This window comes from Dendropsophus ebraccatus, chromosome 6 (assembly GCF_027789765.1).
Source record: "Dendropsophus ebraccatus isolate aDenEbr1 chromosome 6, aDenEbr1.pat, whole genome shotgun sequence".
NCBI lineage: Eukaryota > Metazoa > Chordata > Amphibia > Anura > Hylidae > Dendropsophus > Dendropsophus ebraccatus.
In genome coordinates, this window is record NC_091459.1 from 4,638,012 (window position 1) to 4,710,100 (window position 72,089).

The following is a 72,089-nucleotide window of genomic DNA, read 5'->3' on the forward strand; positions in this document are numbered from 1 at the left end:
TCATTATTGGATTTACTGTCTTGTAAGAGAGTGTGTTTTTTTGGAACTTTGCAAAAATTTGGTTTGCTACCAAACCAAACTTTTTGCAAAGTTCGGAACAAGTTCGGCAAGATGGCAACCCCCCCCCCCCCCCCGGTCTTCTGAGTCTTCACCCCTTTCAGTAAATCACTGACTGAGACGGAACAGTGCCACTGCCGGTGATTGGCTGAGTGGGCTGTCATTCTTGTCCCTAGAGCCACAGCCTACTCAGCCTATCACTGGCTGCGGTGTTGTGCCGTCCAAGTCACCCTGTGACTACCTGAGTTGTCTGTGACTCTAGAGACAACAATGATACAAATCAGCTCAGCTGATGACTGACTGACTGGAATAGACAGCACCCACGGCCAGTGATTGGCTGAGAGGGCTGTCACTGAAAAAGAGACCGAGCGAGGAAAGGTAAGTGCAAGCCGCGTTAAAACAGCTAAACGCCTGCAGCGGGGTTTGTTGAAGTTTGGTTCGGCACAAACCTGAACTTTACATTAAAGTTTGATGAACCTGCTGAACCAAACTTTTGTAAGTTTGTGAGATTTAAAGTGAATTTCTCAGTTGTCAGATGTGGGAGGAGCCTGATGTATACCTAGGATGGATGCCACACGTCCTATGTTAATTAATGTAGACCAAAGAGTATATGTTTTATATGGGATCAAGCTGAAGGCACTGAGATTTGCCGTTTTCCATCCAGAAATCCTCAAAACATGTTTGACCATTTAGCACGTGCGTCTGGACTTATTCCGGCATTTATGTTACATCTACCTATAGATGTGATTAACACAATGTGAACCCAGTGTATACTAAAAAAACATCTAAAATCTAAGTTCTAAATAAATGTTCTAGAACACTAAACTACTATGGACACAATAGGGAAAATATAGTTGATTTATGGATCATCTTAAGATACATTAACATCACACAAGTCACAGGTCACACAAACCATAGTGGAATTCAGGAGCATAGCTAATGTCTCCTGGGCCCTGGTGCGAGAGGTAAACTTGCCCCCCCCCTACTTTCATGACCAAGTTATGCTATTGGTGTATATATACAGTGGTGCCTTGGATAACGAGCATAATTGGTTCCGGGATGGCGCTTGTAATCTAAATATGCTCTTAAACCAAAGCAAATTTTCCCATAAGAAATCATAGAAATGCAGACAATTGGTTCCACACCCCAAAGATAATGATTTATTATTCTGAGTAACAGGTAAAACAGATGAAACAAACATTAAGAAGCAGCAGAAGCTAAAATTATTATGTTAATTTGTTTTCCCTTAGACCCATTGGCATCACAAGACTCATATGTTGTGATGCCAATGGGACGTAAGGGAAGCTAAAATTATTATGTTAATTTGTTTTCCCTGAGACCCATTGGCATCACAACATATGAGTCTTGTGATGCCAATGGGACGTAAGGGAATCTGTGATTTTTTTTAAGTTACTGTACAGTAATGGAGAGGATGGGAAACACAAGGGCGGGCAGAGACTGCAGGGAGCAGGAAGGAATGAGCAGGACAGATGTGGGCACATACATTCAGCACTCTCTGTCCGGGGAGGGAGGGGTTACAGCTATGGAGAGATTACCTCCACAGTCCTGTCCCCTGATGTAAGCCCCAGCCTGAAGTGGATCTGCTATGATTTGGAAGGTGAGGGAGACTTCCTGGGTCAGAGTACAGGGCTGTAGACCCCGCTATGCAGACCATGCCCCTCACCCACTCCCCCTCCCACCCAGTACAGGGAGCTCTTACACCAAAACGCTCTTAAACCAAGGTACCAATTTATATATATATATATACACACACACCAAGACAGATATTACCAATAACACCAGCATATAGGAAGAGGAAATATTATCACCATACTGTTACTGACCTGTATACTGAGACCAATATTACCAGGATATAGGAAGGAAATATTACCGCCACACCACAGCCACTACCATCACCATCATATTGTTACTGACCAAATCCAGTAACAAATAATTCCACCACATACTAACACCACCGCTGCTACTGACTAACACCGCCACATACTGACTAACCCCACCGCTGTTACTGAATAATATCCACTGTACACAGATCGCTATCACCTCATACAGTTATATAGAGGTAAACGCAGCTCCACACACGTTATGTACATCATATACATCACAGTGCAGTTACATCAGGTGACTCACAGGGGACGTCTTCTCTGATCGGAGATCTTCCCTTTTCATCTTCTTTTCCATCTCTCCTGGGCCATTATAAGAACTTCTTGGAGCCACGAATCCACAGAATCTGCCAGACAAATATATTAGGCTCCTCACTGGCACCATCCTCATCTCTCTACAAACTACACATCTGTATTGGCCCCTTTACACCCTCATTTAGTGGGTGGCTGACTCTATGTGACCCCCTAATAATATATGCCACCGCCTCTATGTAGCCTCCTTATAGATGCCCCCTCTGTGTATCCCCCCTTATAGTATATGCCCCCTACTATGTAGCCTCCTTATATATGCCCCATCTGTGTATCCCCCCCTACTATAGATGGCCCCCTCCCCTCCCCCTCCTATAGATGGCCCCCTCCTATAGATGGCCCCCTCCCCCCCTCCTATAGATGGCCCCCTCTTTCCTCCGTGAAAACAAATAAAAAATAAAAAACAACAACACACAACTCACCTCACAACGCACTCCCCCATCAACCCTCTCTCCTCCTGCAGCATTCGTCTGGCCCCGGCTGATGTGCGGCTGCTGGGGGTGTCCCGCCCTATACTGGGCAGCGCGCGCATCAGAGAGCTCCCTTTGAGGACTTCCAGCACAGGGAGCGTCTCTGACGTAAGTAAATTACTAATTTATATAACTTTCTGAAACCAGTTGATTTGAAAGAAAAACTGTATGTTCTCAGTGCTGCCCCCTGTATGTATTCCCCTCTTTTTCTTTAGCTCCCCTTCATTATTATGAGATCAGTAGTTAGTGTAACCCCTTCCTTGCTAAGTCTCTTATGTTTCTTTCATTTCTGCTCACATAGCCCTGTGGTGTCCTAGCACAGGGTGCTGGTTCCTGGCACCTGAGTAAGTAACTTCCTCAGGTTCACACAGTGGGAGTTGGTGCCACTGTACTACTGTGTTTTCCCCACTAGGTGTCACTACTGGTATTTACTATTTATATTGTATGGGTGAAGAGCCAGCTGAGGGTACAAGGGTTAAGTATGTTATGTGTCACATGTTATGTATTGGCCACTCACAGATGCAGGTGTTTTCTCTATCCTATCCTACCTTCTCTTTTTCACACTTAGCCCCAACACTCACAGGAGGGTTAAGATAGCCCCTTTAGGAGGAGTTAGTTTCTGGTGGGAGGAAGAGTTAAGTTTTCAGTTAGTCTTCAGCGGGAGAGGTAACTAGCTGTAGAGTCTCTGTAAAAGTTAAGCCAAGGCCTGGCTTTGGCCAGGTCCCCTGTCAACTTTCTTTCAACTAACTTTCTTGTGCAAACAACCACTTAACTATGCAGTGTTAAGCCCTACAAAGAGGCAGAAAGCAAAACAGTGAACACCTTGCCAACGCCAGGACCCTTTCAACGTGCAGGGCAGTTACCTGAAGCAATAGGAACTGACCCCAATGGGACAAAGCTACAGTATGTCTACGTATCCCACTGTGCAGTGCAAGATGAGTGGAAAATCTGGGTGTCTGCTTTACCCGGATAACCGACAACTGGGGCTTGTATTACCCACCTAGGACAGGTAGCCTGCAACTAAGGGGCATAAGGTGGTCAGAGACAGTAAGTCATCCATGAGTATGAGTATTCTCTTTCACCCCTTTTACTACTTCATCTGTTCTGGCAGAGCACACTTACTACATTGGGCAGAGCCCCTCTGGCAACTCCTCTCCTTTCTCTCTCTACTGTAAAGCACCTACTACTGCAAGCACTGGTCTTATCTCAACTGTCAGCACATAAGTTTTTCTGTAAAGATTTATACTGTTCTACTGTACTGTCATTACATGTACTATTTGCACCAAATTATTCTCTAGTAAAGTATCCTATTTATGTCAAACACACTGGACTCTGGTTTACTCTTTGAGCACCTGCACCTACACACCTTTGTATACTTGGGCTATTCTCTTTTTTAAGTGCCCAAGTGACCCTAAGCTCCCCCAAGACACCGGCTGCCGGCCCACCACGGCCCCTTGCAAAGCCGTTGCATCAACAGTTCCATTCTCCTCCCGCATGCCAACTATAGCAGTGCCTTGTAACTTATCACCTAGTACAATGCAGTGGTGGAGGAGGTACTCTGCTGTCATTGGCCAAACAAATAAAAGAAAGGAAGTGCCTATGTGAGTACTACTGGCAAACAGCCCAGTGTTGGTCCAACCCCCTGAAATAGAATGAGAAATAGCTGTGCATCCTGAAGGGAACTCTCCAATAACAGAAGGGAGAGGCTAGAGATCCCCTTGTCGCCACTCTAAAGGTTTGGGTTATTAAAAAAATGCAGATTATAAAAAATCCTTTTAAATGACAGATACACAATAACTGTTAAAACATCTGGACACAGGAAATGCTCATCTAATATTTATCAAAACTGCAAAATATACGATGGCTTTCTCTAATCTTCAGCCTTTCCTCCTTCTGATAACCCTTAGTTCAGTCCCATCGATGCTGTGCAGTAACTTTCTGCAGGAGGAGCTCTCCCATATTGCTCTCTTGCCGGGATCCACAATCTAAATGTTTCACCTTACAGAAAACCAAGATCAAAGGCGTTTGAGAAACCAGGAAGAATTTAACCCCTGACCTCTCAAGATGACTGCAAGAATGTTTATTTCAAGAGCTGCAGAGAATGTAAAGGAGAAGTCTGGCCTCAGGGTACGGGGGGGGGGGAACTCCGGGGAAAAAACAAATAGCACTATCTTACCTCTCCCCGTGTCCGTGATCCACCATCTAACCGGCCCCAAGATCCCCGCCAGGCTCTGGGATCTCTTCTGCTGCCGATGTCACAACTTGGCTGATGGATTGGCTCAGCCAGTCAGTGATTAGGGCAGGACACAGGTCCAGTCACTGATTGGCTGAGCAGGCAGTCCAGCAGCCAGGTTGGGCATTCTCCCCCAAGGGAGAGGTAAGTTAGTGCCGTTTGTTGTTTTCTCCCCATGCCCTGACATTAAAAAAGAAAAGCCTGAGGCCGAACCACTGGCGTGGTATAATGCACACCTACAGAATCGGTATAATGCCAAGCCAGAACTCAAAGACTTGGTATACTGGACAAAACCAGCACCCAGTGGCTTGGTAGACTGGACACTGGCTTCCCAACTAACCACCCACCTACAGAAAACCACCCGTGCCCTGCCATATTTTATTAATTTTTTAGGTCATCTGTAATTTTTCCCAGCAGGCTGAGCCGATACCAATTCTACTTCTGGAGCGTAGTCAAATCAAGATGATAAAAATTGTGTTTGACAAGGTTGATTTTTACCGTATTTATCGATTTATGTAATACATTCACATCACAGTTCATTGTTGTCATAAAATCAATAAACAACAATAAAATCTGTCTCCAATAAGGGATTTCTGCGCTCTGTCCGGATACTTTAACTATTTGCGGTCCACAGGAAAGCCGAGCATTCTTCTCACTCGCGTCTCCTCTTCTCCTCTGTTGGATCACACTCGGGTGCCCATCGCGTACATCTTTGCCGTTTCTGTCTGAGGTGGTGAATAAACTTTGCTCACAGAACTTCTTGCACGGAGAAAGGTTTTTCTAGAAGAATATGAATGGTTTCTCGTGTATCTCGCTTCTGAAATAAAAACAAACAGGAATGAACTTTGCCGCCGTCCGCACCTTAATATCAGATGTTTGTTGGGCTTATACTTGTGCTGGTAACACTTTTTTCTACCATGAGGCATCATGCCGTGTGCTCAGAGCCTGGGCAGCAGGAAATTGTATGCCTACTTAACAAATACATATATTTTATGGATGTAGTGTCCCAGTACAAGTGTGCCACTAACTTGTTACTGCCCCTGGGTAAGGTAACTCATTTCAGGCTCTCACATTGGGATATGGTCAGAGGTGTCCTGTTTTCCCCACTAGGGGTCACTACTGTGTTTTTGTATGTCTTGTTCTATGCACAGCTGAAGGAAACACTGGGTTAAACTGTTTGTATCACATGGTCGTTTTCTTCCTGTCACAGGTGCAGGTCTGTGTTCCGTCTTTTTCGGTCCTATCCTCACGCTCCTCTCTTCTGCACACACAGCCCCACCAATCTCAGGGAGACTTAGTTTGCACCTGTAAAAGGAGTTTAGTTCCTGGTGGGAGGAGTTCTGTGGTCACAACACAAAGAGACAGTTCCTGCTGCAGTGAAGCCAGGGCCTGGCTCAGGCCAGGACCCTTGTCAGGGAACAAGAGACTTAACCTATTTTTTTTCTTATGCAAGTCACTGCTAGGATGCAGTGCTAGACCCCTCAAGAGGAAAGGACGTCCTCTGCGGATCACCTTGTCCATGCCAGGGATACTCACTACACAGTACAGGGCAGGGCAGTGACCTATTTCCTGACCCCAGTAGAACAAAGCTGAAACTAGCCTACATATTCTACTGCATAACGCACGACTCTTATGAAAAGTTTCGGGAAGTCTGCTTCACCCAGCACAGAGACCTGAGGCCTCCCACTACCCTTATAGGACGGGTATCCCGACACTGTAGGGCATTAGGCGGTCAGAAACGTGAATACGAGTTTTCTTTTTCTCTTAATTCCACTATCCTGGCAGAGTACAAAGCTAAATTGGACAGGGACCGGCGGGAGCAGCGCCCGTCTGACCTGGGGTGGGTATCAACGCCTCTACAGGCTACTGTGACAAATGCCCAAGTGAACAACGCCAGAGCTACCCCGGGCAACAGACCACAACACCGCCGACTAACGCACATAGGGGGACATTTATTAAGTCCGGCGTTTTCTGCGCCAGGTATAAAAATGTTCCTGCAGCGCTGACAGTACAGGTGCACTGCCTCTACATAAATTCTGCACTCACCAGTGTGTGCGCCAGGAAACTTACGCCAGCTCAGAGCTGACGTAGGTTTCCTTATCATTTTTCAGCGAGAAAAATGAAAAATAAAGCGGACCCAGAGTTCTTCATTAGGGTGCGTTCACACTACAGAGTCCATGCAGATAACTTCCCGCAGATTCCGATGTGCGCTCCCGCTTCAATCTCCACCAGGCCCATTGACTCCATTGTATGCTCAGGTGGATTCTGCCATTCGCCCGAAGAATTGACATGTCACAGGCGGAAATTCAAGTGGAAGCGCGCATCGGAATCCACGGGAAGTTATCCGTACGGATTCTGTAGTGTGCACGTACCCTTATTGTGTGAAACCTTCCCCGAATTACATTCAGCAAATAAGACTGAACGCTGAGACTGGTGGGAATAATTCCTGAGCGCAGGTTATAAAACTGGTTGTAGATTCCATCCACCGCGCCATTCATCAGGAGCGTTAATGTGCTGATCTCATCTAAACTTCCAGCATGAATTATATATCTGGATGTTGGACGTGTTTGGAGAATACCCCACAGTATTACGCAGGGAAAAACATTATTCTAATCAACAGCATTAGAGCTCAGAAAAGACATTATCCTTTAGGGGATTTTTCAGTTTTGACAACTCTATTTCCAATTCCGAATCCGCCCGAAACAAGCGGCTCATCTGTCTGGGACGTTGGGTACACTGCTGGTTGCGCTTTGTTTTATTTAATAGATTCATATGGCTGATATATTTTTGCATACATTTCTGGTACTTTCTCATTCATTTGAATACAGCTAGCAAAGCTTCATACACATGCTGCGGATGTAAGACACAATATCACCATAGACAACTTGGGTTTGTCTATGGTGTAACACTCATTAAAGGGGTAGTCCACTCAAACATAACTTTAGATATGTTGCTGCCCATAGTGAGACTAACAATTCCTTCCATACTTGTTATTATGTATTCAGTCACCTTCCCCCAGTTCTGAGCTGCTGCTTTCTGCTAAAGACACAAAAATCTGTGTTTGAGCTTTTCTCCCCCTCCGCCTTTAAACAAGTCCCTAGCAGGCTTTATCTGCAACATTGTAGCTGCTTCGTAATGCTCAGAGGGTTATTCTGAGACAGAGAGAAAAGCTCACACACAGATTTTTGTGTCTTCAGCAGAAAGCAGCAGCTGAGAACTGGGGGAAGGAGATTGAATAGATAATAACAAGTATGGAAGGAATTGTTAGTCTCACCATGGACAGCAACATATCAAAAGTTACGTTTGAATTACGTTTAACTATGTTTGCATGAAAGGTTTATGAGTCATAAATACGTCTGCATATACACAGGGTTTCAGAATGTCTGTTTCCCTTCCCTCTGTCCATACCCAAATTCCTACAAATAGGAGCCCATCACAGTTTATGCATTCCCTATAGAGATGTTTGAGAAAGATTCCCTTCCTGGAAAATAGTGTAGGATCTGCATATTTGCTGTGAACCCATTGAAGTCAATAGGTAGTAAAATCCGTTTTGGGTTATGTACGTGTAAATATATAATTATTGATATCACATTTGTGTCTATTTTCTACCCTGATAAGGAACTCTCCCAATTCATAGGGCAAATATATGCATAGACTCCAATGGTGGAGAAAACGCCGTCATTTCGGGGGGCGGGGGGGGGGGCTTGGGTTGTTCTCACAGACCCCTGTCCTATTCCATAGAGCAAAATCCAGTAAGAAAACAGACATAAAGAATGAATTTACCTTTAAAAAAGTAATGAGAGGAGATAAGAAGAGCTCCGCATAAAAAACATCCCAGGGATCCGACCATTCCCAGCCAGCAAGACCAGCCGAACTTATACTGAATTCCCAAAAAAACATTGTGGATAATCAAGCTTGACCGTTCCACGTAAACATCAATGGCGTACCACACCGAGCCGATGATCCCAGGAACACCTGGAGGGATAAGAGAGACACAGAAAATATCAGAAGACGTCTCGTTGGGTCCAGAGGACTTTGGTAAATGGAACAATAAGTACACGACAATGATGGATTTATTACAAAGCCTCGAGTATGGGATCGAAAAGTCAAAAATAAGGCACAAATATCACATTTACACTTTATCGATGTCCCTGCAGTCCGGACTTCAGGCCGACACTGACTAAAAAGAACTTGGTCTCAGACATGAAAAAGAGTCCTTATAATAAGGTGAGTTAGGCTGTGTTCACACTGCGTTTTCAGCATACGTTTAACGGATCTGTTTTTTTTTAACGGACAACAAAAATAGTGTCAGCAACGTTTTTGTGTCCGTTTTTATAATGGAAGTCAATGGAAAAACGGATCAAAACGGATGCAGACAAATGCATCCGTTTTTTGCAATCCATTTTTCATCAGTTTTTTTTTTTTGCAAAAAATGGTTGAAAAATACGGATTTCAAAAACGCAGTGTGAACCCAGCCTTAGTCCTATTATTTTTAAGCCTGTAAGCATCGCGGTCAGTGTAAACAATGGCTTGAATTTCTATTGTTAGACCCCATGACCTTTAGCTTAAAGGAACAGTCTCATCAGAAAATGACTTATTATTTAAATAATGTTTTTATGTTAAACATATTTTTAAAGAATTTTTGGTGACACTTTTTCTAATTTCCCATTTTCAATCTATATTATAAAATAATCCTGATATCTTGCAGTTCTCATTCTCACCACTGGGGCTAAAACTAAGCTGAGACTTCCTGTTGTGTCTGTGGTGATAAGAGGAGGCTGCTGTAAAGTGATCTGTACAGCATTGCAGCGTCATGTGACACCAGCAGATAGAGGAGACAATAGCAGCTCCCTGTGGAATGACCTCTTCACAGGTCACAGAGTCACAGGTCAGTAATGTCTCACATTCATCTCAAGGGGACAGAGTCTGTCTATTGTCGTCTAATGAATGAAAATCCGGCAATTGTAGACAAAGCATCAGAGTGTTCTGTAATTCCATTTACATGATATCTTAAAGGGCTCTCGTATGGCTTGTATGTCCATGGGTCTGCCACTTCACACAGCTTCACATGGCTGCAGATGGGAAAGTGAGTGGGACTATATTAGTGGTGGCAACTAGAACCCAAGTAGTCACAGAAACTAGATAGATGGCCCCCTGCTCCATCTAGTCTGTTCTATTAGTATCTCCTTTCTTATTATCTTAGGATAGATATAGGTTCTTTTAAATCAACTGGTCCCAGCAAGTGCCAGAGATTTGTATTTACTTCATTTAAAAATCCCCAGTCTTCAAGTAATTATCAGCTGCTGCACGACACGCAGGAAGTGGTGTATTCTCTCCAGTGTGACACAGGAGCCGGAAAGGTTTTCTATAGGGATTTGCTGCTGCTCTGGACAGTTCCTGACATGGACAGAGGTGGCAGCAGAGAGCACTGTGTCATACTGGAGAGAATACACCACTTCCTGCAGGACATACAGCAGTTGATAGGAACTGAAAGACTTGAGATTCTTAAATACTTCTTAAATAAAAGTAAATTACAAATCTATATAACTTTCTGGAACCAGTTGATTTGAAATAAAAAGTTTTTTTTTGCCAGAGTACCCCTTTAAAGACAGAGGCTTCATGGGAAATGTAGACAGCATTGGAAAATAATTTCTGTGTGGAAGTAGGAATCAGTATAACTGAAATGGCTGCCGCATGGGCTAAGGCAGGTAAACACAAGAAGCTTAGTATTATTGAAAAAGAACATATATATATATATATATATATATATATATATATATATATATATATATATCATCATCATTATTTGTGAGCCAAGTTTTCATATAGTAACAATTTGTGTGCGATCATTTAAAATAGATCAGTAATATTGAGCAACGTTTAAAGAAGTTTTCCGGTATTAGAAAAACATAGTAGTTTTTTTCCAGGAAAAGGATCAGTCTCGTCTTCCCTCTGTGTGTGGTATTGCAGCCCAGTTAATTAAGAGTGAATGGAGCCGAGTTGTAATACCACATATAACCTAAGAACAAGAGTGGAGCTGTTTCTTGTTTTGTTTTCTTGGGACAGAAAGCAGCCACGTTTTTCTGACCCCTTTAGATGGCGTTATACCCAGACATGTAACTGCACAATGAATACAGCTCGGCTGCTGCTGCGGGCTGTCACCGTATCGGTACAGGATGAATCTTTCCTTCCCATCCAGCCTCCTGCATTACTGGAATAATGACATCACTGATATTTTATGCTACTTAAAGTCCGGCAAAAATTTTTTTTAAAGTATTGTAATGCCCCCCAAAAGTTATAGAAATCACCAATATACATTCATTACGGGAAATGCACATAAAGGGCTTTTTTCCCTGCACTTACTACTGCATCAAGGCTTCACTTCCTGGATAACATGGTGATGTCACTTCCTGGATAACATGGTGATGTCACTTCCTGGATAACATGGTGATGTCACTTCCTGGATAACATGGCGATGTCACTTCCTGGATAACATGGTGATGTCACTTCCTGGATAACATGGTGATGTCACTTTCTGGATAACATGGTGATGTCACAATCTGATTCCCAGAGCTGTGCCGGCTGTGGCTGCTGGAGAGGATGATGGCAGGGGGATGCATAGTGTCCCTCCAGTGCCCTGTGTCCCTCAGTGTCCCCCTGCCATCATCCTCTCCAGCAGCCACAGCCCACACAGCTCTGGGAGTCGGGTCGTTACATCACCATGTTATCCAGGAAGTGACATCACCATGTTATCCAGGAAGTGACATCACTATGTTATCCAGGAAGTTACATCACCATGTTATACAGGAAGTGACATCACCATGTTATCCAGGAAGTGACATCACCATGTTATCCAGGAAGTGACATCACCATGTTATCCAGGAAGTGACATCACCATGTTATACAGGAAGTGACATCACCATGTTATCCAGGAAGTGACATCACCATGTTATCCAGGAGGTGACATCACCATGTTATACAGGAAGTAACATCACTATGTTATCCAGGAAGTTACATCACCATGTTATACAGGAAGTGACATCACCATGTTATCTAGGAAGTGAAGCCTTGATACAGTAGTAAGTGCAGGGAAAAAAGCACTTTATAAGCATTTCCTTTAATAAGTGTATATTGGGGATTTGTATAACTTTTGGGGGGGCAACACAATACTTCAATAAAAAATTTGCTGGACTTCTTCTTTAATCCTATTGATGACGGCCGGATGAAGACCCATGTGCTTTTAGCTCGGTCAGCAATCTCGGGCGCACTCTCCGTGTGGTATGGCGATCTCTCAGTACGTCAGCCTTACCTCCAATAACCAGGGTGACACCAGCCACGTAGCAGATCTTCAGCTTGATGTGAGATTCATCTGTGAGGAATTTGACACAATCCAGTCCCAGGAGAAGGAAAATGAAGCCAAAGCCTGCCAGAATATCCGCTGTTATCATAAGACCACGGGCTGCAACTAATTTCACTGGAAAACACAGAAAAATAACATCTGTGATTCTCTAATATATGATGATTACACAAATATCTAACAAACTGATCTTGTCTAACATTATTAATGCTGTTCTTTAAAAGTGCCAGAGATCTGTAATTTACTTCTATTAAAAAATCTTGTCTTCCAGTACTTATCAGCTGCTGTATGCCCTGCATGAAGTGGTGTATTCTCTCCAGTCTGACACAGTGGTCTCTGCTGCCACCACTGTCCATGTCAAGAACTGTCCAGAGCAGCAGCAAATCCCTATAGAAAACCTCTCCTGCTCTGGACAGTCCCTGACATGGACAGAGGTGGCAGCAGAGAGCACTGTGTCAGATTGGAAATAATACACCACTTCCTGCGAGACATGCAACAGCTGATAAGTACTGGAAGACTTCACTTTTTTTTATATAGAAGTAAATTACAAATCTATATAACTTTCTGAAACCAGGTGATTTGAAAGAAAAATTATTTTTGCCGGAGTACCCCTTTAAATTACAAGGATCAAAGGTTTCTATGCTCTTGATAGTTGCAATCTCCAAGTTCCCTTGATATTCTGCACAAGAGACCAGTGTCAAGCTACTTTTGGGCCAACAACAAAAGACGTAATGTGGTCATGAAGGGGTTAAAAGTGCAACAGTTGCGATCACTGCTTCCCGCCTGATGTATTGCACTTTAGAAGATTGCAGTAAATTTGGAGTCTGCTGGCATGCTTGGAGGAACGGGCTGGACCGGGGCCCGGGATGCAGGATTCAGGAAGGAATAACACTTTACAGCGTGCAGTTTGGGAGATTCAGTGGCGGGTGGAATAATGCGAGGGGCCCCAAGGCCGACATAAAGCTGATACGACAGCATCGGCAACGAGAGTAAAAAGAGACAAGGTCAATGGATCAGCAAATGAAAGCCGCAGACACTTCATCCCAATAGGAGACCACGTCTTACCGCTAATATATGATCAGCAAATAGTTTATAGTGTTATAAATGACTAACAAGCCGTCACAGAAGTAAAAACGCCACAAATATAAAGGGACGAGCACCGACTATGAATCCAACATGAGCCGTAGAGGTGAAGGACAACACTCGGGCTTTGTCTTATAAGAAGGTAACAACCAATGTGTAAAGGTTATACAAGTCACAAAATAGGACAATTCAAAGGCGTTTTTAGTTAGGCTGGGATCACACTACATTTTTTCATCTGTTTTTGCAAAAAAAAAAAAGATTTAAAAAAAATGATACGTTTTTCTATTGACTTCCATTATAAAAAAAAAAAACTTAAAAAAAGTTAAAACTTAAAACATGATCAACCAAATTTTTTTAATAATGGAAATCAATGGAAAAACGGATGAAAACGGATGCACATTAAATGCATCTGTTTTTTAATCTGTTTTTTTTTATTGCAAAAACGGATAAAAAAAAATAGAGTGAACCCAGCGTTAGTTAAGTAGAATATAAAATGGTATATATCACTGTAATCGTACTGACCTGCAGGATAACATTGTAACGTGAATTGTGCAGGAACTACAGTAAATACCTTAAAAGTTGCCGAACTGAAGGTTTTGGGTTTGTTTTTTTAAAAAAAAGGAACTATCAGGGTGCTGAGGAGGACGGTATGTCTTTTACCTTTCTCCTCTGCACTGTTGTTAGCACAGTAATATTCAGTCCGGAGCACTGTTAGGAGCACTGCCCGCCCCCATAGCACCGATCTGACCAGCTCCATTGATTATCATTGGAAGGATCAGACCGGCTCATAGTCTGGGGTTGGGTCAGTGCTCCTAATGGTGCTCCGGGCCATGGATTACACGGCTAACAGCACCCGGAATGGCATCAAGTGCCGTGGCCTGGATTGCTCAAACTGATGTTAGGCCTGCTGGTGGGTTCTGGGGTTTTGGAGGCTACTTTTATCACCCACCCCCAGTCCCATAACAACCGGACCTTGGTTAGGACTAAGTTGAGGTGCGAGGTGTTGGTGCAAGTGCATCTATTTATAAAAGGTCGAAAGCAGTCACAAACAGTGCTCAGGTACTTAGTGCAAAAATCAATGGTGTCAGGGAACGGATAGGAGGGTACTTGCCTAATGTGCTAAGTACTCTGCTGGGATGTGGTGAAATGTCTGAGAGAGTTCAAAGAAATCCTCCTAGGTCTCTGCTCTGGGTGGGGCTGGCTTGTAGAAACCTTCCTACAAAGCTGAGCGTCTGTCAGTAGAGAGCGGCTTGCTGGCACTGTGCTCTACTGCAGCTCCAGTCTCTAGTTTATCCGTTCCTTTTCTCTAAGGTGATCAACTGTTCTGCTGTAATGTCCATGGCGTAGGCAAGGGTGAAGACTCCCTTGCCTCCAGTTTCCCTAGGGAAGCTAGCTGTCAGGAACAACTATATACACCTCCTGCCGGGCCTGGAAGAGGTGTGTGTGTAACTGGATCTAAGGTTAGCTGCAGCTGTGCTTGGGTGAGTGTGACATCTAGTGGTTGGAGTAAGGAACAACAGTCTCCTGTCCTAACCTGTGGCACTAGAGAGATACACTTTTATTATGGTGTAATAAGAAGAAATAAAACACGTAGTAGGACAGTACACAAGGAGGAAGGTGAGACACATACAGTCCTCCCCCCCCCCCCCCAAAAAAAAAAAATCAGCTGAACGGTTTCCATTTGTTTGGTGGCTTTGATTGTGTTCTCCAATCCTCAGCAGGAAAGAAAATGGGTGCAATGGTGCATGTAGTCATGTAGTTTGTTTGTCTTGGCATTTCCAGCCAACAATAGTCAGAGGTGTAACTGGAAACATTCAGGTCTTAATGTGAAATCTGTTACAGGCGCTGTATGTACCATTAGGTATTAATACTTTTATGCATGTGAAAGAAATTCAGGTCTCAGGTCTCCTACTGTAATAGAGAGTCAATGAGGAGTTGTGGCTCAGCGTTTGTGCTGCACTCTGGTCACCTCACCACTGCTTCCACCTCCTCTTTATGAAGAATCACTGCTGTCCAGCCTGCTGCTCGCTCAGCTGTCAGTTAGTATCTGCCTACAGAGGACTGATCTGCAATCAGTGGTGGTCTTTGGCACCAAGCACCCCAAGCGATCGCTTGGGGCCCCCAACATCCATGGGGGCCCCCATGCCCCGCTCTTGTGCTCAAGACTGCTGGACAGGGCTGCTGCCCCGCTCGCTGCTGCCATCTGAACTGTAACTATGAGCACTCGTAATGAGCGCTTATAGTTACATGCAACAGCACTGACAGGGCGGGAGACATTGGCTCCCTTCCTGTCAGTCACTCTTGTGGCTGCAGGAAGGGTTTTCCCTGCGGACACAAGTGGCAGCTCTGTCCTTGTGGTGTCGGTGCTGCAGTGACATCACTGGAGCATCGGCGCCAGGACAAGGGAAGTGCGGCCTCTTGTGATCGCAGGGAAAGCCCTTCCTGCGGCCACAAGAGTGAAGAGAAGAGGAGACGCCCAGACCCAGGTGAGTATAAGTGTTTGTTTTATTGTGTTATATACTATATGGGAGAGGGAGCACACTGGGGTCTGTTTAACTGGGGGAGCGCACATCGGGGGTATATATAAATGGAGGGAGCACACAGGGAGGCTATATAACAGGGGGAGCACACAGGGGGGCTATAGACTACTGGGGCTTCACAGAGGGGTCTATATACTACTGGGGGCAGCACACAGGGGGTCTATATACTACTTGGGGCAGCAGAATGGGGTCTATATACAACTTGGCGAGCACACAGGAGGTCTATATCCAAGTGGGGGAGCACACAGGGGGCTATATACTACTGGGGGAGCACACAGGGGTCTATATACTACCGGTGGGGCACACAGGGGGTCTATATACTACTGGTGGGGCATACAGGGGTCTATATCCAAGTGAGGAAGCACAAAGGAGGTCTATATTCAAGTGGGAGAGCACACAGGGGGGCTATATACTAGTGGGGGAGCACACAAGGGGTATATACAACTGGGGGCAGCACATAGGGGGTCTATATACAACTGGGGCAGCACACAGGAGGTCTATATACTTCTGGGGGAGCACACAGGGGTCTATATACTCCCGGCGGAAGCAAACAAGGGGTATATACTACTGGGGGCAGGACACAAGGGGTATATACTACTGGGGGGAACACAGAAGGAGTATATATTACTGGCGGTAGCGCACAAGGGGTATATACTACTGGGGGCAACACACAGCGATCTATTGTTTTGAAACGCGTGTCGAGGGGGGGCCCAGACATAACTTCGCTTGGGGCCCCAGAAATGCCAAGACCGCCCCTGTCTGCAATCACATATAGTTGACCCTGCTAGTCTGTAGAGGAGCTGTGATCTAGAGGTACTGTAAATCACCTGTCTAGAGACCTGCACCAGTTTGTTGTCTTTGGTTAGATTCCCCTGATGAAAATAAAATATATTTATTTTTTCTCATTTTTAACCCTTTGAGGACCAGGCCCAAAATGACCCAGTGGACCGCGCAAATTTTGATCTTAGTGTTTTCGCTTTCCCTCCTCCCCTTCTAAGAGCTCTAGCACTCTCAGTTTTCTATCTACAAGGCCATGTGGGGGCTTATTTGTTACAGGAATAGTTGTACTGTGTAATGGCGTCATTCATTTTACCATAACATGTATGATGGAATCCCAAATATATTATTTATGTAGATATAAATTGGTGAAATCGCAAAAAAGAATGCAATATGGTAACGTTTGGGGGGTTCCTGTGTCTACGTAATGCACTATATGGTAAAAGCGACATGATACAATTATTCTATAGGTCTGAACACAACCATATGCAGGTTACACAGATTCTCTAATGTTATATATTTTTTTTAATGAAATCCTTTTTTTGGCAATTAATTATTAATAAAATGGGCCTATTGTGACGATTATAACAGTTTTATTTTTTCACCTATGGGGCTGTATGGGGTGTCATTTTTTCCGCCATGATCTCTAGTTTTTATTAATACCATATTTGTGAAGATCGGACGTTTTTACCACTTTTTATTATTATTTTTAATATATAATGTAACATCAAATCGGTAATCCGCGCACTTTTTTCTCTCTTTCCGTGTACGCCGTTGGCCGTTCGCAATGGCGCTTGTTATATTTTAATAGATCGGATAGTTACGCACGCTACGGTATATTATATGTTTATTTATTTTTATATGTTTTATTTATATAATGGGAAAGGGGGGTGATTAAACTTTTATTGGGGGAGGGGTTTTGGGGTAGTGTATTGGTGTATTGGTATTTTTTTTTTTTTACACATTTGAAGTCCCTTTGGGGGACTTGTACATACATTAGTGTGATTATTCACACTGATCACTGCTATGCCATAGGCGATTGGACCGTGCCCGCTAATAGCTGCTACATACGGCACCCGGGACCGCGGCGGTTCAGAGCTCGGCCGCCGCGTGGCCCTGCTCTAAACACACGTAAACGGCCCTGGATGTACCTGTACGTCCAGGGGTCGCCTAGGGGTTAAATTGTATTTAGCCTAGGTGTTAAATTTAGGGATGGTCCGAACCCGTCGAGGTTCGGATTCGGCTGAACCCGAACGCTCGGCTGAACCTGAACGCTCGGCATCGGATTACCGCTGTCTGCCAGCTCCATGCAGCGGGAAGATACAGTGGGAGGACCGCCTGGAAAACTGGGATACAGCCTATGGCTATGACTGTATTCCAGTTTTCCAGGCCTTCCTCCCGCTGGATCCACCCGCTGCACGGAGCGGGCAGACAGCGGTAATCATTGCGGATGGTTCGGGTTCGTACGAACTCGGTTCGGACCATCCCTAGTTAAATTGTATCATACGGTCACTGATGTTTTTTGAGGATTTTTTATTTGAAATAGCTGAAACATCAGAGCTCATCAAAAATATAAAGGATGACATGGGGCGGAAGAAGGGACTATCTAGAATTTATGCTGGGCTGAGAGATTGGGTGTTAAAGGAAGAAGATCTAAATAGAGGAAAAGAGAAGTGGGAAGAAGAGGTAGGGGAAATGGGGGGGGGGGAAAGTTAGCTTATTTATTTATTTTATTTATAAAATGGGAAAAAGGGGGGTGATTCAGACTTTTATTAGGGGAGGGGATTTTTTATTAATAAAAAAAAAACTTTTATTTTTTAAAAACTATACATTAATTAGAAGCCCCCCCCCCTCTGGGGGACTTCTAATATACAGTAACTACACTGATCTCTCATAGGGATCAGTGTAGTATACATTATACAGCACCGATCAATGAGATCAGTGCTCTATTGGTCTGGTCTGCTGCAGGCCTTTCTCTTTTTTTTCACAGTGTGAGCCTAGAACTGGGGGGCAGATAGTCCCTGGTTGGGTTCTGTTTTCTGGTCTCCGCAGCAGTCATGTAGACCAACAGGTTATCCGGTGGGGAAACAGTAAAAACTACAGGAAAAAAACTGCTGAGAGTAAACAGGGAAATATAAAATGTAAAGGGGACATAAGGATACCATACGGCAGGCCACTGTGCTCAGATATAAAGATACAGGAAAACCTTTATTTTTAAAATATCTCCAGGTGGATATGAATATGAAAATAAATGCAAATCCTTGTTTCCATGTGAATCTCAGTAATAATGATGACTGACAGGTTTATATCAGCAGAAGAAATTACTCTTAAATTTACGCGTAATCCTATTACCATGGAAATAATTGTATTTTACACAATATGTCATTATGAGATCTTTTTCCAAATATATTTCGTTTATTTGCCAATGCTGATGAGCAAGCTGCAGAGACTGAGGAGCTGAAGTACAAATTACTGATATAGAGACATTGTAAATTATGCCAGAACATTAAAGCCACCTACCTAATATTGTGTACTTCCCCCTTGAGCCAAACTGGACTCAACTAAATCTCTGAAAGTGCCCTGAGCTTATAATACCAAAGTCATGAGATAATCAGCGTTATTTACTTCACCTTTCAGTTTTTAAAGCGACTCTGTACCCACAATCTGACCCCCCCCCCCCCCCCCCAAACCCCTTGTACCTTCGGATAGCTGCTTTTAATCCAAGATCTGTCCTGGGGTCCGTTCGGCAGGTGATGCAGTTATTGTCCTAAAAAACAACTTTTAAACTTGCAGCCCCGTGCCCTACAAGAGTATCTGTGCCATAACTTTGCACCACCCCTCCGTCCCTCCTCCCCACCCTCTTCATCATTAGGAATGCTCCAGGCAGATTGCCTCCTATTCCCCACCTGTGTTACCACAGCACATGGGCTGGATCATTAAGGACCTGTGCAATGTTCAGCATGGAGAAAATGTTCCAGTGGCATTCCTAATGATGAAGAGGGTGGGGAGGAGGGATGGAGGGGTGGTGCAAAGTTAGGGCACAGATACTCCCATTTGGCACGGGCTTTAAGTTTAGGGACAATAACTACATCACCTGCTGAACGGACCCCAGGACAGATCTTGGATTAAAAGCAGCTATCCGAAGGTACAAGGGGTTTTGGGGGGTCAGATTGTGGGTACCGAGTCGCTTTAATGCCATGTTTTAATTAGAGATGAGGAAACCGAGCCTCCCGATCCCAGATTTGTTTCGAACTTTGCAAAGTTCGGAAAGGTTCAGGAAGAACGACCGCACATCTCAAAGAGCAAAAATAAAAGTTATTCTCACCTTCTCACCTGTGTGCACTCCCCCGGTGTCTCCTGGTGGCTCTCCGGTCCGCTCGTTTCTCTAGAGATGATCGAACAGCGGAAAATCATAGGTTCTATAGAACTCGAACCTTGTGGGACCTTCCGCATTTGATTCTCGATGCCCTCCCGGTCCATAGGAAGGAGGAGACAGCCTGGGTACCGCCTATTATCTAGGCTGAATCCCGGAATTCCAGGTGGTACCCAGGCTGTCTCCTCCTTCCCCACGGACCGGGAGGGCATCAGGAATCAAATGCGGAAGGTTCCACAAGGTTCGAGTTCTATAGAACCTATGATTTTCCGCTGTTCGATCATCTCTAGTTTTCTCTGGTGAAGGCCTGTTTGTCAGCCGCTGTGTGGCTCTGAGGTCAGTAGCTAGTACCATGGGGGTAGACCACACTTTGCCCAGGCTCCCCTTGCTGCACAGGTCCCGCTGCAGTTGCATGGTCTGCCTCCATGGTAGCTGGTAGTTCTGCATCTCATTAGTACAGAGGAGGGTACTGGCTGGATGATAATGCAGTATACAGGAGTTGGGGGTCTCCCTAAGGTTGGGCAGAGAATGGACCCTATTTTGAAGTAACAAGGTTTGGTTAATGAAGTGTTTATTTTTATTATGTTAGATACGGCCGGTCGGCTGGAGATTGTTCATTCTAGCTATAAACACACACCACAGAAGGGAGTTACCATAGCAACACCTCCTGCTTCCTTAGTGTACTACACCAGCTAGGAGAAAGGTCCAGAAAGAGGGCGGGGCTATTCTAATGAGCTCCCCTCAAGAGGCAGTTGGCCCAGGAAGTTGAGTAGTTGAGATCAGCTGTAGCAGGAGTAACATCCTCTGAGGAGACTGCAGCCTGTGAGGTGATCTCTGTGAGGAGACTGCAGCCTGTGAGGGGATATCTGTGAGGAGACTGCAGCCTGTGAGGAGATCTCTGTGAGGAGACTGCAGCCTGTGAGGTGATCTCTGTGAGGAGACTGCAGCCTGTGAGGGGATATCTGTGAGGGGACTGCAGCCTGTGAGGAGATCTCTGTGAGGAGACTGCAGCCTGTGAGGAGATATCGGTGAGGAGACTGCAGCCTGTGAGGGGATATCTGTGAGGAGACTGCAGCCTGTGAGGAGATGTCTGTGAGGAGACTACAGCCTGTGAGGAGATTCTTAGGAGACTGCAACCTGTGAGGAGATCTCTGTAAGGAGACTGCAGCCTGTGAGGGGATTTCTGTGAGGAGACTACAGCCTGTGAGGAGATGTCTGTGAGGAGACTACGGCCTGTGAGGAGATGTCTGTGAGGAGACTACAGCCTGTGAGGAGATTCTTAGGAGACGGTGTCAGTGTGACCAATGAGAGCTATGAAGCTATGAAGCTTACTTGTTATTGACCAGAGAGGGAGCCTGATCATCTTCACTCACTAGGCACTATGTTACTGAGGGATAATTTCTCGAAGTGCCCTTAGTTCTTATGGGATCAGAAACGTTGTGGATTTTGGCCAGGCCCAGATATTATGTATTTTAGTAATACATAATATACAATGTATCAAACTATGATCCTGACCTTGATTCTGGGATAGGAGTCTTTGAAATTAAACGTATATATGCAAATAGTATTTCTATGTATGCATTGTACATTATAGGGAGGCAAACCAAATTATAATGCATTAATATACATTAGAGGAGCCGTCTGTTCAACCACAAAGCAATTTCCACTGTGGTTCAGAACATCCCGGAATTCTCTGAAGAGTATGAATTGGTCGGGTTAATTCATTGATCTGTCAGTCAGTGGATCTGGCATTAAGTGGAATTAGATGCCTGATGTAAATAACATTTGAAGTCGCCTCTGATTATGATGGAGCGGACGTGTTATTGAGAGCCCGTATACAGTCACATCCATTACAGCAGATTGATTTGAAGGACTGAAGTCTGTGGGGGTGTAAATTAAATTGTACAAGATCTTCCATTTCAATTTGGAAAGTGATTTTGTTGTCTAATTAACCATTCTGGATACTAGATTAGTTTAGAGAAGTAACGTACAGATGACACGTGATATGGTTCATGGAGTTTGTTGTTTCTTCAGGCAGCCAGACCTGTGGTACAATGTGTATAGGTGTAAGCATAGCTTTAGAGTAGGGATTGGGAACCTGTGGGCCTTTTGATGTGGCAAAACTACAATTACCATCATGCCTAGACAGACAAAACCAAACCAGAATTAGGAACCAAACCAGAATTAGGAACTGTAGTTTTGCAACGTTTCCTGGGCCAAAGGTTCCCCATCCCTGCTTTAGTGGGTGCTGAGGTAACGCATGGGGGGCCCTTTTGTCTACAGGGGCATAAAAGCCCTTCTGGTATATGAATAGCACATGGGGGGTGAGTAGAGGCTATTGCAGATCTTACATTGGGGCTCAGGGGGTTGGCACTACACATTACAAATTAACGCCCACAGCTTTGGGCCATTGACCCATCCAGGAGATCACACAACACTTAGGTGGTGCACACTTCTTGTAGAAAGTCAGTCAAATCTTTGCAGTCCAGAAAATGAATAAATGCGACACGACCGTTTCGCACTATGCGTGCTTCATCCGGCTGGTAAGAGCTGGATGAAGCGCGGATGGCATGAAACAGTCGTTGCTCTGTGGATTGTACTTGCCGTTATGTCCATTTCACCCTAAAAATCAAGCATCGTTCACGATTGGAAGTGGTGAGTGCTGCATTTATTCATTTTTTTGGACTGCAAAGATTAAACACAAAAAGTGGCTTCATTTTTTTTCTTACTCAACTTATTACGATAAATGTGAGCAAAGATACTGAAAAAAACAACAAACACACGTTAGCCGATTGTCCAAATATAAGAAATACGTACATGGGTGCTCTGCATAGATGGAGTCATATTCATCACAGGTTGTGATTCCATCAAATACATTGGTGACACATTCCCACCAAAGACCTCGGCACTTGGTACTCACCTATAACAAAAGTACAACAGGCCTTTAATATGGTTAGTTGTCCTGTGGAAGTCACATAAAACCAATGCCAAATGTATTACTTTGTTCTAAGGCAAATTTATAGAAACAAATGCAAAAAAAAAAAAAAAAAAACACCAGTGCTTTACTCTTACTTTCTATTATTTACTTGAACATGTAAAGGTAGCATGTCTAGTATGATCCCTCACCACTTCCCCAATGTAGCCTCCGACAGCTTTATATTTATGGGGCAGTGGAGGAAACACTGCCCTCTTGTGGCAGTGGGGGGAAGTACTTTAATGTCCTGTTGTGGTGAGACCCAGTGTCTTATCAGACCCCACCTGCATGAAACATAACCGCATACTAAGTTTTTCAGCAATCTGACATTTCTGAGTGCATTTGTATTTTCAGGCCATGTTTTTTTTTTTTGGGGGGGGGGGGGGATTGGTCTGCTGTGTTTTTGGTGCATATTGCAGCCAAAATATTCATGGCAAAAAAGTGCAATGCAGGTGCTGTAGCTTTCAGTGGGATTAAGCACCATATTACACATGGAAAAGACATTAGGATGGCAAAACTAACACATCAGCCCCATTTACCGCCATCCAAAATTGCAACAAAATACATGACAGGAATCTGAGGAGCAAGTCATGTGAAAAATGCAATGTGGGAACACGGCTTTAAGGTTATGGCACAATTAATGTCATACTACGGCTATGTTCACACAACGATTTTCAGCGGCCGTTATTTGATACTCCAATCAATGTTTAACATACTTTGGCAAGTGTTGTTTACAAGTTTAGGTTGAAAGATGGCCGCTTTAAACATCTTTTTGGGTGGGGCTACTTTTTAAGCTCCATATTGGGCAGGAGGCGCTGAGGATGAAGGTTTCTTATTATGTCTTATAGTCTTTTACTCCTTAGTCCTGTAAGATGGTTTGGAGCACTGCCCCACCCCCATAGCACCGATCCACCCCCAGCGGATTATCAATGGAGTGGGCTGGCCAGGGACGGGCTGGATCGACACTATGGGGACGGGCAGTGCTTCTAATGGTCTTACCAGATGGAGGAGTAAATGACTGCATGGGAACCATCCACTGAATTTTATTAAAAAAAATTTGCATGTGAACAACTTAAAACAATGTCCGTTGTTCTTTAAATTACAGCCACCTATAAATGTCCTGAACAATAATCTGACGGCCGCAGCAAACAATACACATTATTTTATTAATTTTGTGAACTAACGGTTGTTGTTCCCATAGACTTCAATGGAAATCATTAAAGGTTGAAAACGATGGCCGCTATTTTGAGTTTCACATAACAGCCGTTAATTCAATAAAAAAAGACAGTGTGTGAACATGGCCTAAAGCTTTTTCCTTAAAACAATCGGTGTGAATTCTAAACAGCTGTGGAAATGATCCTATACATCCAGCCATGCTAATTTTAAAGAAGCACTCCGGAAACTTTAGTCATTGTGCTGCACGCTGGCGTGTATACTCACCAGTGATCATCAGTGTCCCGCGACGCGGCTTCGTTCTGGTAATGCGGTGCCGTTGCACATTCACGTCACCGCTCTTCTGACCACTCTTCTGTCCATTGTAGGCCGGAAGTCGCTCTCTGCCATAGAGAATGCATTGGAGAGCGGAACTTCCGGCCTTCAACCTACATGGAGAGAGAAGAGCGTTGACGTGAACACGCACATGATTTAAACGGTGCCACAGGACCGGAACGAAGCCACGCCGCAGGACACCGATTATCGCTGGTAAGTATATACGCCAGTGTGCAGCAAAGAAATAATTTTTCCAGAGTGCATCTTTAATCTCGCTAAATGCAATGCATAAACCCTACAACGTTCATACACGACCGCCAAAGTCATTTTCACCTTTAATAACTCCTAAGGTAAAGCACGTGCCTCCTTTGTAATTATACCGTGCACAGCGCCTTTAAATATTAATCTGCCGCTATGGCAGGTTTTTAATACTAATTCGGAAACAGCATGGCCATGATGGAAAAATATGCAACAAGAAGTGCAGGCCTTTGTTGTAATGTGCATCCTGTTGCTAGATATTCTTCATAATGACTGCGCTGCCTGACTGCATCACATTTTATAAATCCCGTCCTAGCAGGTGCATGAAATAATGTCTCCCCGGTGCACCATGCTCCTCTATAGAATCAATATTCATATTGCTTACTGCAGCAAATGAGCACATTCAAATGCTGGCACCTTGATGAGATTAGTACAGTAAATATAATAGGGAAGCAGCAGAACACGTTGGTGGCTGAACAGTCGGCAAATGTCTTTCCATCCTCGGGAGATGAGATGTGGTTTCAGCTGTGCCGCTATGGGTCATTTACTTGCATGTACACAGTAGAAAGTCTCTGAGGTCATTGGGCAGAGAAGGAAACCCACTCCATCACATATTAATGCCTCAGGCTTGTTCTTGGAGGGGTTGGCAGCGATTCGACTCTCAGATACGTGAGAAAATTGGCCGTCATTAAGTAAGAACTCGGTTAATGAGGCTGTTACACCCGATTCCTTCTAAAGGTGCCTTTGTCTATAACATAGAAGGTTACTACTAATCTTTCTTATATTCTATTCTTTCTATTCTGTTATTAGTAACGGACAGGTTATTGTTTGTTATTCCAACGTTCAGATATCTAGAATTTTCTTTACAACATTTTGACAACTATTTGTAAACAATTATTCCTGGGAATGCGCAAAAATTATGTGTACAGAACTTTCCAAACCAGCCATGGAAAAGGGTTGAATGGGATTAAATAAATGAAAAAAAAGGTTGTTTTCTCCCATAAACTGCACCAAACCCGTCCATGGAGAGTGTCTGATACTGCGGCTGAGTATTCATGGAAGTGAATGTGGCTGAACTACAATACAACACACCATGTTGACAGGGATGGAATTGTTTTTGGAAGATAGGAGACGTTTTTTTCAAATCCTGCTCTCAGAGTCACTGTCGTATTTTTTTTTTTTTGCAGAAATCAATAGTCCAGGTGATTTTAAGAAACTTTGTAATTGGGTTTATTAGCCAAATCTGCCATTATCTGCATGTAAAAAGCCTTTTCCCAGGTCCCCCCCTCCTTCCTCTTTTTCATCCACTCCAAAAAATCTGAAAATTGTGACTTGTTGCAGGAGACGTACCCTGTCTGCTCTAGGGAGAGGGGAGGGGGGAGGAGGAAGGAGGGAGTTAGCCGGCAGCAGAAAGCAGATAACAGAGGATTACAGGCACGGAGCTGGGTGACAGCTGTAATCCGAGCTCAGACAGGTCACTGGTGATGGTCAGTAGAGATATCCCGTGAGGGATTTGTAGATTAACTCTTTGTTGTCCTGTTTTGGTCTTTTGTTTATCTCTCTCCATAGGAGAACAATGAAGACGGGGGGAGAGCTTCAAACTGCTTTTTCATGATAAAAATGCATTTTTCTGATAATAAACCCAATTACAAAGTTTCTTAAAATCGCCTGGACTATTGATTTCTGCAAAAAAAAATTTCACGACAGTGACACTTTAAGAAGGAACTATCAGCAGGATAGAGGAATCTAACCTGCTGATATGTCCCTATTGCACAGGAGACGCCGAGAAGGATGGTATGTCTCTTATATTATGTCTCTTATGTCTCTTATAGCGTGTCCCTTATAGTAGGTCTTTTATAGTATGTCCCTTATAGTGTGTCTCTTATAGTATGTCTCTTATAGTATGTCCCTTATAGTATGTCTCTTATAGTGTGTCTCTTATAGTGTGTCTCTTATAGGATGTCTCTTATAGTGTGTCTCTTATAGTGTGTCTCCTATAGTGTGTCCCTTATAGTGTGTCTCTTATATTATGTCTCTTATGTCTCTTATAGCGTGTCCCTTATAGTAGGTCTTTTATAGTATGTCCCTTATAGTGTGTCTCTTATAGTATGTCCCTTATAGTGTGTCTCTTATAGTGTGTCTTTTATAGTATGTCCCTTATAGTGTGTCTTTTATAGTATGTCCCTTATAGTGTGTCTCTTATAGTATGTCCCTTATAGTGTGTCTCTTATAGTGTGTCTCTTATAGTGTGTCTCTTATAGTATGTCTCTTATAGTGTGTCTCTTATAGTGTGTCCCTTATAGTAATGTCTCTTATAGTGTGTCTCTTATAGTGTGTCTTTTATAGGCAGGGCTGTTTTAACAGCTGCTGCTGCCCTAGGCACTAAACCTGAAGACGCCCCATCTACACGCACCTATTGGCGATACCAGACCTGACCAATACCACCATACCCCTTACCCCCTGGAAAAGACACCAGATTTACTGGCAAGTCTGAACGGGAGGAGGGAAACTAAAAAAATAAAAACCAAAAAATTAGTTTTTTCTGTCCCCCTGCAAGGTGCTGCCCTAGGCACCGGACCACGGGTGCCTAATGGTAAATACGGCCCTGCTTATAGTGTGTCCCTTATAGCGTGTCTCTTATAGTAATGTCTCTTATAGTGTGTCTCTTATAGTGTGTCTCTTATAGTATGTCCCTTATAGCGTGTCTCTTATAGTGTGTCTCTTATAGTATGTCCCTTATAGCGTGTCTCTTATAGCGTGTCTCTTATAGCCTGTCTCTTATAGCGTGTCTCTTATAGTGTGTCTCTTATAGTGTGTCTCTTATAGTGTGTCTCTTATAGTATGTCTCTTATAGTATGTCTCTTATTGTGTGTCTCTTATAGTATGTCTCTTATAGTGTGTCTCTTATAGTATGTCTCTTATAGTGTGTCTCTTATAGTGTGTCTCTTATAGCGTGTCTCTTATAGCGTGTCTCTTATAGCATGTCTCTTATAGTGTCTCTTATAGTGTATGTCTCTTATAGTATGTCTCCTATAGTATGTCTCTTATAGTATGTCTCTTATTGTGTGTCTCTTATAGTATGTCTCTTATAGTGTGTCTCTTATAGTATGTCTCTTATAGTATGTCTCTTATAGCGTGTCTCTTATAGTGTATCTCTTATAGTGTGTCTCTTATAGTGTGTCTCTTATAGTGTATCTCTTATAGTATGTCTCTTATAGTATGTCTCTTATAGCGTGTCTCTTATAGTGTATCTCTTATAGTATGTCTCTTATAGCGTGTCTCTTATAGCGTGTCTCTTATAGTATGTCTCTTATAGTGTCTCTTATAGTGTATGTCTCTTATAGTATGTCTCCTATAGTATGTCTCTTATAGTATGTCTCTTATTGTGTGTCTCTTATAGTATGTCTCTTATAGTGTGTCTCTTATAGTATGTCTCTTATAGTATGTCTCTTATAGTATGTCTCTTATAGCGTGTCTCTTATAGTGTATCTCTTATAGTATGTCTCTTATAGTGTGTCTCTTATAGCGTGTCTCTTATAGCATGTGTCTTATAGTGTGTCTCTTATAGTATGTCTCTTATAGTGTGTCTCTTATAGCGTGTCTCCTATAGTGTGTCTCTTATAGTGTGTCTTATAGTGTGTCTCTTATAGTGTGTCCCTTATAGTGTGTCCCTTATAGTGTGTCCCTTATAGTCTGTCTCTTATAGTGTGTCCCTTATAGCGTGTCTCTTATAGTGTGTCTCTTATAGTGTGTCTCTTATAGTATGTCTCTTATAGCGTGTCCCTTATAGTGTGTCTTATAGTGTGTCTCTTATAGTGTGTCCCTTATAGTGTGTCCCTTATAGTCTGTCCCTTATAGTCTGTCTCTTATAGTATGTCTCTTATAGTGTCTCCCTTATAGTGTGTCTCTTATAGCGTGTCTCTTATAGCGTGTCTCTTATAGTGTGTCTTTTATAGCGTGTCTCTTATAGCGTGTCTCTTATAGCGTGTCTCTTATAGTATGTCTCCTATAGTGTGTCTCTTATAGTATGTCTCTCACAGTGTGTCTCCTATAGTACAGTATGTCCCTTAAAGTGTGTCTCTTATAGTATGTCTCTTATAGTGTGTCTCTTCCCCCCCTCTCCTGTATAATAGGGACATATCAGCAGGTTAGATTCGTCTCACCTGCTGATAGTTCCCCTTTAAGCATATTGGTCCAGATTTACATGAATTGTGTAACATTTACTATAAATGATAGACGCTTTTAGGCTCCTTCCATTGCACTCTAAGAAGCAAGCCTTTGTGTGTCACAAAATTCTGCCACAGTTTATACCAACTTCTACTTGGTTGAAACTGAGACTAGACAGTCTTAGAATGTGAAAGATTTATCATACAGCATGAGCAGCTACTAGAGATGAACGAGCCAGGCAGAGGTTCGGATAAGTGTGGTGTCCCACAACAGATGTTACTTATATGGCACCTCTCGCAAAAGCCTTGCAGTCAAAAGGCTAGGTGGTGATGAAGGTATTTATTGGTTTTACCACCAGATGTCAGCATTTTGTATATAAACCTGTATATATGTATTGCACAGCTGTAGTAAACACAGGGTTACTGTTTTTTGTATTCTGTGATCTTGTGATCCAATGGAGATACTTATTTTCCTTCTACATAGATCTATACTTCTTTCTTTGCACACTCTCTTCTCCTCCACTCACAGGGGCTCTTACATACCCATGTAGGAAGTAGTCACTGGGTGGGAGGAAGTGTAGCGTCAGTTTCCCTCTGATTCTCTGGGGAGGAGGACATACACAGAACAGGCATCCCTGCTGAAATTAGCCAGGGGCTGGCTCTGCCAGGAACCCTGTCCGGAGTCAGAGTGTATGAAGTGACCAGAAACATTCAGTATTACTAGCCTAACTTTCCCAATTATGCAGTGTTAGACCTCAAAAGGAGAACTAGTCAGAGATCATCTCAACCCACGCTGTAAACCTCTCTAGACAGTGCAGGGCAGTCTCCTAGGACAGAGGAACTGACCCAGATAGAGCAAAGCAACCGTAACAAAGGCCTACGTACTCTATATCGCAGCACGGTGACAACGGATAACTTCGGACACTTAGCTAAACCCAGGTAACCAAGACTTTGGCTTGTGTCACCCTGATAGGACAGGTACCCCGATACTGTAGGGCAGAAGGTGTTTAAGCGACAGTATAGTTGAAACACAAGCAGAAGTATCTCTCTTTCAAGTATTCTTCTTTCAAGTATTCTTCTTTCTCCAGTTCCAGCAGAGCACACTGCTACCCTGGGTTGGGACCCTCATGACAAACTCCTCTCCTCTTCTCTTCACTGCTGCACACCGCTACATCTACTGCTCTTCTGTATCAGCACTTAAATATCTCCCAGCACAGATCCAGTGAACACAAATCTGTACACAAGAAATTATCTACTGCCAGCGTATCCTGTATTACAAGAGACTGCTAGTAAAGCCATCTTATTTATTTTACTGGGACTCAGTCATCCTTGCACCAGCACCTACACCTCTCAGCTATATACTCCTTGGGTCATTTCCCCCTTTCTGTGGGTGGCGGTGTCGACACTCCAGGTGGGTCATCTTCCCACTCAGGACCACCATGATAGGAGCCCAAAGGACCCATCACAGCCCGGCAGGTCATTGACCATTTCAGGGGTATACAGCCAGCCACAACCTAGCAGAGTAACACCACATCTGTGTGCTGAACCATCAGTGGCTGAGCTGTACAAAACCGACCAACCACCACAGAAGTGGCGTCACCAGGAGCAACTTAGTGAGTGACCGGTGGAGCAAACCACATAACTATGAACCCGAACCATCGGCATTTGAATCCCACTGTCTTCCTGTTCTATGGGGAAGGTGGAGACAGACACAAGGTGGAGAGTTCCGCCCGGAAAACAGGAATACAGCCAGGGGCAGAACTACCGCCGTAGCAGCCGTAGCGGCTGCTACGGGGCCCCTAGCATCGGGGGGCCCGTGGCCTGGGCCCCCGGAGCTTACTGCCTACAACACCCGGTGGCTGAGCGGGCCTCCCGGGTGTTCAGTTTTCTGATTGACAGCGCGAGAAGCCATAGGCTTCCCGCCCTGTCAATCACTCTTGTGACCGCAAGCAGCATTGGCTTGCGATCACAAGAGTGTTGCCCCCGCCCCCGACAGATCAGCAGCTTCCAGGCGAAGTCCCGGACAGCGACATCACTGAGCTCAGTGTGCGTCGCGGCGGCTGGGACTTTCGGTACAGGAAGTGACGCGCACCCTGTACCGGAAGACCCAGCCGCCGCGGCGCACACTGAGCTCAGTGATGTCGCTGTCCGGGACTTCGCCTGGAAGCTGCTGATCTGTCGGGTGCAGATGAAGATAGAAGAAGAGGCCTGCGACTGATGGGGGATCGTGTGCAGGGGCGGGCTGGGCCGGGGGGCAGGGGGGCATATGCCCCCCGGGCCGGTCTTCCCCCAGTTGTCAGGGCCGCATGGCTGCTGACAGCTGGCTGGAGTCCTTAGTGCCTCCCCTGCTTACAGCCCCGGCCCTCTTCAGTCATATTTACCTGTGGCTGTGGTGGATCCGGACTGTGATGGAAGCGGCCGCCGAAGCCCCGCCCCCATGCCGGTAAGCCCCGCCCCCTGTATGGCCACTATGCTTTCTATAAGCCTAAGAGGCTTATGGTAAAAAGCAAACTGCTGTAGGCAGTATCTTCCTCCGGCCACCAGAGGCCGCTCTCTCCTCCCAGCTGGTTCTCCTGCAACTGGGCTAGAAGAGCCTGAAGACAGAGAAGATGGTGTCTGCAGGAAGCAAGGTACCTACACAGGAGGAGATCTACACAGCAGGACATAGGGCAGGGGGAGGGGACCAAGGCCCTCCAGCTGCTGCAAAACTACAACTCCCATCATAGCTGGAGAGTGATAGGCTGTCCATGGATGATGGGAGTTGTAGTTTTGCAACAGCTGAAGAGCCAAGGTTCCCCCTCCCTGACATAGAGGATACATATATACAGGAGACCTACACAGGAGGATACATATATACAGGAGACCTACACAGGAGGATACATATATACAGGAGGAGACATACAGAGGAGTATATAGAGCATACATATATACAGGAGGAAGCATATATACAGGGGTACATAGAGGATACATATATACAGGAGACCTACACAGGAGGATACATATATACAGGAGGAGACATACAAAGGGGTACATAGAGCATACATATATACAGGAGGAAGCATATATACAGGGGTACATAGAGGATACATATATACAGGAGGAGGCATATATACAGGGGTACATAGAGGATACATATATACAAGAGGAGACATACTGAGGAGTATATAGAGGATACATATATACAGGAGGAGACATACAGAGGGGTACATAGAGGATACATATATACAGGAGGAGACATATATACAGGGGTACATAGAGGATACATATATACAGGAGGATACATCTATACAGGGGTACATATAGGATACATATATACAGGAGGAGACATATACAGGGGTACATAGAGGATACATATATACAGGAGGAGACATATATACAGGGGTACATATAGGATACATATATACAGGAGGAGACATATACAGGGGTACATAGAGGATACATATATACAGGAGGAGACATATATACAGGGGTACATATAGGATACATATATACAGGAGGAGACATATACAGGGGTACATAGAGAAAAAGAAATGGTGTGGAGACAGCATCCATCCAGTGAAAAAATATTTTTACTTTATTTTAAGCCATTGCATATAAAAAGATTACCGACGTTTCGGCTCTAACACTTGAGAAAGGCTCAGGAGTGTTAGAGCCGAAACGTCGGTAATCTTTTTATATGCAATGGCTTAAAATAAAGTAAAAATATTTTTTCACTGGATGGATGCTTTCTCCACACCATTTCTTTTTCGCTATTGAGTATCAGGTGTGGGCCCACCTGACGGAGACTGTGCATCCCTGGGAGGTTCCGCTGTTCCAACCTTGGACTTTACCAGGGGTACATAGAGGATACATATATACAGGAGGAGACATATATACAGGAGGAGACATACAGAGGATACATATATACAGGAGGAGACATATATACAGGGGTACATATAGGATATGTATATACAGGAGGAGACATACAGAGGGGTACATAGAGGATACATATATACAGGAGGAGACATACAGAGGGGTACATAGAGGATACATATATACAGGAGGAGACATATATACAGGAGGAGACATACAGAGGATACATATATACAGGAGGAGACATATATACAGGGGTACATAGAGGATACATATATACAGGAGGAGACATACAGAGGATACATATATACAGGAGGAGACATATATACATGGGTACATAGAGGATACATATATACAGGAGGAGACTTATATACAGGAGCAGACATACAGAGGATACATATATACAGGAGGAGACATATATACAGGGGTACATAGAGGATACATACATACAGGAGGAGACATACAGAGGATACATATATACAGGAGGAGACATATATACAGGGGTACATAGAGGATACATACATACAGGAGGAGACATATATACAGGGGTGCATAGAGGATACATACATACAGAGGAGTTAGGGCTGGGCGATTAATCAAATTAATTTGCCCAGAAGGTTAGAATCAATTTCGATTAAAACCGTAAATTCAATTTTCACAAAAAATCATTGCAGGTGGAGCAGCGTAGAGTGACGGGTTGGCGGCCGGGCAAGAGGTGCAGGTCAAGCAGGCGGCGCGGAGGTGAGGTGCATGTCAGTATAATGAGGGTCAGGCAGCTTTCCCAGCATCTTGTATTTGTAGTCAGTATAATGGAGGTCACCCAGCTTTCCCACCATCTTATACTCAGTATGATGGAGGTCACCCAGCTTTCCCACCATCTTATACTCAGTATGATGGAGGTCACCCAGCCTTCCAGCATCTTGTACACAGTTTTATGGGGGTCACCAGCTTTTCCACCATCTTATACTTAGTATGATGGAGGTCACCCAGCTTTCCAGCATCTTGTACACAGTATTATGGGGGTCACCAGCTTTTCCACCATCTTATACTCAGTAGGATGGAGGTCACCCAGCTTTCCCAGCATCTTATACTAAATATGATGGAGGTCACACAGCTTTCCCAGTATCTTGTAGTCAGTATGATGGAGGTCACCCAGCTTTCCCACCATCTTATACTCAGTATGACGGGGGTCACCCAGCTTTCCCACCATCCTATACTCAGTATAATGGAGGTCACCCAGCTTTCACAGCATCTTATACTTAGTATCATGGAGGTCACCCAGCTTTCCCAGCATCTTATAATCAGTATAATGGAGGTCACCCAGCTTTCCAGCATCTTATACTCAGTATGATAGAGGTCACCCAGCCTTCCCACCATCCTATACTCAGTATAATGGAGGTCACCCAGCTTTCACAGCATCTTATACTTAGTATCATGGAGTTCACCCAGCTTTCCCAGCATCTTATACTCAGTATGATGGAGGTCACCCAGCTTTCCAGCATCTTGTACTCAGTATGATAGAGGTCACCCAGCTTTCCTAGCATCTGTCTATGGGACCATTCTGTGTCATCACTGAGCCGCCCCATAGACTTATACAGGAAAGTGAGTTCTGACCCTTTCACAGGGCACAGTAGGATATTTGGTCACAAATGACTGGAAGGACCGAAGATGTTATAGGTAAGAGGTTAGAGGCCAGAGTGGTCCTTTAAGGATGGGCCGCCAGCCTGCTACTCATGGGCCAGTGCTGTGTAATTGCCCCCCGGGCTAAAATTTGCCAGCCAGCCCCTGATCGTGTGGTTAGGTGAGTTGTGAGTTTTTTTATTTTTATCAGAGGGGAACAGGGGAGCACAGCACTAGGGGCTATATATATATATATATATATATATATATATATATATATATATATATATATATGGGATGCACAGCACTAGGGGCTATATATATATATATATATATATATATATATATATATGGGGGAGGGACAGCACTGGGGGCTATATATATGGGGGAGGCACAGCACTGGGGGCTGTATATATGGGGGAGGGACAGCACTGGGGGCTGTATATATATATGGGGGAGGCACAACACTGGGGGCTGTATATATAGGGGAGGGACAGCACTGGGGGTTGTGTATATATATGGGAGAGGCACAGCACTGGGGGCTGTATATATGGGGGAGGGACAGCACCGGGGGCTATATATATGGGGGAGGCACAGCACTGGGGGCTGTATATATGGGGGAGGCACAGCACTGGGGGCTGTATATATATGGGGGAGGCACAGCACTGGGGGCTCTATATATAGGGGAGGGACAGCACTGGGGGCTATATATATGGGGTAGGCACAGCACTGCGGGCTATATATATATGGGGAATGCACAATACTGGGGGCTGTATATATATGGGGAGGCACAGCACTGGGGGCTATATATATGGGGGAGGCACAGCACTGGGGGCTATATATATGGGGGAGGCACAGCACTGGGGGTTATATATATGGGGGAGGGACAACACTGGGGGCTATATGGTGGAGGCTCAACACTGGGGGCTGCATATATGGGGGAGGCACAACACTGGGGGCTGCATATATGGGGGAGGCACAACACTGGGGGCTATATATATATATGGGGGAGGGAAAACACTGGGGGCTATATATATGGGGAGGGACAACACTTGGTGCTATATATATATATGGGGGAGGGACAACACTTGGGGCTATATATATGGGGGAGGGAAAACACTGGGGGCTATATATATGGGAAGGGACAACACTGGGGGCCATTTGTAAAGGGAACAACACAGGGGGCAATCTATAAGGAGGACGTCACAGAGGAGGTATCTATAAGGGTAACTACACTGCCGGATGTATATAATAGGGCATGCGCAGAGGGGGGGGGGGGGGGTATTTATTTTAGTGGACTAAACAGAGGGGTCATCTATAAGGGGACTACACAGAGGGGGCCATATACTACAGGGCAGGGATAGGGAACCTTGGCTCTCCAGCTGTTTAAAAACTACAGCTTTAGCTTTGACTGTCTACACATGATGGGAGTTGTAGTTTTGCAACAGCTGGAGAGCCGAGATTATACGAATTGTGAGATAAAAATGTAATTGTCTTCAATGTACAATAAGGAATCATAAAAAAGCCAATCATACACACACACACACATACACACACACACACACACACATACACACACACACACACACACACACACATACACATGCACACATACATACACACACACATACACACTTTTACACATACACATACACACTCGTAAAATGGGTCGTAGAAAATTAGAAAATAATATCAATACCTTTCATGGACCAGACAGCAAAAAAATTATACAGATTAACAAGATCTGAGTTTTATTACTTATTTTAGGACTCAATTTGAAGGGAACTCAGCCTACAATAAAGATTTCAAGAGCGATTTCCCTCCATTACTTAAAGGGATAATCCAGCTAAAATCTATTTCTTTCAAATCAACTGGTTTCACTAAGTTATATAGATTTGTAATTTACTTCTATGTAAAAATCTCAAGTCTTCCCATACTTATCAGCAGCTGTGAGCCCTGCAGGAAGTGGTGTGTTCTTTCCAGTCTGACACAGTGCTCTCTGCTGCCACCTCTGTCCATGTCAGGAACTGTCCAGAGCGGCAGCAAATCCCCACAGAAAACCTCTCCTGCTCTGGACAGTTCCTGACATGGACAGAGGTGGCAGCAGAGAGCACTTTGTCAGACTGGAGAAAATACACCACTTCCTGCAGGACATACAGCAGCTGATAAGTACTGGAAGACTTGAGGTCTTTAATAGAAGTAAATGACAAATCTGTATAACTTTCTGAAACCAGCTCAGTTAAAAGAAAAAGATATTTACCAGAGTTTCCCTTTAAAGGGGTTGAAGACTAGTAAAATAAGAGATGCTTCCTACAGAAACAGCGCCATGTTAAAGAATCATTTGTCATAAGGAAAATCTAGTTCATTATCCCCATATCCGATGAGTTTCTTTTTTTTACCTTACCTCCAGAGAGTCATCTGCGTTTTGCATCCAGCAATCTGTCCAAGTCGCCACAATAAGAAAACCGGCCGAGACAAAAGCCAGAAGAAAGCCGCTGTACTGTGATAGGTTCCTCACTAGGCCGAGACTGGCGCCTGAGGTTTCCATCTCCTTAGACTACATACATCCGGTGACCAGACCAATATACAGGGGCTAATGTCCGGGTATAATGGCGGCCGTGTCCCACAATGAAGGAAAGCTCGAGGAATAAAAGGCTCCACAGGTATAAAAAGGCTCAAGATGTAACAATATGGAGGACAAGAGCCGTCACCTGAGTCAGGAGTCACCGAGAAGGGAAAGGACAGAGAGGTAAAGATCACACCGAACCACAGGGGAGAATGGGGAGAAGTGAGAAGAAAGACATTAGAAAGATCGGTTAATTATTGACCAACATTACTGCACAGCTCGGACGCTATTAGAGGCGGAATGTGGGCGGCACAGTGCAAATGTGATAGATAGAGAGATAGATAGGAGATAGATAGATAGATAGATAGATAGATAGATAGATAGATAGATAGATAGGAGATAGATAGATAGGAGATAGATAGATAGGAGATAGATAGATAGATAGATAGATAGATAGATAGATAGATAGATAGATAGATAGATAGGAGATAGATAGATAGATAGATAGATAGATAGATAGGAGATAGATAGATAGATAGATAGATAGATAGATAGATAGATAGATAGGAGATAGATAGATAGATAGATAGATAGATAGATAGATAGATAGGAGATAGATAGATAGATAGATAGATAGATAGATATTATAGTAAATCCAACGGCACTCCAAGATATGTTGAAATCCAAAAATGTGATTTATTCACGTGATTAAATCATGTTATAGCACAGCAATCAAAGAGGCCTCTTTGATTGCTGTGCTATAACATGATTTGATCACGTGAATAAATCACATTTTTGGATTTCAACATATCTTGGAGTGCCGTTGGATTTACTATAATATATTGGAAGTTCGTGGTTGGAACTACTACTGGCACCCACCTCACTTACATTGTGCTGCTGACATACTTTCACATAGATAGATAGATAGATAGATAGATAGGAGATAGATAGATAGATAGATAGATAGATAGATAGATAGATAGATAGATAGATAGGTAGGAGATAGATAGGAGATAGATAGATAGATAGATAGATAGATAGATAGATAGGAGATAGATAGGAGATAGATAGATAGATAGATAGATAGATAGATAGGAGATAGATAGATAGAGAGATAGATAGATAGGAGATAGATAGGAGATAGATAGATAAATAGATAGATAGATAGATAGATAGATAGATAGATAGGAGATAGATAGATAGATAGATAGATAGATAGGAGATAGATAGATAGATAGATAGATAGATAGATAGATAGATAGGAGATAGATAGGAGATAGATAGGAGATAGATAGATAGATAGATAGATAGATAGATAGATAGATAGATAGATAGGAGATAGATAGATAGGAGATAGATAGATAGATAGATAGATAGATAGATAGATAGATAGATAGATAGATAGGAGATAGGAGATAGATAGATAGTAGATAGATAGATAGATAGATAGATAGATAGATAGATAGATAGGAGATAGATAGGAGATAGATAGGAGATAGATAGGAGATAGATAGATAGATAGATAGATAGATAGATAGATAGATAGATAGATAGATAGATAGGAGATAGATAGATAGATAGATAGATAGGAGATAGATAGATAGATAGGAGATAGATAGATAGATAGATAGATAGATAGATAGATAGATAGATAGGAGATAGATAGGAGATAGATAGATAGATAGATAGATAGATAGATAGGAGATAGATAGATAGATAGATAGGAGATAGATAGATAGATAGATAGATAGATAGATAGATAGATAGGAGATAGATAGGAGATAGATAGATAGATAGATAGATAGATAGATAGATAGGAGATAGATAGATAGATAGATAGATAGATAGATAGATAGATAGGAGATAGATAGATAGATAGATAGGAGATAGATAGGAGATAGATAGATAGATAGATAGATAGATAGATAGATAGATAGATAAATAGATAGGAGATAGATAGATAGATAGATAGATAGATAGATAGATAGATAGGAGATAGATAGATAGATAGAAAGATAGGAGATAGATAGGAGATAGATAGATAGATAGATAGATAGATAGATAGATAGATAGATAGATAGGAGATAGATAGATAGATAGATAGGAGATAGATAGATAGATAGATCCCGCCCAGCAGTCCAGGAGTAAGCAGCACTGAACATGAGCTCCTGAGTTTTCATCACTTTATACCTTGTAATGAGCAAATTCTAAGACGAAACCTGGGAAATACAAACTCCATGGGATACAGAAGCGAGCAGCACTAAAGCTCTTCATAAAAAGGAAAAACTTTTTTGGGATTTAAAGGATAAAACAAGAATCTTGCTTTGAGGACAGCCAACAATCATCAAGACAGACCACAAGGCTACAAGGACCATCAACCTCAAGAGTCCAAAGATCCTCAGCAGCCACAGGTAAGAGCTCCTGCTCCAACACCAACCCCTACCCCCTCACCAGAAACTGCTAGAGACCAAACTCCATAGAAATAAGGATAATATTTAAAACATGCAAAATCACAATTTAGAGCACGTAAAGTCCAGCAACATAGATGAGCAGAGGAGCCAGGCAGCCTCAGCCAGCAGGGGGTCAGACATCCTGGAGATAACATACTCAGAAGGGCTGAGGAGCATTCAGGCAAGGAAAGCCATAAAAGATGCCACCACCAGACAGAATCCAGAGACCCTCTATGCCGACTTTACTTATAAAGAGCCAATTAGGAGGAAAACGGATGTGGTCTTCTTCACCGAGCAGCCCAATGCCTGGAACAAAGCCTTCTGCAACTATTATGAAAACATCTCAAAGGGCGGCATCAACCGGGGCCGGCAGATCAGGGTAAAGGAAACTGGGGATGAGGAGGACACAGTACTCACCATAAACCTCTATAACACTGGCACCATCATGGTACAAGGCACTGAGGATAACCTCTATAACACTGGCACCATCATGGTACAAGGCACTGAGGATAACCTCACTCAGTTTGAAAGAACATTTCCTGATATTAAAAACGAAGCTCAAAAACACAAGCAAGAGCAAAAACCAGAGACAGTCCCCAAGGACCCCCCTGTGTCTGTAGGTGAGGATGCTTCCCACCCAACACCCAACATTCTCAGAGACTGCTTATCTCAATTGGAGAGAGACTTTGTACAGTTCAAGGAGGAACTTCAAAGAAACCAAAGTGACAAAAATGCAAACGACAAAGCACTTAATGAAATAAACAAACTGAAATGTGAATTCACAGCAGCTCTAGGAGAAATGCAATGTAAAGTACAAGCCCTCCAACAAGAAAACAGCAAGCTACAACAGGAGATAACAGATCTAAAGAGACAAATCCAGAACCAGGACGGGGGCCCAGGGGGGAGCACAGACACAATGGCAGCCAGCATCCAGGACTTTATATCAGAGATCCGGAACAGACCAACAACACCAGAAATAAATGTGACCATACCAACCAACGGCGGACTGATCCAGATGGAGACAGAGCCAACAACTATCAGAGCCGCTAGCACAGACCAGCACAAAGACCCAGCAACACAACCAAGTGGCACCCAGGAAACCATACAGCAAGCAGGCCATAAGCCCCAACGCGGGGACACTGATACCGTACTAATCATAGACTCTAATGGGAAATACCTTAACATGAGGCGACTTTTCCCCAAAATTAGGGTTAAGAAAATTAATTGTGCAACCATTGAACAAGTCACAGCAGTTATCAATGAACCACACTTTACCAACCCAACCAATCTAGTCATACATACAGGTACAAACAATCTCCAAGACCAGCAGCAACAAATTGCTGAACAGCTGACCCAGCTGGCAAAAACTGCACAAAAGAAGTTCCCGACCAGTAAAATAATAGTGTCCACCCTGCTGCCTAGAAAGGATGTGGCCAGCGATACCATCCAGACCATTAACAACGACCTAGCAGCTAAGATCAGCTCAGTGCCAAACATCACCCTGGCACAACACCCCAACATCAACCACCACCACCTATACGACAGCAAACACCTCAACAAGCAAGGGGTCAGCCTCCTGGCCAAAGAAATAAAGGACATTGTACTAAACAGAACCCCCCGTCCTAGACCCCACACAGGCCAAACCAGAGACAACAGGGAAACGCCACCAACAACCCAAACACCTCAAGCATCATGTGCCACACCACAAACTGGAAACATGGCCCCATACCCCAAATCAGACCACCAAAGGCAAAAACCATGGAGAAAACCACCTGCCTCACACCGAGAAATAAAGAGCAGAGACCTAGACGAGATAAAGACCCTGCTCAGAACCCTTAGTAGGATACTCATGTGACTGGACAACACAAGCCTTGTCTACCATGCCAGAACCAGTCAGACCCCCAGCCCGTCCTACACATCCAGCTCATTACAAGGTATACAGACCCCCTATGACATCCTTTATTATCAGCAGTTGGAACATCCAAGGTCTGAACGCTTCAGCCTTTGGATGTAAAGTAAACGATCCGGACTTCACCCAGAGTCTGGAAAATAGTGACATCCAAATCCTCCTAGAAACCTGGACTAAAGCAGAGAGTGAGTCCCTGGTGCCCACTGGATACAGGGAAATCTCCGTCCCGGCCCTGAAAAACAAAACCACCAAACTAGGCCGCTGTTCAGGAGGAATACTAGTGTGGTACAAAGCGGAGTTCCATCAGCAGATCAGACCGGTGAAGCGAGGAGACAGCCACATCTGGATTAGAATAGACCGCTCCATCCTCACCGCCCAATCTGACATCTACCTATGCGCTGCCTACATACCACCGCTAGAGTCCCCTTACCACAACCCTGAAACCTTCGAAATCCTGCAAAGGGAAGCCGCCCACTATCAAACCCACGGAAAAGTCCTCATAATTGGAGATCTCAATGCCAGAACAGGTAGGGAAAGAGACTACCTGACCGCAGACGGAAACATCTATATATATGGGGCAGAGACTGAATGTGATAGCTCAGTACACATGGAGAGGAACAGCTATGACAGCACAGTGAATAAGAGTGGCAAAAAATAGTTGAATCTCTGCCGAAGTTTGGGGCTCCACATCCTCAATGGTCGCATCAAGGGAGACTCCCTAGGAAGGACTACCTTAAACTCCCATGTGGGCAGCAGTGTAGTGGACTACGCCATCACAGATATGGACCATTCAGACATTGGGGCCTTCATAGTCAATCCACAATCACACCTGTCGGACCATAACCAGATAGTCCTTTATATTAAGTCCACAAACAAACCACCGGGACAAAAACCCCATCAGGCCGGACTTTTCCCATTACATCCATCCTACAAGTGGTCCAAGATGTCGTCTCTCAAGTATAAAGAGATACACACTAAACCAAAAATCCAAGGGATGCTCAACAACTTTAACAACAAGGTGTACCAGAGTAACCCAGAAGGAGTGGACCAAGCGGTAAGGGATCTTAATAATATATTCTACACCATGGCAGAAATGGCTGACCTGCAAAAGAGTAGCCACAAGAAGACAAAAGAAAAAAATCCTAGCGCTTGGTTTGATAAGGAGTGCAAAGGTGTACGGAAGACCCTAAGATCGGCCTCAAATAAAAAGCACAGGGACCCCAACAACACCAAACTGCGGGAGGCCTATGACACAATACAAAGGCAATACAAAACCCTTCTCAGAAGGAAAAAACAGGAGTACACCTTAACCAAGCTCACCCAGCTCCAAGACGCCCTCCTAGAAAACTCCTTCTGGGAACTATGGAACCACCTGGGCACAAAGGGGAAGAAAAACACCCTCCACATTCAGAGTGGCAACATCTGGCTCCAATATTTCAAAAACCTCTATGGAGACATCCCGAAAGAGGAACGGAACCCCGACCAAGAACAAATTATATCAAAACTGAAGACCATGGAGGAGATACTGAAGGACTTCCAAAACCCTCTGGATTTACCTATAACACCGCAGGAGATTTCAGAGAGACTATCAACTATAAGGTGTAAGAAAGCCAGCGGTACTGACGGCATCCCCCCCGAAATGATCAAGTACAGCCCACCAGCAATACAGGCGGCCATAGCAAAACTGTACAACATTGTGCTGAGCTCTGGCTACTTCCCTCGTGCCTGGAACCAAGGTGTCATAACCCCAATACACAAGAGCGGGGACAGGTACGACCCGGCCAACTATCGGGGGGTATGTGTCAGCAGCAACCTGGGGAAACTCTTCAACAACATCCTGAACCAGAGAATCCTCAGCTTCCTCACCCAGCACAATGTCCTCAGCAAAAGCCAAGCAGGGTTCATGCCGAACCACCGCACCACGGACCATGTCTATACCCTGCACCGCCTGATCCAGAGCCACGTCCACAACACAAAGAAAGGAAAAATATACGCCTGTTTCGTGGACTTCAAAAAGGCTTTCGATTCGGTGTGGCACCCAGGATTGCTTCTAAAATTGCTGGAGAGTGGAATAGGGGGAAAGACCTATGATGTTATCAAAAGTTCCTACACTGGGAACCAATGCTGCGTGAAGGTAAATGGGAAGAGAACGGCTTATTTCCAGCAGAGCCGAGGAGTCAGGCAGGGCTGCTGCCTCAGCCCAACACTCTTCAACATTTATATCAATGAGCTGGCAGCAGCCCTGGAGTCCTCCCCAACACCAGGTCTCACCCTCCATGACACCGAGGTGAAATTCCTTCTGTATGCGGATGACCTTCTCCTCCTATCATCATCTGAGAAAGGTCTCCAAGACCAGCTAGCCATCCTGGAGAAGTTCAGCACCACATGGGCTCTACCCATCAACCTCAAAAAGACCAACACTGTGGTGTTCCAGAGAAGGAAAACAAAGTCAGCCGGGTCCCCTACCTTCACGCTACACAACCAGCCCCTTACAGCCACCAGCAGCTACACCTACCTGGGCCTGATAATAGAACAGACGGGGAGCTTCAAATCTGCCATCGAGATGCTGAGAGACAAAGCCTGCAAAACCTTCTACACCATCAGAAGACAATTCTACCACCTTAAGCCACCTGTCAGGGTTTGGCTTAAAATCTTTGACTCCATTATTGCACCAATTCTCCTGTATGGCAGCGAGGTCTGGGGTCCTCACACATACCCCGACTGGTCAAAATGGGATTCCAGCCCAACGGAAATCTTCCATCTGGAGTTCTGTAAGCATCTCCTCCAGGTCCATCGGAGCACCTCTAACTGTGCCTGTAGAGCAGAGCTGGGCAGATTCCCCCTACACCTAACTATCCAGAAGAGGGCGCTGTCATTCTGGGGTCACCTACATGGTAGTAGTGAAGGGTCCTATCACCATAAAGCCTTGCTACACCAAGGGGCCCCAGGCAAAGCAGAGCCCCAAAACATACCCTCTGGAACCCAGCCCAACCAGACAATCCCCCCATACCAGCTCACAAAAGCCGGGATCAGGAACACAATAACCAGGAGACAAGAAGACTACGTCCAAGAATGGAGGGAGGAGGTCAGGGCATCCCAGAAGCTGGCCGTGTACCAGAGCCTGCAGAGGGAATACAGACTGGCCCCATATCTGGAGGAGCTTCCCAACCCCAGAGACCGGAAGATCCTGAGCCGCTACAGACTGAGCGCCCACAACCTGGCCAATGAAACTGGGCGGCACCGACAGAGCTACATCCCCAGGGAGAGCCGACTGTGCCAGCAGTGCGACCAGGAGGCCGTGGAGGATGAGGCCCACTTCCTGCTACACTGCCCCAAATACTCAGCAGTGAGGGACACTCACTATAGGAGACTCTCCAACCTCCTCCCAGGCTTCTCCACCATGGAGGAGGAAGAGAAACTACCCATCCTGCTGGGAGAAGAAGAGACCACAGCGACTATAGTGGCACAATACGTCACTGCCTGCCATAGACTGAGAGGAGCGTGATCCGTCATGGACTCCGATACCCCAACCCCGATAGGTCATGGACTCCAATACCCCGACCCTGAATGTATTCCCCCCCCCCCCCTCCCCCCATGATACATCATGAACCCCTGTACACCGACCCCGGGTGAATCCCATTTCCTCAACTCCCTATTCTCCCCATGCTTTGGCAATGCTAATGTGTAACTTGGACCTGCCAATAAAGCTTTTTTGATTTGATTTGATTTGATTTGATAGATAGATAGATAGATAGATAGATAGATAGATAGATAGATAGGAGATAGATAGATAGATAGGAGATAGATAGATAGGAGATAGATAGATAGATAGATAGGAGATAGATAGATAGATAGATAGATAGATAGATAGATAGATAGATAGATAGATAGATAGATAGATAGGAGATAGATAGATAGAAGATAGATAGATAGATAGATAGATAGGAGATAGATAGATAGGAGATAGATAGATAGATAGATAGATAGATAGATAGGAGATAGATAGATAGATAGATAGATACGAGATAGATAGATAGATAGATAGATATATAGATAGATAGGAGATAGAAGATAGATAGGAGATAGATAGATAGAAAGATAGAGAGATAGATAGATAGATAGATAGATAGATAGATAGATAGATAGATAGATAGATAGATGATAGATAGATAGATAGATGATAGATAGATAGATAGGAGATAGATAGATAGATAGATAGATAGATAGATAGATAGATAGATAGATAGATAGATAGGAGATAGATAGATAGATAGATAGATAGATAGATAGATAGGAGATAGATACATAGATAGATAGATAGATAGATAGATAGATAGATGATAGATAGATAGATAGATAGATAGATAGATGATAGATAGATAGATAGATAGATAGATAGATAGATAGATAGATAGGAGATAGATAGATAGATAGATAGATAGATAGGAGATAGATAGATAGATAGGAGATAGATACATAGATAGATAGATAGATAGATAGATAATAGATAGATAGATAGATAGATAGATAGATAGATAGAGAGATGTAACGCCTGGAGTAGTGGATCCACTGGACCGTCACTAGCGATAGCACTAACCTCACCAGGGAACGGAGTCTAAGGGGCCGCTGGTTTTCACCAGAGCCCGCCGCAAGGCGGGATGGACTTGCTGCGGCAGGCGACCCCCAGGTCGCTACCCCTGGCTTGGCTGCTAGTGACGGCAGGCGAGGCGTGACAGGAGCAGTAGGCAGGAGATAGTGCAGGCAGAGGTCTGTAGACGTGCTCGCAGGAGGCGGACAGGACTCAGGAACAATGGGAAGGCAGCGGGCAAGGACTAGGGACAAGGACTGAAGACAGGAACAAGGGACAAGGACTAAGGTCAGGAACAACAGGGAGCTGGGCCAAACGCTATGGGAAGCATGTAGAGGCTCCAACACCTGTAGTGGGGCAGGATAGGAATTTATAGGGAGTGGTTGAATGCAACACCAATTAGGGGCGGACTGGCCCTTTAAATCTGAGACAGCCGGCGCACGCGCGCCCTAGGAGGCGGGGACGCGCGCGCCGGCCGGCACAGACGGAGGCAGGAGCGGAGGAGAGGTGAGGCGCCCCCAGGGGCCGAACTAGCAGCAGCGCCGGGTCCCTGCACAAGGACCCCGGCGGCTGCATGGGGCAGGAGGAGGTCGCGGCGGCGGCCCGGAACACGGGACACTGCGGCCGTGACAATAGATAGATAGATAGGAGATAGATAGATAGATTAGATAGATAGATAGATAGATAGATAGATAGGAGATAGATAGATAGATAGGAGATAGATAGATAGATAGATAGATAGATAGATAGATAGATAGATAGATAGATAGAGAGATAGATAGATAGATAGATAGAGGAGTTAGATAGGAGATAGATAGGAGATAGATAGATAGATAGATAGATAGATAGATAGATAGATAGGAGATAGATAGATAGATAGATAGATAGATAGATAGATAGATAGGAGATAGATAGATAGATAGATAGGAGATAGATAGATAGATAGATAGATAGATAGATAGATAGATAGGAGATAGATAGGAGATAGATAGATAGATAGATAGATAGATAGATAGATAGATAGATAGGAGACACTGTGTATCCTAACACCCACTCCTATCTAGGACCTCTCTATCACCTTCGATTGACCAGAGCAGAGTTCTGCTTACCAAGCATTATAACTCATCTAGTGGTCATCTTCACTAACACAACAGCTATATGAAAATCACAAACAACTACAGACTTTTACGACGGGTGTAAGGATAGGAACACCCGCAGTGGGACACCACAATTTCACTATTTCCTTTGTCAGGGATTGATCTGCTCTGTCAGGGCTGCTCTCTTTCAGTTTCAACTGTGTTTACTGTGCAAGGCTATGTGCACACTGAGCAATTCTCGAGGAATTGAAGCAGAAAGTTTTCAGGCAGAATTCAAGCAGAATTTAAGCCCCCCATTGACTTCTATAGGATTCCTCTAGCAGATCTACAGCAGAAAATTCTGCTCGGAAATTCTGCAGTGTGAACAACAGAGCAGAAAACCCATTGAACACAATGGGACTTTGCTCTGTACATATTTTACGGGAGGAATTTCAAGCTGAATTCCTCGCCTTTTCCTCAGTGTGCACATAGCCCAATGTAGTAATGACAGCAGTAGGCAGTAAAGAAAGCTAAGGGGGTTGGTACAAAGAGACCAATCAGGGAGAAGCACTGCATGATGGGAAATGTAGTTTCCAGGCTGGCGCCATCTTGGATATAGACCTGAATTTAGAAAAACTTGTAACTCAGGAACAATGTCAGCTAGAAAGACGGAAACAGCTCACAATACTCAGGGGGACCAGCTAGGTTTGGGAGCATTTCTTTTTTTAGCACTTGGGGGGGAAACCCCTTTAAGTACCCAGGTAAGAGCTTCTCTTTCAGTCCCATAGTAGTAATGTATACTCTATCTATTTCCGGATGGGATCTAAGTAATTTATAAAGCGGTAAAGCTATGTTCACATTCGCTTCATCATTTGTATTTTTATGCCTCTTTATAACTCTTTGTAATAGCGACTTGGTAATGAAGCCGGCTGTTCATCTAAGTGACTTCTAGTATTTCACGGCCCTTTACGATCTCACATTTCCCGAACTGTATCTGATATAAAATCTAAGTAGTGTAATTAGGAATCCGATAAATTTCACACGGTAAACCCCTTCAGCCATGAAATCTGAGAGGCCATAAAATCACACTTGTAACCCCTTAGGCGGTCACTGAAACCTGTCACACCTCTCTGTGCTCACCAGGGGGTTAATCTATTGGAATACAAACACCTCCGAGATTTCGGGTGGGATTAGTAGATTGTTCTGGTGAAGTATTGGTGCATTCTGGGTAGATTACAAAGCATCTGCTCACCTCCTTTCTCTTACCTATCATATAAGAAACCCAATGGACGTCAATTAGTCTACTTTGTGCTACACAACTGCCAGCTCTGTTTTTCCCTCTGAAGCAGATGAATGGAAATGCGAAAGGAGCCTCCACCCAGATATACACTTAAAGGAGTACTCCAGCGAAAATGTTTTTCTTTCACATCAGTTGGTTTCAAAAAGTTATATAGATTTGTAATTTACTTCTATTTTAAAATCTGAAGTTTTCCTACACTTATCAGCTGCTGTAAGTCCCGCAGGAAGTGGTGTATTCTCTCCAGTCTGACACAGTGCTCTCTGCTGCCACCTTTGTCCATTTCAGGAACTGTCCAGAGCAGGAGAGATTTTCTATGGGGATTTGCTGCTGCTCTGGACAGTTCCTGACATGGACAGAGGTGGCAGCAGAGAGCACTGTGTCAGACTGGAGAGAATACACCACTTCCTGCAGGACATACAGCAGCTGGTAAGTACTGGAAGACTGGAGAGAATACACCACTTCCTATAGGATATACAGCAGCTGATAAGTACTGGAAAACAATATTTTTAAATAGAAGTCAATCACAAATCTTTTTAACTTTCTGAAACCAGAAAAAGATTTTCGCAGGAGTATCCCTTTAACCTAAGCCAAAGCAAGAAGTGAAGCCTAAACTAGTAAAATAATAATGGAAATATTTCCACCTTTATGTCAGGGTGACTTATAGCCGGCTCACATTTATTGTTAGATAATGGTGAAATATACTAAAGGTTTTGATTCATGATGCAAAACATCAACTGAACAAACAAAATAAGACGAGCAAGAAAGCTGGGTGAGGACCAGGACATTACTAGTGCGCTTCTCAGCAATGACCACAGGGTGGCGATATGACTGCTGCATATGGCTTTTCCCCTCACTATTTTACCTTACTTACTCACACTGAGAGAAAGTGAAGTCTGTTTTGTATAACATTGGGTCAGAAAACAGTTTAAAACAAACTATTAACACATACATTATTACTATTATTATTATTATTATTATTATTATTATTGTTAACACATAACACAAACAATCTCCAAACAAGCATTTCAGACATCGACTTCGCATAGCCGTAAAATAAAATCTGCCGCAACATGTAGTAGTTTTAGAACTTTAAAAAGCGCTATAGGAAACACGTTTTACTTTCTTTTTTGCTTCTATAATGCCGCATAGACTATTAGAGGATATGCTTGGTGTATATGTATATTTAATGGGTTGTCTATTGTATTGATTCCTATCTACTCTCTAATATAATTTCCTAATAGCCCATGATGTCTCGGATTTTGCACGGTGATCACTGCCCCATCTCACAGTGTAATACAAGTATAAGGTGTGATGCAGCTTTGGTCTTTCTATTTCTCCCTGTAAGCCCATATATACAGGAGAGCAGTATCAGTCAGTTTTCTGTGGCCGCTATTCAGTGAATAGCAGCCGCAGAAAACCCTGTCAGTGCACACGATGGAGCGAGCAGCTCCGGCCACACGCTCCTTAGTGTGCAGTGGGGAATTCTGATGCAGGCCCGCATGGATGCGCCCACATCAGAACTCAGCGGCGCTAGATAATCTTTTCTGAGGCCAGCTGTTTTGTAACCCGGCCGGGTCACGGAACGGCCGGTCTCATACTACGTGTGAACATAGCCTCAAGCTGTATCGCTTAGGACACACTAAAGGATCTGTATACAGAAGACACAAGTGGTTTAGTCAGAGGCAGAGCATATCCAGCTTATGACTGTATGGACTCACCATCTATATCACTGCACTCCAGGTCTCAGATATTCTATCAGCATTATATACATAGGAGGCATACAGAGGAATAAAGATGGCAGCGCTGGGTGGTAGCTCGCTGCCAGGAGGGATCTGATAGGTGATGATTGTCCTTTAGGTCACAGGAGGTCAGTAACAGAAGAATACAGATCCAGCACTGTGACTTTTATTCACATCCACTTACAATGGTTCAGCTATCACTCCACAAGCATAAAACCATAGTATTTATTAAGAAATATTACAAAGTATGTAGTGTATAGATCATATTGGTCCAAAACATAATCACTCCATGTGCTATTATAATGACCGACAATTTATAATATACAAAAATGGCCATATTGGTCTATTACAGTCTGTATATTCCCATCTTAACCTCTTAATATATATTTAAAGGGGTATCTCCCTCAAACATAGCTTTTGATATGCTGCTGCCCGTGGTGAGACTAACAATTCCTTCCATACTTGTTATTATCTATTCTGTCTCCTTACCCCAGTTCTCAGCTGCTGCTTTCTGCTGAAGACACATAAATCTGTGTGTGAGCTTTCCTCTCCATCTCCCCCCTTGTTCCTGAGTGTAGACAGAATCTAATGTAAGTTCTGTCTTTGCTGCTACTATGCTACATGTCAGGTTTTTTGCAGCGTCACTAGAGATCCCAGCCGGAGCGTAAACTATGAGTATGTATATATGTACTATGTGTATACGCTCCGGCCGGGAATCCATAGACGGCAAGGTAGCGTATATTTTCGTATTAATCACGGCCATTGTTGCAATCGGCAACAACGTCTGTAGTTTTACCAAAACATACGTAGTGTGAACATAGCCTAAAATGTCCAGATTATGATACACGCCCCTTTTACCTATGAGAAAATTTATTTTTTGAATCAACAATCCACTGGAGCAGGAGACCACTGGATACATATAATCAACCTCTACATTGCTTTATAGTATAGGCGAAGGTAAGACCCCCCCCCCCCCCCCCGTACAGGGGCACTTCTGTATAAGAGGGGTTCAGTAGATATTTGTGTTATTTTGGGGGATGGAATCCAGGGACCCCTCTCCCACATGGTGATGAGAAGTACAAATATAAGCAAAGGAAAGGGTTCCTGCTGTTATACACACCCTGGAGCTGCATTACATTGCTGGGTGTGACAGAGCGGAGGAACAAGTCCCAACAATCCGATTCTCCTCATTATCCCAAGAAATAACATCTGCTGGAAATAAGGAGAAGAGCAAAAATGTATGATATATCTTATACCAAACACACCTATATACAGGGGACAGATAGGAGATAGATAGATAGATAGATAGATAGATAGATAGATAGATAGATAGATAGGAGATAGGAGATAGATAGATAGATAGATAGATAGATAGATAGATAGATAGATAGATAGATAGGAGATAGATAGGAGATAGATAGATAGATAGATAGATAGGAGATAGATAGATAGATAGATAGATAGATAGATAGATAGATAGGAGATAGATAGATAGATAGATAGATAGATAGATAGATAGATAGATAGGAGATAGATAGATAGATAGATAGATAGATAGATAGATAGATAGATAGATAGAAAACTTGTATATAGGAGCAGCACTACCAGATGTCCCGAAGTGGGTGCCAGCGGGTGGCCGAGACCAAAGCTTCAACTTGAATATATGTAGAAATCCCCACAGCACTCCGGATTGGCAAAAATAAACGTGATTTATTGCATGGTGTAACAGCACAAAATAGTCAAAAGCGACGTTTCGACGACCTTCGTCGTCTTTTTCAAGCGTTTGAAAAAGACGACGGAGGTCGTCGAAACGTCGCTTTTGACTATTTTGTGCTGTTACACCATGCAATAAATCACGTTTATTTTTGCCAATCCGGAGTGCTGTGGGGATTTCTACATAGATAGATAGATAGATAGATAGATAGGAGATAGATAGATAGATAGATAGATAGATAGATAGATAGATAGATAGATAGGAGATAGATAGATAGATAGGAGATAGATAGATAGATAGGAGATAGATAGGAGATAGATAGATAGATAGATAGATAGGAGATAGATAGATAGATAGATAGATAGGAGATAGATAGATAGCAGATAGATGGATAGCAGATAGATAGATAGATAGATAGATAGATAGATAGATAGATAGATAGATAGGAGATAGATAGATAGGAGAGAGAGAGAGAGAGAGATAGATAGATAGATAGATAGATAGATAGATAGATAGGTAGATAGATAGATAATAGATAGATAGATAGATAGATAGATAGATAGATAGATAGGAGATAGATAGATAGATAGATAGATAAATAGATAGGAGATAGATAGATAGGTAGGTAGATAGGAGATAGATAGATAGATAGATAGATAGGAGATAGATAGATAGATAGATAGATAGATAGATAGATAGATAGATAATAGATAGATAGATAGATAGATAGACAGACAGATAGATGCAGGATTACTATTCTATATATATCAGTGTCAGTGATCATGTATCTCCCTTCTGTAGATAATACCGTAGTTTGGTAATAATTCCCTCTGTCTGGAGCCCGAGGGGGGGGGGGGGGCAGCACTCTCTGTTCTTCCACTCCGCACCCTGTTTCTGGATAGCAAAAAATCTCTGTTTTAGCAAAACAAAGCAAGTAGCAGCAGATCCCTCCAGGAGACTCATCCTCACCGGATTTCTGATTAACCCTTCTCTCACCGAGCAGAAACCTGAAAAGCAATGACACAAGATCAGTGGCTGAAACTGAAAATCCTTGATAAGGATAAGTGCCTGACAGCAGAGTGACGTATCACCGCATGGCGGGGGTCATCACCTATTACACAGGTCACAGCCAGTCTGGCTCATGGAAGAGGAATGTTACCAGCAGACGATCCAGTATATTCCAGTATACCTGGTACACCTTGGTTCTGTTGCCAGAGGGCGTTCCACACACTAGTAGAAGGGATTCTGCTTCCCTATATCTGTAGCAAACCATTAGAAGCAGCAGCAGCATAGAGTACATTATAGAGCACTAGTGATCAGTGTAAGCTGTAAATGCATCACTGAGGTTAAATCTAAGAAGGGACTCTACTCCTTTAATGAAATAGAGTAAATTAGACTAGATAATGAAAAAGACTAAAAACAGTTATACTATATACACTATAAGCTGGGTTCACACTACGTATATTTCAGTCAGTATTGTGGTCCTCATATTGCAACCAAAACCAGGAGTGGATTGAAAACACAGAAAGGCTCTGTTCACACAATGTTGTAATTGAGTGGATGGCCGTCATTTAATGGCAAATATTTGCTGTTATTTTAAAACAACGGCTGTTATATTGAAATAATGGCCGTTCTTTACTGTTATATGGCGGCCATCCACTCAATTTCATCATTGTGTGAACAGAGCCTTTCTGAGTTTTTAATCCACTCCTGGTTTTTGTTGCAATATGAAGACCACAATACTGACTGAAATATACGTAGTGTGAACTCAGCCTCAATCAACAAGGGGGGATGTATCATTTCGGTTGACCATGTCTTTAGACAAAGAGAGAGAGCCAAGGTTAGTTCTATACATTTTGCTATTGGTTACCAAGATCCTTCCATGCCTGAGGAACTGGTGTAAGGGTCATTGGCCGGGGAAGGAAGGAAAGAATATACCAAACCCTTTCTCCCTGGATGGCAAATCTTGGTCCATTTTCTGCTTTGCTATTTATACTGATATACATTGCTCTCATCTATCAATCAGTGAAGATTTAAGTGTAATTGTCAGTTAATTTTTTTTCCTAAATAAGTTGTAGAAGCGATTTTAAGAAACTTTGCGATAGGTTTTATTAGGCAAAAAAGCCTTTTTTGTATTTAAAAAGCTGTTTTCCACCTCACTGACCCCCACCCTACCCACTTATCTGCACTATAACCTATGGAGAGGGGAGGGGCCAAGGGGGATGAGTGAGCAGGGAGAGCAGAAAAGCAGCTGTACAGTTTGGAGACTGTCTGGGCACATAAAATGCTGGATACACAGGTCAGAAAGGTCAGTGCTTATTTGGGAGCTTAGGGTCCCTTTACACACAAAGATTATTTGACAGATTTTTGCAGCCAAAGCCAGGAACAGACTATGAACAGAGAACAGGTCATAAAGAAAAGACTGAGATTTCTCTTCCTGGTTTTGGCAGCAGAAATCTACCAGATATCTGTCAGATAATCTGTGTGTGTAAAGGGACCCTTAGTGAGAGAAGATTGTAGGATGTTGTGCTGTGCAGGGCTGCCTTTTCTCCTCTCTGTATTCCCTCATCCCCCTCAGCCCCTCCCCCCTCCATAGAGCATAATGGACACAGAAATCCAAATCACTTGTACTATATCATGTTTGTAGATGATCAAAGCTGGATTATTATGTGTAGAAGTTGCACAGAATTAATATTTGGACGTGCACATACAAGAAAATACTCCTTCAGTATAAGCCCTAAGATCTTGGCTCAGAGACTCAGAAGTTAATCCAGGTGCACATTATGCAGAACGTTCCATGCTGAGTCAAATCAATGGCGTTCTGGATAACCTGAAAACCTGAATGGAATAGATCATATGGCGATGTGTATTGTGGCAGATTACATACTGGTAATATATATTATACAGATGACTGGTGCAATGGAGAATAATACAGTATTCCTGATACATCAATGAACACACCCAGGTAGTGTTTAATGCAAATTACCACTAAGAAGATTTATGTCCCAAGGAAACTCTTTGCTGCCTTTGTCTTGGTTCATAGACAAAGCTTTCTCATACAGTCACTTCGGCCGAACAACAGATCTGAAAAACCGTTGAAAATGTAGACAGTGGAAACCTCACATAGAGTAAATCCTGCGCTATAAAAGAACGTTAGTTGAGCAACCTGTTATTGAAGTCACCCGTTTCGTCTCATTTCCTGTTTAGTGATTTACCTTTATTTCTTGTGACTGTGAAAAAGATTTACAGTGTTGCCCTGGATTATGAGTATAATCCGTTCCGGGACGGCGCTTGTAATCCAAATCCACTCTTACACCAAAGCCAATTTTCCCAAAAGAAATCATAGAAATGCAGACAATTGGTTCCACATCCCAAATATAATGATTTATTATTCTGAATAACATGTAGAACAGATGAAACAATGAGAAGCAGCTGGATATGTGATATATAAGTTACTGTACAGTATAGCAATCAGCATGTGGTATATAATGTATAGTAACTGTATAACCCTGATAACACAGCAGCTGGATATGTGATATATAAGTTACTGTACAGTATAACAGCATGTGGTGTATAATGTATAGTAACTGTATAACCCTGATAACACAGCAGCTGGATATGTGATATATAAGTTACTGTACAGTATAGCAATCAGCATGTGGTATATAATGTATAGTAACTGTATAACCCTGATAACACAGCAGCTGGATATGTGATATATAAGTTACTGTACAGTATTGCAATCAGCATGTGGTATATAATGTATAGTAACTGTATAACCCTGATAACACGGCAGCTGGATATGTGATATATAAGTTACTGTACAGTATAGCAGCATGTGGTATATAATGTATAGTAACTGTATAACCCTGATAACACTGCAGCAGCTGGATATGTGATATATAAGTTACTGTACAGTATAGCAGCATGTGGTATATAATGTATAGTAACTGTATAACCCTGATAACACAGCAGCTGAATATGTGATATATAAGTTACTGTACAGTATAGCAGCATGTGGTGTATAATGTATAGTAACTGTATAACCCTGATAACACAGCAGCTGGATATGTGATATATTTAAGTTACGGTACAGTATAGCAGCATATGGTATATAATGTATAGTAACTGTATAACCCTGATAACACAGCAGCTGGATATGTGATATATAAGTTACTGTACAGTATAGCAGCATGTGGTATATAATGTATAGTAACTGTATAACCCTGATAACACAGCAGCTGGATATGTGATATATAAGTTACTGTACAGTATAGCAGCATGTGGTATATAATGTATAGTAACTGTATAACCCTGATAACACAGCAGCTGAATATGTGATATATAAGTTACTGTACAGTATAGCAGCATGTGGTGTAAAATGTATAGTAACTGTATAACCCTGGTAACACAGCAGCTGGATATGTGATATATAAGTTACTATACAGTATAGCAGTATGTGGTGTATAATGTATAGTAACTGTATAACCCTGATAACACAGCAGCTGGATATGTGATATATAAGTTACTGTACAGTATAGCAATCAGCATGTGGTATATAATGTATAGTATCTGTATAACCCTGATAACACAGCAGCTGGATATGTGATATATAAGTTACTGTACAGTATAGCAGCATGTGGTGTATAATGTACAGTAACTGTATAACCCTGATAACACAGCAGCTGGATATGTGATATATAAGTTACTGTACGGTATAGCAATCAGCACGTGGTGTATAATGTATAGTAACTGTATAACCCTGATAACACAGCAGCTGGATATGTGGTATATAAGTTACTGTACAGTATAGCAGCATGTGGTGTATAATGTATATTAACCGTATAACCCTGATAACACAGCAGCTGGATATGTGATATATAAGTTACTGTACAGTATAGCAGCATGTGGTGTATAATGTATAGTAACTGTATAACCCTGATAACACAGCAGCTGGATATGTGATATATAAGTTACTGTACAGTATAGCAGCATGTGGTATGTAATGTATAGTAACTGTATAACCCTGATAACACAGCAGCAGCTGGATATGTGATATATAAGTTACTGTACAGTATAGCAGCATGTGGTATATAATGTATAGTATCTGTATAACCCTGATAACACAGCAGCTGGATATGTGATATATAAGTTACTGTACAGTATAGCAGCATGTGGTGTATAATGTATAGTAACTGTATAACCCTGATAACACAGCAGCTGGATATGTGATATATAAGTTACTGTACAGTATAGCAGCATGTGGTGTATAATGTATAGTAACTGTATAACCCTGATAACACAGCAGCTGGATATGTGATATATAAGTTACTATACAGTATAGCAATCAGCATGTGGTATATAATGTATAGTAACTGTATAACCCTGATAACACAGCAGCTGGATATGTGATATATAAGTTACTGTACAGTATAGCAGCATGTGGTGTTTAATGTACAGTAACTGTATAACCCTGATAACACAGCAGCTGGATATGTGATATATAAGTTACTGTACAGTATAGCAATCAGCATGTGGTGTATAATGTACAGTAACTGTATAACCCTGATAACACAGCATGGTTATGTGTAGTATTACAACTAGGCTCTAGGTACTTCAATGGAACTGAGCCAAAAATGCACAAAGTTTTTGGAGGTGTTTTCTTTCCAGCCTAAGGGCCCTATTTCACCGGACGGTTATCGTTCGCATAATCGTTAACGATTAATGATCTCAAACGACCGCTATTGCGAAAGACCTGAAAACGTTCACTCATTTCCATGGAACGATAATCATTACTTATGATCGTATTTGCGATCGTTTTTTCTTCGCTATTGCGTTCTTATCTACTGCGAACGACGTCTTATTCAATGCAAACTATTTGCAAACGAGCAACGATAAAAATAGGTCCAGGTCTTATAAAGCGATCAACGATTTCTCGTTTGGTCGTTAATCATTAACTGCATTTCAATAGAACGATTATAGTTTAGATTCGAACGATTTAACGATAATCTGAACGATAATCATCCGGTGGAATAGGGCCCTAAGTCCAGTACCTAAAGGCCCTATTCCACCAACAGATCTGACGACAGATTATCTGCCAAAGATTTAAAGCCAAACCCAGGAGTGGATTTGAAAAGAGGAGAAATCCAGTCTTTCCTTTATGACCTGTTCTCTGTTTATAGTCTGTTCCTGGGTTTGGCTTCAAATCTTTGGCAGATAATCTGTCGTCAGATCTGTTGGTGGAATAGGGCCTTTAGGCCCTATTACACGGGACGATTATCGGCCGTATTCGGTCAATAATCGTCCCATGTAATAGAAGGCAACGATCAGCCGATATGAACGATGTTGGCTGATCATTGCTGTCATTTGTCATGTTGAAAGACAAACGACAATGATAGCAGCGATCTGCTGCCATCGCTCCATGGAATAGGGCTATCGTCTATGGGCTGCCCGGACGATCTAGCGATTACCTGGGCTTCTCATGAATATCCAGGACAGCTGGGCTCATGCACATAATGTTATTCAGGAGGAGATCTCTGGATCAGCTGCACAGAACAGTGTAAGTGATCCATCATTTAGTCTCTTTAACCATCTCACCTTTTGACACAACAATCAATCTATGAAGAAGCTCGGAATGTAAGAAACTTTTATTTTTTTGCCATCTATCTATAATATCTTGGAGAAACCACTGAAGACGAGCTCAATGGACTTTCCTTTTGTTTGTATTTTCTTCGGATCAGATTTAGTGTTCCGTTCACTCAGCCAAGAATAAGACTTATGTGTTTATGAATTTGTGTCCACGGGGGTAAAACTCGAATGACCCCAAAGTAAGGAAGGTAATGGGGGGGGGGGGGGGGCTGAGCCGCGCTATTTCTGAGGCCTCGTCTGGCTGCGTTACAGTTCTTAAGGTTATGAGTGGAAGTTTATTTATTTGTACAGCGCTTTAGTATATAAATGGCGGCGTCTCCCCATGTGCAGGAGATTTTGTCTTGGTTTAAATATAAAAATGTGTTTTATTGTTCAGCGATTACTGAAGGTGCTCGGCCAGACAGGGTACTAATAAGAGGTAGACTCACCCCAACCCCTGCAGTGTAAGCGTGCGGAGGAACCCCAACTCCTAAAGCTGAGGAAATGTAATAACAAATAGGGTTTGATGTTTGTGAGATCCCTTTTGGATATTGGGAGTCCATACACACAACAAATTATATATTTATTTACAGGTGGCTTCCCCTGCACATCACCTGCTGCATGTCCTGCAGGAAGTGGTGTATTCTCTCCAGTCTTCCAGTACTTATCAGCTACTGTATGTCCTGCAGGAAGTGATGTATTCTCTCCAGTTTGACACAGTGCTCTCTGCTGCCACCTCTGTCCATGTCAGGAACTGTGCAGAGCAGGAGAGGTTTTCTATGGGGATTTGCTGCTGCCCTGGACAGTTCCTGACATGGACAATTGCCGCCCCCCTTGAATTGCTGCAGAGTGGGGAATTCACCCTGCCTCATAGGTGAGCAGCCCTGTGCACAGTGTATGAACAAGAGTAGATCGGCTTCTGGTAAAAAAAAAAATTTTATATATTGTGCAAGTAGGTGGGAACTAATATGTTTCTTTATTATTATTATTATTATTATTATTATTATTATTATTATTATTATATTGAAGGTGTTTTCCGGCCTTTTTTTAAAATATATTGCTGCTGGTGCATATATAACAATAAACATGCTCCCTCGGTGTCCTCCTCTGGGGTGGCCGGTGTCCTCCTCTGGGGTGGCCGGTGTCCTCCTCTGGGGTGGCCGGTGTCCCCTGCTGACCGCAGAGCCTTCACTTCTGAGATAAACTAGTCAAGGAACTGACAGCCTGCTCAGCCAATCACTGGCCGCAGGGCTGTCCGGTCTCCGTCAGTGATTGGCTGAGCAGGCTTTCACTCCCACACCAGAGGAGGACACAGAGGGAGCATGAATGGCTAAGGATAACAGGTTTATAGTTTTATATGCACCGGCAGCAATAAATTAAAAAGACAGATGGCCGGAGAACCCCTTTAATATTTTCTCATGCAAAGCAGAGCTATAAAGGCAACTCTGAGGCTTTGTTGGATCTCAGGCTCGGTGACATCCTGGTAACACCCTTGTATGTGATGCTGAGGAGGAAGAAGATAATTCCCTTGTCTGGTCAGGTCAGGTTGTTTTATTTGGAGGGCCTGGATTACATAACAACAAAATTACCTGGATAATCTGTCATAGGTCAAAATGTGCGACTCAGTAGCCCCAGCGGGATCAAACAGCAGCGCACAATGAAATACTGACACATACTACATGTAACTATCCAGATATAGTATCAGCTAACACAGAAGCCTTGTCTTATATCCTTCTCTTACTGTATATAATCACGTATTACAGCGCAGGTTAGGACTCGCCGGCCAAGTTTCATGACATAAAACGCTGAGAATACTTTGTGCTTCTTCTCCGTATCACCAGGACAGGACGTGACTCACTGTGGCTGCTGGTACTAGATTTTTGAGTAATTTGAAACATACCTGAATATACCTGATTTGTCCCTATTTGGCTTTGACCGTTTTATTGCAGAACTATTTACACAACAAATGTAACAGGTTATGAACTTTATCATGTGCACGTTAACATTTGCAAAGACTTTTTATTGTTGGTCTCTTTTCGGAAGAAGGCGAAAAAAGGCAAATTTGTAAATAGACTTCAGAATTTTTTCTTAGCGCTGTCCTACCGTTTAGCTGCTGCTCAAAGATAACATAGATCTGTGAGAGTCTAATGGACTTTTTGCTCTCTTTTAGAGGAAGGCATAACAGAGAAGCTCAGACAGTAGACAGGGGGGAGAGAAACCCTGCAGGAGAGCTCACTCAGGTTGAGGAAGAGAGGGGAGAGCAGATACAAGTCAGTCCGTCAGGGAGAATGATAATAGGCTGGGTACAGAACACCGTACAGGCTATAGAAGCCATTTTTTAAAATAATGAAAATGTTTTTACATCATAAGTAGAAAGCAAAAAAAAAAATTAGTCTTCAAATGTGTCCTTTTAAGGGGTTATCCAGAATTAAAAATACATGGTATTGTTACCATGGCTTCAGTTTGTTCACTGAAAAAAAATCATGTACAGTATAATATTTTGGTAGTTGAAGGGCTTATCCAGGATTAACATCCAGAAAAACACAGCCGCTTTCTTCCAAAAACAGCTCCACTCTTGTCCTCAGGTTGTGGGTGGTACTACAGCTCAACTTCATTTATTTCAATAGAACTGAGCTGCAATACCGCACCCAAATTTAGGACAGGAGGGGTGCTGTTTCTGGAAGAAAGCAGCTATGATTTTTCTAGTCCCCTAGAACATTGACAAAATATTCAACATTTTTTTGGTTTGTTTTCTTTTCAGTGAATTAACCGCAGCCAGACAACACTATCTTAAAAGGAAAAGTCCGGCCAGGAAATAAAAATTCATTATGGGCTGGGGGAAAATATAAAACAAGTTATATTGACCTGTCCCGGCGCCTGCGCAGAGCTGCGTCCCACTCCTGGACCCCGCCGGCTGTCTTCTGAACTCCCAGTCAGTGACTAGGGCAGAACACTGCTGCAGTCCCTGATTGGCTGAGCAGGCTAAATCCCACCAGTCTGTGATGTGGATCCCGACTTGGGGAGGTACCGGACGAACCAGAGAGGAGATGACAGCCAGCAGGGTCCAGGAGCTCCGTGATGCGGCACTGCGCGGGCACTCGGAGGGGAGCAGTAAGCATAGTGTCTTTTTTATTTCCCCCCCACCCTCTGCCCATAATGATTTTTACCCTAACACCCCCTTTCCGTAGGACCCCGGCGGCTCTAATCCAGTGTTTTGCTCAGAGATGTCTCCTGTATGAAAGTACAAGATGCTTTGGATCTTCTACTGGGGAAAATGTAGACAGGAAAGGTTTAATTGTGGCTATGTAACGTGAAAATGGCGGCTGTCCAGAAAGCTGTCCATCATTTGTTATGTAATGGGAGCATAGCCTTTTTCTGTGTGATCCTATTGTTTGCATCGGAGATAAGCAATGTGCTAGTTTTCTGGAGAAGGTCGTCACCCCCAGTATTGTACAATGAAAATCAGGTATAAATAGCAACGGCGAAACCATTGGAATAGTTTTCTATTAGATCAGAGGTCAAGAAATAGAGTGTCACATAAATCAATTTTTATATTTTTATATTTATTCATTCTTTGTAACAATTATTTTTGTTCATCATCCTCTTGATTTCTTTTTTATTTCTATATTTTTTTTTATATTTTTTTATTTTTTATTTCTACATTTATTCATTTTTTGTAACAATTATTTTTTTATTTTTTCTCTTTAATTAAATTTTATATTTTTTTTACTTTTTCTTTTGGTCCTGCTTATATTTATATTCTTATATTATATTTATAGTGTGCACCACTGGATAAATATTTGGTTGTGGTTTATAGTCATGTCTATATATAGAACCTGCATTATATCTGAGAGGTTTGGTACTTCGGGTAACAACAGCGCCGTATATATAATTATGCGGGAACTTGTGTTTATATCTGTTGCCTTGCTGGTAGAAGTGGGATGGTTGGATGTGGAGGGGTTAAACCCTGAAACATTCGCGACGCATATACTAACTAACTGGTTTGTTATTGTCCGTGCGTGCTGTGAATAAAGTTTTGCCTCCTTTGACGTCATGGTTCACGTGGCCGAGGAGGGGGTGGCTAGGGAGCTGTGCACATGCGCAGAGTGACGTTGTAGACGCCGCGGCCAACTTGGGAATGCAGAGCAGGCTTCACTCTATGGGCGGAGTAGTGAACTATACAGGTATGGACATTGATCTCCTTGATTGCGGGTGCTATTTATGTGTCATAATCCGAGCACACCATTACCCTTGAGAAAGTCTCGTGGTTGAGACGGAACGCGTGGGGATCTTTGGACCCCGACATGGACTCCCCTCTATGGTGATATCTTTTCCTGTCGTTTGGGCCTATTTGGCCATATTTACTTTCTGCTACCTCTTGTTTTGTATTTACTGATTACAGGCGTACACATGTATTCACATATACCTCATATCAGGTCTATACTGTAGCTTGTAACACTATATTAGCCATTGAAGGGGTTTTCATACCTATAGATGTCGGGGTACCTGTTGGGTCTGTGCTTATTTTGCACAGTTCTATGTTTGTGCTTTGTGTATTTTAATTGATTTTAACTTGTATGTCTTGCACCTGCTGTTTTTTGTACAACAATAAAGATTTCTAGATTACTTATAGTTTGATTCTTTAAACACTTGTGGATGTGCCACCCCCTAATTTTGGCATAGCTTTTTCTCTGTTTTTTGGGTCAAGAAATAGAGTGTCTGTGGGGACACACATCTTATTCCATAGGAAGCAATGTTCCCCCATACAGCCATTAGTATGGACAGAGCGACCGGTCTTTTAGAGCTGCCCCCCCCCCCCATTACTTTAATGTTGTTTTGTTATCACTCTGTCTGAGACATAAACTGGACACGTTTGCCCACAGATCAGCTTTCATGGACTGTGATTGGTTGATGCAGAAATGTGTCCACTTTTCGTCTCAAGGAGACTGATACAACTGAGCCCTAGTGTATAATGTAGTCGTATACAACAATACCTGCAGTGGGGATAAGATTTAAAGAAGAATGGGGACTTACAGCATATCTATCCCCAGAGACAGTAACAACAGATAACACATCAGATAGGTAAGATAAATGGTGCAGATTGTTAGGTGAATCTAACTAAATTATCACTGAATAGCACAATGACACCAAATGGACCAAAAAAAAAAAGTCACATATAAATAAGGAGATAAACAGTGTGATAGAAATAAACCATACATAAGAATATAATAAAAACCAGATATAAGGCATATAATGAAAACCAGATATAAGGCATATAATGAAAACCAGATATAAGGCATATAATGAAAACCAGGTATAAGGCATATAATAAAACCAGATATAAAGCATATAATGAAAACCAGGTATAAGGCATATAATAAAACCAGATATAAAGCATATAATGAAAACCAGGTATAAGGCATATAATAAGCTCGAACCTGAAACCTTACAGGTAAATTATGCGTCCAAACAAAAGGGACTACAACCACCATCAAGCCAAAGACCACTGGCACATGTTTAGCTGCCAGGTGCAGCTTCTTCCGGGAAGCCATATAGCAATAGCTATACACACTGTATATATGTGTGTGTGTGGGGGGGGGGGGGAGGGAATATATCACTACTTTGTAGACTCAGTCAACTGAAAGTAAATCTCTGTATCTTGTTTCCAAATTCAGAACAGTGCAGATGGGGGAAACTCAGGGTATAGTTGTATGTTTTTTGTTGTTTTAGGTTTTTTTTGCAGGGTCTTTTGCAATTGATTGGTACTCGTTTGCGTGTTATACACTATCTGCATTTTATTACATTATATTTGCTTTCTCATGTAAAATGTATAATTTTTTTTTTTTTTAAAGAAACCTTACCATATACGAACAATTACCCATATTCTGAGGCCCATTCGGATCCATTTCTGGTTTTGGCTCCTGATCCCGATCTCCATACTGGAAACACCAGCATTATCCTTTGCTATTGCTGAAATGTTTCCTTAGCGTTCCTGGTCTTGAATTGTTCTCCTGATTTTGCTTGTCTCCTAATTTTGTACTTCACTACTGTATGTGTATGACCTTCTGTGTGTTTTTAGGTTTTGAAATCTTACTCCGATTTGGTTCTTGGTGTGTTATCCTGGTTTCACCCTTAGGCCGGGTTCACACTATGTAAACAACACGGCCGCAATTCGTAACAACGGCGGTTATTTGCATAATAAATACATGTTTTTTTCGTAGTGTGAACATAGCCTTACTCTGACTTAGTCCTTGTTTTCTGCTGTTTCCCTCGTTATAGCCCCTGATGACCGTTCTTCCTGACAACCCTTCACATAGCCAACAAAGGGTCCATCGCCCAGTGGGGTTCTGGTACATCCACGTAGATAGGAACATTGGCCTTGGTACAGCTTAGGGCTCACTATTCCCCAACATACGTAACAGCTTGTCTTATTTTTTTTTATCCAGTCTGTGCCCTCTATTACATTTTGACCCTTCTCGACAGACTCGCTGAAACCTCACAAAACTGAATAAACTAGTCTAGAACTTTAGGTAAAGATATTGTCTCTATACTGTATAAGTGAGTAATAAAAGTCACGCTTGTTTTGGCTATGATATTCTTAATCTAAAAAATAAAATTATAATAAGTAAAAAAAATCTTCTTAAAATGATAATGGTTTGCAGTGCCGTCACATCCCATAAACTAATGGGGACATTCTAGTCGGCCTGTTCCTCCCTCTTTATATGCAGCCCTGCAGTATAAATCACAGGACACGTCATCATTACACATAGTGTGACTACAGCAGCTGACTTATAATAAGCAGTAAATGGTGGATATTACATAACGACTTCTTGGCAGCAAAAATCCAGGCCAAAAAATATATTTATCCAATTACGTTTGTATAATAGGAATAAAAATGCCAGATATGGGTTATAAATCTCATGTTTCCGCTGTGAGTTTTTTTCCCCATTTTTTTTTTTTTTTGCGAAATAGATTCTGTTGGCAGATGTTAGCTACATGTCTACATATACCACGTTCTATGTCATTCTTGTGGTGTTTTATACTCAGGATTGTTTTTTATTAAATTGCAAGATGCATTGTATTATCTAAACAAAGCTTGTAAAAGAAGTGTCACTGTCGCTTTTTTTTCTTTATTTTTTTGTTTTGCAGAAATCAATAGTCCAGGCGATTTTAAGAATCGTTGTAATTGGGTTTATTAGGCAAATATGCCATTATCTGCATTCATAAAGACTTTCCCCAGGTCCCCCCCTCCCTCCTCTCTCTCATTCACTGCTTATTATCAGGAAATCTCGACTGTTTTACATCAGTCGTGCCCTGTCTAACCTATGGAGAGGGGAGGGGGGAGGAGGGATTACAGGAGCGGGAGCTGTCTGACAGCCGGTATTCAGAGGTCAGAGAGGTCAGTGCAGACTGTCAGAGGAGATAGCCAGTGATGTAGCTGTAAGTTAACTCTTTGTTGTCCTGTTTTGGTGCCTCATCTCCCTCCACCCCTCCCCTCTCCATAAGAGAACCATTAAGACAGGTAAGAGAGCTTTAACCTTTTTTATGATAAAAATGCATTTTTTGGCTAATAAACCCAATTACAAATTTCCTAAAACCGCTTGTACTATTGATTTCTGCCAAAAATTTAAGGAAAACTTGTTTTCTATTAAAAGCACATTAAAAGTTATAAACATTAGATGTGTCTATATAATGTATTACCATATCTGTTCTGTTTTGCCACACTGGTAGCTGATTGACATTCAGGAAGTGAAGAAAAATGGCCTTTGTGCCAATCCACATTGTCTCCTGCTCCCTCTGCTCTCCCACCTTAGCAGACAAATCTTCTTTGCCTCTGTCTCACATTGTGTGTGTTTGCTGAGCACAGGCTGATGATGCAGATAGGGGGCAGGGTGTGATGTCACAGGAGGCGGGTCTGAATCCCCCAATCCCCTGAGTGATTCACCATCTCTGCCCGGCCAGAAGAAGCTGCCGCAACTTCACTGGTTGTGCAGAACACAATTAAAGAATGCTAAACAGCATTGAGGATCAGAGCTGACAATGCCAATCCCACCTGGACAAAAAATGAGGCATAAACAGTATTATGGGGCTCAACCTTAAAGATAAAAGATGATTGATCATAATACAGTATGTGCGTGGAAATGAAAAGAAAAAAAAATTAAATTAAATTCAAACAGTTTGCTTCATTCCAATATTGGTGTTACTGGTAGAGAATACAGTGTGCTGTGTGGTGTTACAGGTAGAGAATACAGCGTGCTGTGTGGTGTTACAGGTAGAGAATACAGTGCTGTGTGGTGTTACAGGTAGAGAATACAGCGTGCTGTGTGGTGTTACAGGTAGAGAATACAGTGCTGTGTGGTGTTACAGGTAGAGAATACAGTGCTGTGTGGTGTTACAGGTAGAGAATACAGTGCTGTGTGGTGTTACAGGTGGAGAATACAGCGTGCTGTGTGGTGTTACAGGTAGGGAATACAGTGCTGTGTGGTGTTACAGGCAGAGAATACAGCGTGCTGTGTGGTGTTACAGGTAGAGAATACAGCGTGCTGTGTGGTGTTACAGGCAGAGAATACAGCGTGCTGTGTGGTGTTACAGGTAGAGAATACAGCGTGCTGTGTGGTGTTACAGGTAGAGAATACAGTGTGCTGTGTGGTGTTACAGGTAGAGAATACAGCGTGCTGTGTGGTGTTACAGGTAGAGAATACAGTGCTGTGTGGTGTTACAGGTGGAGAATACAGCGTGCTGTGTGGTGTTACAGGTAGAGAATACAGCGTGCTGTGTGGTGTTACAGGCAGAGAATACAGCGTGCTGTGTGGTGTTACAGGTAGAGAATACAGCGTGCTGTGTGGTGTTACAGGTAGAGAATACAGTGTGCTGTGTGGTGTTACAGGTAGAGAATACAGCGTGCTGTGTGGTGTTACAGGTAGAGAATACAGCGTGCTGTGTGGTGTTACAGGCAGAGAATACAGCGTGCTGTGTGGTGTTACAGGTAGAGAATACAGTGTGCTGTGTGGTGTTACAGGTAGAGAATACAGCGCTGTGTGGTGTTACAGGCAGAGAATACAGCGTGCTGTGTGGTGTTACAGGTAGAGAATACAGTGCAATGTAGTGTTACAGGTAGAGAATACAGGGTGCTGTGTGGTATTACAGGTAGAGAATACAGTGCAATGTAGTGTTACAGGTAGAGAATACAGTGTGCTGTGTGGTGTTACAGGTAGAGAATACAGTGCTGTGTGGTGTTACAGGTAGAGAACACAGCGTGCTGTGTGGTGTTACTGGTAGAGAATACAGTGCTGTGTGGTGTTACAGGTAGAGAATACAGTGCTGTGTGGTGTTACAGGTAGAGAATACAGCGTGCTGTGTGGTGTTACAGGTAGAGAATACAGCGCTGTGTGGTGTTACAGGTAGAGAATACAGTGCTGTGTGGTGTTACAGGTAGAGAATACAGTGCTGTGTGGTGTTACAGGTAGAGAATACAGCGTGCTGTGTGGTGTTACAGGGAGAGAATACAGCGCTGTGCGGTGTTACGGGTAGAGAACACAGCGTGCTGTGTGATGTTACAGGTAGAGAATACAGCGTGCTGTGTGGTGTTACAGGTAGAGAATACAGCGTGCTGTGTGGTGTTACAGGTAGAGAATACAGCGTGCTGTGTGATGTTACAGGTAGGGAATACAGTGCTGTCTGGTGTTACAGGTAGAGAATACAGCGTGCTGTGTGGTGTTACAGGTAGAGAATACAGCGTGCTGTGTGGTGTTACAGGTAGAGAATATACTGTGCTGTGTGGTGTTACAGGTAGAGAATACAGCGTGCTGTGTGGTGTTACAGGTAGAGAATACAGTGTGCTGTGTGGTGTTACAGGTAGAGAATACAGTGCTGTGTGGTGTTACAGGTAGAGAATACAGTGGGCTGTCTGGTTGGGAACACAATGAAATGATAAAGAACTGCAAATAATTTAGTAACACAATGATATTGCAATGTATGAACACAGCCTAGATGTTCTGCTTTGGGTGAGGAATGGGTGGGGGACTGTAATGAACAGCTGAGGGAAAGCAATGCATTCTGGGACCTGTAGTACAGAACAAAACCCCCCAAACAAATGGATTTTTTTTAGTAAGTAATGCTATATGCTTCAGCAGAAGGTTCCTTTTTCGCACTCTACCTGGAGTTCCCTTAAAGGGGTACTCCGGCAAAAAATCTTTTTCTTTCAAATCAACTGGTTTCAGAAAGTTATATAGATTTGTAATTCATTGCTATTTAAAAATCTCAAGTCTTCCAGTACTTATCAGCTGCTATATGTCCTGCAGGAAGTGGTGTATTCTCTCCAGTCTGACACAGTGCTCCCTGCTGCCACCTCTGTCCATGTCAGGAACTGTCCAGAGCAGCAGCAAATCCCCATAGAAAACCTCTCCTGCTGTGGACAGTTCCTGACATGGACAGAGGTGGCAGCAGGGAGCACTGTGTCAGACTGGAGAGAATACACCACTTCCTGCAGGACATAGTGCAGCTGATAAGTATTGGAAGACTCGGACTTTTAAATAGCAGCAAATCTATATAACTTTCTGAAACCAGTTGATTTAGAAAAATATTTTCAGAGTACCCCTTTAAACTTCCCATGTAATAAGACCATTACTGTTTTCTAAAAATCTGATATAAAACTTTATGATTTATTCCAGTTCTTATAATGAAATAAATCATCCAACCAGGTAACAGTGACCTCAGGTCAAGGCTCAAACAAACAATTCTTCTCATATTTTACATGTTTATTGTTCTAGCCATATCTACCTATAAATCCGCGTTGGTTTTGGTTAAACCCATAATTATACCTGATAAAATCCTAAAAAGAAAAAACAACTGGACCAAACTCCTCCTCCAGCAGTTGTTATTTAGATAGCAGAAAGCGGTGATGGTCTGATTCATCTGTTTTCCGTGCTATTGTTCTGGCTGTTTATACACTTCTATCCTATTCTTGTCTCTCTATGGAAAACACCTGGCTGTGCAAATATGTATTATGTATTACTCAAAGCAATGACTTCAGGGCTGAGATGAGGCCGGCCGCTAAGCCCAGCCAGCCCGGAGAACAACATGTGGGATCATCAGCAGCAAGAGTGGGCGGCCATGGGGGAGGAAGGGCCATGGGAGGGATCACTCCCTGGATGGGGGTTATTTCACTGTCTTCCACCAGGAGAACTTCTGAGGGACTTTAAATAGGACGGATAGAGAGAACAGTGCATTCAGTTGTGGGACTCTCCATCTATCCACATAGGTAACATTGTATCCAGTATAGCCTTACATACCGCTCTATATAGATAGGTTACATTGTATCCAGTATAGCCTTACATACCGCTCTATATAGATAGGTTACATTGTATCCAGTATAGCCTTACATACCGCTCTATATACATAGGTTACATTGTACCCAGTGCAGCCTTACATACCGCTCTATCTACATAGGTTACATTGTATTTAGTATAGCCTTACATACCGCTCTATCTACATAGGTTACATTGTATCCAGTATAGCCTTACATACCGCTCTATATAGATAGGTTACATTGTACCCAGTGCAGCCTTACCCATTTAGGTGAATAAGATGGCCAATTCCGGCTTGCAGTTGTTAGGCTTCGCTTTGGCGTGTATAGGGTGGATCGGCTTTATAGTGGCGGTAGCTATCCCTCAGTGGAAGATGTCGTCTTTTACCGGAGATGCCATCATAACGGCGCAAGTGACCTATGAAGGACTGTGGATGTCCTGCGTGATGCAGAGCACAGGGCAGATGCAGTGCAAAGCCTACGATTCTCTGCTCAATTTGGACAGTAAGTACAATCCTGTTACATTTTATTGACTTTCTTTTTTGTTTTAAAAATTTTACTGTAAGATGGAATTAATTCTATTTATCCGTCTATTTATCTATATATCAATTACTTAATAGAAATGTCAGAAAAAGCCCCCAACCGCCCCGCCTCCATCTAGTCGCCCTATTAGTATTTCCCTTATTATTATCTTAGAATAGATATATGTATACACCAGGCAAGTTACATTCTGTTATTGTAGAGTTACCAACCACCTCTGCTGAAAGTTTCCTCCAAGTATCTACTACTCTTTCAGTAATGTTTTCTCACGTTGCTCTGATCTTTCCCCCAGTTACCTCTCACTGTCTCCTCTTCTTCTTGAGTTTCATCTTTATTCTAAAAACATTTCCCTCCTGACCCTTATTTAGTTCTGTAACATATATAAAGGTCTCCATCATGTCCTCCCTTTCCCTTCTTCCTCCTGTAACATATATAAAGGTTTCCATCAGGTCCTCCCTTTCCCTTCTTCCTCCTGTAACATATATATAGGTTTCCTTCATGTCCTCCCTTTCCCTTCTTCCTCCTGTAACATATATAAAGGTTTCCTTCATGTCCTCCCTTTCCCTTCTTCCTCCTGTAACATATATAAAGGTTTCCATCATGTCCCCCCTTTCCCTTCTTCCTCCTGTAACATATATAAAGGTTTCCATCATGTCCTCCCTTTCCCTTCTTCCTCCTGTAACATATATAAAGGTTTCCATCATGTCCTCCCTTTAACTTCTTTCCTTCAGACTATACAGATTCAAATCCTTAAAGGGATTATCCAGCGCTACAAAAACATGGCCACTTTTGCACCGCTCTTGTCTCCAGGTCAGGTGTGGTTTGCAATTAAGCTCCATTCACTTCAATGGAACTGAGTTACAAAACCTGCACCCAAATTGGAGACAAGAGTGCTGCAAAAGTGGCCATGTTTTTGTAGCGCTGGAGAACCCTTTTAAATCTTTCCTTATACTTGATAAATTGTTTAGTTTGATGCTAATGTGACAGAACTGAAAGTTAAGAAGAATATACAGTACTCCAACTTTTATTTCTACCAGTCCATGTTTCCTGGAGCTGAGGAGGGTCTAGGGTTGGGGTAGGGATGGGAAGCTTTGGGTGTCCCGGCATGATGGGAGTTGTAGTTTTGTAATAGGTGGAGAGCCAAGCTTCTTCATTACTTTTTTCTTTGATGTTATATTGAGTTGTATCCATATTACGTTGTGGACAGGACTTTATGACTTGTTAGAATCCATCTTGGTGCGGATCAGGAATACCACCAGGGCAGGAATGTGGCTTTAAAAACAAGTGAGGGCAAGTCAAGACAAGGGGCCTATGTAAAAGAATAGTACAAAGGGTAAAGGTGTGCTGGGTAATAGGAGCCAACTACTAACACACACCATCCTAATAGTCTAGTCCAGCAAACCCGGACTCAAACAAAGGACACCGGAGTAAACTCAAGAACATGACCGCTCGGCCATTATGTCTGAGTTTGGGAAAGCTGGTTGATAAACAATATGGCCACCATTACTCCCACCTAGGCTGTCTGTCACCCATCATTCAACAACTTGTGATTTTCTATCTGTTGATACATCACCTTCTCCTCTGTTACTGCTTAAAGGGATAGTTCACCAAGACAAATTCTTTCGAATCAACTGGTGGCAGAAAGTGCCAGAGATTTGTAATTTTCTTCTATTAAAAAATCTCCAGTCTTCCAGTACTTATCAGCTGCTGTATGGACAGTTCCTGACATGGACAGAGGGGGCAGCAGAGAGCACTGTATCAGACTGGAGAGAATACACCACTTTCTGCAGGACATACAGCAGCTGATAAGTACTGGA

At 43.0% G+C, this 72,089-nt stretch overlaps 2 protein-coding genes across 2 annotated transcripts in view; one reads left to right on the top strand and one right to left on the bottom strand.

Moving 5' to 3' along the window:
- Positions 1–5,472: 5,472 nt before the first annotated feature.
- Positions 5,473–37,006, bottom strand: CLDN16 (claudin 16). Its single transcript, XM_069973378.1, has 5 exons — positions 36,863–37,006; positions 22,918–23,020; positions 12,280–12,444; positions 8,754–8,945; positions 5,473–5,787 (listed from the first exon to the last, which is right to left on the bottom strand). The coding sequence occupies exons 1-5, from the start codon at positions 37,004–37,006 to the stop codon at positions 5,654–5,656; spliced, it is 738 nt and encodes a 245-aa protein (XP_069829479.1). The 3' UTR covers positions 5,473–5,653.
- A 32,601-nt stretch (positions 37,007–69,607) lies between these two features.
- Positions 69,608–72,089, top strand: part of CLDN1 (claudin 1) — a 20,283-nt gene continuing 17,801 nt past the window's right edge. Inside the window, exon 1 of the mRNA XM_069974412.1 lies at positions 69,608–70,236. Coding sequence (XP_069830513.1) covers positions 70,014–70,236 — 223 coding nt within the window. The 5' untranslated portion in view covers positions 69,608–70,013. The remainder of the gene's footprint in view (positions 70,237–72,089) is intronic.

What these genes read in the sequence shown, in the direction of transcription:
- CLDN16 (XM_069973378.1), bottom strand. Translation starts at nt 37,006, where the DNA reads ATGGAAACCTCAGGCGCCAGTCTCGGCCTAGTGAGGAACCTATCACAG. An exon ending in ACGCAGATGACTCTCTGGAG is followed by an intron (nt 23,021 to 36,862) that starts GTAAGGTAAAAA and finishes CTTTTGTTATAG; the next exon opens with GTGAGTACCAAGTGCCGAGG. An exon ending in CTCTCATTACTTTTTTAAAG is followed by an intron (nt 5,788 to 8,753) that starts GTAAATTCATTC and finishes TTTTTATTTCAG; the next exon opens with AAGCGAGATACACGAGAAAC.